Genomic DNA, 72,089 nt, shown 5'->3' on the forward strand with positions numbered 1-72,089 from the left:
GCGTCAGCCTTAGGGTGCTCCAGGAGCCGCCACTCTCCCTGCAGTTTCAGTGATCTCTCCGTGTTTCTAAAAAACTTAACCTGTGCCCTAACCGGTTTGGCTCAGTGGATGGAGCCTCGGCCTGCGGACTGAAGGGTCCCAGGTTCGATTCCGGTCAAGGGCATGTACCTTGGTTGCGAGCACATCCCTGGTGGGGGGTGTGCAGGAGGCAGCTGATCGATGTTTCTCTCTCAATTGATGTTTCTGACTCTCTACCCCTCTCCCTTCCTCTCTGTAAAAAAAAATCAATAAAATATTAAAAAAAAAAACTTAATCTGTATCCGTGTTAGCACTTAGCACTGCCTTGCAGGATAATTATCACCACTGATATTTAGAGCACTATGCCAAATGTTTTTATGTAAAACTTTACATGTTTTACATAATTTCAACTTCAAATGAACTTAATAATAATAGTTAAAAAGTAGATGTTGATTATTGAACTGGTCTGAGTGTGTGTGTGTGTGTGTGTGTAATTTCACCTATAATGTAGGCACTATTATTATCCCCATTTTGCAGATGAGGAAACTGAGGCTTAGAGAGATTAAGAGATCTGCCCCGGGTCACATAGTCAGAATATGCAGTGAAGTCCAGCTTGCCTGACCCTAGAGCAGTGGTTCTCAACCTTTCTGATGCCGCGACCCTTTAAAACAGTTCCTCGTGTTGTGGTGACCCCCAACCATAAAATTATTTTCGTTGCTACTTCATAACTGTAATTTTGCTACTGTTATGAATCGTAATGTAAATATCTGTGTTTTCCAATGGTCTTAGGCGACCCTGCTAGCGACCCACAGGTTGAGAACCGCTGCTGTAGAGCCTAAGACCATCGGCAAACACAGATGTTTACGATTCATAACAGTAGCAAAATTACAGTTATGAAGTAGCAACGAAAATAATTTTATGGTTGGGGGTCACCACAACACGAGGAACTGTTTTAAAGGGTCGCGGCATTAGAAAGGTTGAGAACCACTGCCCTAGAGTCTGCATACCCATTTGTGCAGATGTTCTATCTTTCTTAAGCATTTTGGAGGCAGGAACTGTGTTGCGTGTCATTCTTGCAACCCCCCCCCCCCCCGAACCCAGCACAGCTACTTGTACATAGTTGATATTCAAAAGTTCTGGAGGTTGCTGTGTGTTGGTCAGTCTGTGCCTCAGCCAGTGATCTTTGAAGTTAATGATCCGGTTTAAAACATCTGGAAAGGAAACTTTGCCTGCAAAACCAAAGAGGTCCAGCTGAGGAAAGAATGGCACTTGGAGACCCGCATGCCTTCGATGTCAGGCCAGCCTGTCTGGGCTGACCAGTCCTGCTCTCAGGACCCAGCAGGCACTGGGAATGCCAAGGTGACACTCTGCACAGAGGATTGAAAAAACTTACCTGACCAGGAGAAGGGGACATCAGGTGCCAAAAACCAAGAAGGGGGTGCTGAAGAGGGTCAGGCAGTGGTTGGCTGGAGGCTCCTCCTAGAAGCAGGCTGGGGTGGGGTTGGCACGGTCCCCAGGGCTTCCTCCTGGATTGACAAGCCCACTGCTGCTGCCTCTGGCAGGTGGGCCAGGATAGAGCCAGGCCCTGTGCAGAGGCCCCCCTGAGAGCGCCTGGAAGCAGTAGAGCCCCTGAGCTCCAGGAGGCAGGACTCCCACCAGGAGGCCCTCAGCCAGCTTGCCCAGAGCCCTCGGCATCTTTGATGCTTCAGCTGAGAGGGCCTGCTCAGTGAGGAGAGGGGGTGAGGAGGCGGGCCGCTCACACACAGATAATAACTGCCAACAAAAAGGAGATTTAGGGACCAGACTGCCAGATGGGGAGAATGAAGGGGAAGAAAAAGCGTTGTCCTTTGAGATGCTGCCAGTGCATTCATGCAAAGGGCAGAGGTTCAGTTCAGCCCTAATCCAATCACTGCAGGTTTCCCCCTTGGGGATGGTGAGTGGGGCGGTGGGTAACAGGCAGGGGGTGGGCTGAACTTTTTGTATTAGGGTCCCCAATAGCCACCCCATACCTTTGCCTTTTTGCTAGGGCGCAGTTAGGGCATCACTGTTCAGAGAGGGTGAGCAGGTCCCTCGAAGATGCTAGCACGCCAGCTGAACTTTCCGGGGCGATTTGGGCCCCTGTGCTTGAGGAGACGGCTTGCAGGAGTTTCTTAGATGAAAAGCCCAGTGTTTTTTTTTTTTTGTGTTTTTTTTTAATATATTTTATTGATATTTCACAGAGAGGAAGGGAGAGGGATAGAGAGCTAGAAACATCGATGAGAGAGAGACATCGATCAGCTGCCTCCTGCACACCTCCCACTGGGGATGTGCCCGCAACCAAGGTACATGCCCTTGACCGGAATCGAACCCGGGACCCTTCAGTCCACAGGCCGATGCTCTATCCACTGAGCCAAACCGGTTTTGGCAAAAGCCCAGTGTTTTAAGGGGTCATAAAACAAGGCTGCTTTTTAACCAGTTAACTGTTAACGTCTATAGATGCTTATGGTGTACAAAGGGTTAAGCCCAACCTCTTCTGTCCCTGGGGCAGAGCAGCCTGTCCAGAGCTTGGAGAAAGCAGGTGGGGCTCACAGAGATGAGGTGCCTGTGGCTTCTCCTTTCTGACTCTGAGTTCTGTTTGGGGGGCGGGGGGGCGGGTTGTCTCTCTCAAGGAAAAGAGAAGCTAACTATGGGGGACTTTTTTATTCTCTGAGAAGGTACTGTTGGGGTAAAAATGTAAACCGAGTACCAGAAATCCCATCCAACTATTCAGCTGTGAAACCAAGGGCAAGTTTCTTCATCTGTACGATGGGACTCTTAGGGTTGTGGAGAGGATTCGATGAGATAATATATGTAAAGTACTTAGAACAGCACCCAGCTAAGTGTGTGCTGTTATTATTGCTATGATTATCAACCTGTCTGGTCCTTCTTTTCCTCAGCTATAAAATTGAGCCAGTAACACCAATTTATCTCATAAGGATTCAATGTGAGGATTAATTATGAGGCTGCATTTGATGGGGTAATGGTTATAAGGGGGTATACATTTGTCAAAACCCATCGAACTATGGGTTTTATTGTATATAAGTTATACCCTGATTTTTGGGTACGTTTATATAATTAGACATATCACTCATGGGTGTATAGGACATAGAAACTCTTCATGCTCTTCTTATCCCCTGGCCCTCTCCCTGGGAAGAGAGGAAAGAGAGAGTGAAAGCTAGAGGTGAAGGAGGAGGCTTGCACGGAGAGGAGGTGTCTGCACCTAGGCCTTATGGGTTTTGTAGGTGACGGGCCACCTATAGACTCAGCTATTCTGATGTCTCCTGAGTCTTGAACATCAACCTCTCAGCTGCAGAGGCAACACCTGGGGAACTAAGCTGCCTTACTGACCCAGCTCCTAACTTCATAACCTGGTAGAAGTGAACCGCACTCCAGTTTGCTCTGCATGTGTTCCAAGAGCCATTCCGTTAGTACTGCCCCTCTGCCGTAACTATTTGTCTCCCAGACACCCCCTCCCCGGCTCCAAGCTGCACTTGGGCCCCTGAACGGGGTAGTATGGTGACCATTGGCTGCAGGCTGTCACAACCAATGAAGTGGCCGGGCGGGGGGGGATGGCCGTCCATCAGAACAGCCCAAGAATGAACGGTGTGCTGCATTAGAAACGCCTGAGACTGCTTCCCAAGTAAAGAGGAATTGCGTGTGCGTGTGCGTGTGCGTGTGCGTGTGCGTGTGCGTGTGCGTGTAGGGACTGGAGGGAGTGGAAAGTAGAATATAATTAAGAATCAAGTAAACCTGATGTCTGGAGACAGATTAGACGCAGAGGTCCTCAAACTTTTAAAACAGGGGGCCAGTTCACTGTCCCTCAGACCGTTGGAGGGCCGGACTATAGTTTAAAAAAAAAACTATGAACAAATTCCTATGCGCACTGCGGGCCTGGGACGAGTCGGCTGCTAAGCAGGACAGGCAGCAGCACCCGGCGGGCCGGATAAATGTCCTCGGCGGGCCGCATGTGGCCCATGGGCCGTAGTTTGAGGACGCCTGGTTAGAGACTGCAAGCAAACAGCTTGCCTAAATGATGGTCAGTGATGAGAACCATGCTGCCCAAAGGCTCCAATCTGGAGGGAAGCCTGCTTGTCCCTGTCTCTCCTACGGGGAGATGACTATAAAGACATGAATTCCGTAATCCAGAATCTGAGAACAATTTTGAACTCAATCTGTAACCATCCATTCTAAGCAAACGTTTGGGGTGGGGGGGGGGGGGGAGACTGGCATCTTTTTTTTTTTTTTTTTTGCTCAGGCTGAGAGACCAATGGAAAGGCAGTGGTAGGGTAAAGATGCTCCAAGTGTAAGAATCTTTCAGGATGACTTCCCTTATCTCTTTAAAGATGTTCACATTTGGGAAAGGAAAGGAAAGAGGGTGAGTTGAGATTGCAACAACTAAAGCAGCCATTAAGATGAAGCCCTAAGTTACAGTTCTGAGTGTGAAGTCCTGGCGAGGAGAAGGTCACATTTCAGCTCGGAACCTTCCCGCTGGTGAGAAGGAGCACCAGCCGGTATGGCTGTGGTCTGCAATTAAGTGAAAATCAAGCAAGCGTGTTCCAGTTGAAATGAGAAGGCTGGAGTCCAGGTTAAAAAGCAAACGAAGGGAGGCAGCTGTGGGAACCCTAATCAGAGAACGCCGATGATCAAGGCCAATTTGCCCTGTGCATGTGTGTGGGCGAGGATGTAACCTGTCTATGTTAATGTAGCACGCAGTCACGAATTGACACGAGGCTTCTTCTGTCTGCGCGTATCACTGATTGGCACGTGGCTTCTTCTGTCTGCGTGTATCACTGATTGGCACGTGGCCTCTTCTGTTTGCGTGTGTATCACTGATTGGCACGTGGCCTCTTCTGTCTGCATGTATCACTGATTGGCACGTGGCCTCTTCTGTCTGCGTGTATCACTGATTGGCACGTGGCCTCTTCTGTCTGCGTGTATCACTGATTGGCACGTGGCCTCTTCTGTTTGCGTGTGTATCACTGATTGGCACGTGGCCTCTTCTATCTGCGTGTATCACTGATTGGCACGTGGCCTCTTCTGTCGGCGTGTATCACTGATTGGCACGTGGCCTCTTCTGTCGGCGTGTATCACTGATTGGCACGTGGCCTCTTCTGTCGGCGTGTATCACTGATTGGCACGTGGCCTCTTCTGTCGGCATGTATCACTGATTGGCACGTGGCCTCTTCTGTCTGCGTGTATCACTGATTGGCACGTGGCTTCTTCTGTCTGCGTGTATCACTGATTGGCACGTGGCCTCTTCTGTTTGCGTGTGTATCACTGATTGGCACGTGGCCTCTTCTGTCGGCGTGTATCACTGATTGGCACGTGGCCTCTTCTGTCGGCGTGTATCACTGATTGGCACGTGGCCTCTTCTGTCGGCGTGTATCACTGATTGGCACGTGGCCTCTTCTGTCTGCATGTATCACTGATTGGCACGTGGCCTCTTCTGTCTGCGTGTATCACTGATTGGCACGTGGCCTCTTCTGTCTGCGTGTATCACTGATTGGCACGTGGCCTCTTCTGTTTGCGTGTGTATCACTGATTGGCACGTGGCCTCTTCTGTCGGCGTGTATCACTGATTGGCACGTGGCCTCTTCTGTCGGCGTGTATCACTGATTGGCACGTGGCCTCTTCTGTCGGCGTGTATCACTGATTGGCACGTGGCCTCTTCTGTCGGCGTGTATCACTGATTGGCACGTGGCCTCTTCTGTCGGCGTGTATCACTGATTGGCACGTGGCCTCTTCTGTCTGCGTGTATCACTGATTGGCACGTGGCCTCTTCTGTCTGTGTGTATCACTAATTGGCACGTGGCCTTTTCTGTTTGCGTGTGTATCACGAATTGGCATGAGGCCTCTTCTGTCTGTATCACTAATGGGCATGAGGCCTCTTCTGTTCAAGCGTGTAAGTTGATAATGACCAGCCAGGTGGGCTGGGTTGCTTTGCACGGCCGCTTTGTGAACCTGCTTTTGTGGGGTTACTTTGAAGCACCACTTTGTCTGATGGCTCCTGTAGTAGCAATGGCTACCTGGTCTACAATAAAGTCTCTCCTGTATATGCCTATAACTTCTCACATCTCTGCCTAATGCCCGGCGCCCGAGGCCCCGAGCTCCCATGGCAGCCCCGAGTCAGCTGGGTTTGGGATATAGACGAGTCTGGGTTTACCTGCAGTTATCAGGATTGATCAGCCCAGTGTCTATTTCTAAGGCTCTTATCTACTCAGCAATCCCCCTCCCCATCCCCCCTCCCCAAAAGCCCAAGCTGAAATATAAAAAGGTGCTGGATCTGAAATCCTGCCTGATTTAAGCTCTGCTCACAAAGGAGGCCAGGGAGCACAGGGAGGGGTGGAAATCAAGTAAGTAAATGTCAGCCCTGCCGTTGGGTAGAAGCCATTAGCCAGGCAGAGCATCCAATTAGTAAGCCACTGAATTAGAGCAGAGAAAGAGGGGGGCCTGACATCAGAGGGCCCTGCGGGAGGGACAGGCTAAGTGGGCAGGAAGGAGCTCGAGGCTGTGGCGGATAGAGGATTACCCTAAGATGTGCAAATAGCAGGAACCATCCAAATGACAGCCTTCCCCCACTACCTCCCAGTGCAGACCCCCTTATAAAATGCCCACATGATTCCTTTGTCCTCTCCTGGATCCTGTCTCAGGGAGCCCAGCCATCTCTCGGGAAAAGATTTCTCCCTTCTGCCTGAACCCAGAGACAAAATGAGCAGCTCTCAGCCACTCAGACGCAGGAGGGGAGCAAATCCCTTGGCAAATAGTGTCCGGGAGGTTTTATTTCTCCACTTTCCAGTACAAACCTCCTCAAACATGCCTGCTTGTGCTCTTGAGAAGAGAGAACTGTGTTCACATGGAGACGTTTTCATGTAACTCGACACTAATTATTTTGTTTTGTAACCAAAGGTTGCCACTGCAGAATCTTTTCTCTCTTTTTTTTTTTTTTTTCATAAACTCATTTCCTTGTCCAGAGAAGAAAAAGATGACTGTTTCTCCCTTTTGGGCATGCTAAATTGGAAGAGTTCAGATTAAGCCCCTGAAAAGCTGCATATGTCAGTGATGCCCAATGTGCCACCAATTCCAGGATTTAGGGGGGCAAATCCACTCTGAAAATGAAAATAGAAAGTAGTTCTGCCCTGGCTGGCATGCTCAGTGGTTAGAGCATCAGCCTGCAAACAGAAGGGCCACAGGTTCAATTCTGGTCAAGGGCACCTACCTGGGTTGCAGGTTCCCCACCTCAGTTAGGGCACATGCGGGGAGGCAGCCAATAGATGTGGCTCTCTCACCTCTCTCTCTCTCTCTCTCTCTCTCTCTCTCTCTCTCTCTCTCTCTCTCTCTCTCTCTCTCTCCTCTATCCCTTTTCCCTTCCATTCCCTATAAAATCTATGGGAAAAAAATATCCCCCAATGAGGATTAACCAAAAAGAAAAATAAAGAAGCTCTGATTTAGGACAATTGAGTTTCATTTTTTTTCACTTAACAAATTGCCAGTGAGCCGCTCCTGAGTGGCATCTCGGGTATGGTCTGTATGCTCAGGAGCTCCGGGCTCCAGGCGGTAGGGGGCACAGGACATACATCTCCATGGCGAAAGGAAGCACGTGGTTAGTGACGTGTGAACGGTCTGCGCTTTGCATTGTGGGAGTGGAGAGAAGGAAGAAACCCTCACCGTCTGAGGCTGCTGGCCTGTGGGAGAGGTCTTTGAGCCGGGCCTTCAAAGGGATGTCAGGTTTTGGCAAAGTAAGGAGCACTCAAGCAGGGACCAAGGAGATCCATGTTTGCAGACTAGGGTGTCGCCGAGACTGACTACAGGGTTGCCACATAAACTCCTGTACATTTAAGGAAGTTACAACTGTATTTTTTAAAATTAGGAAATATATCTCTCAATTGTTGAAACACAATCCTCTGAATTAAAAAACAAAACCAGAAGGCACCACAGTTAAACTAAATCGTGGTTAAAGGTTTCACAGAAAACTGATTTATCCTTCGAGGGGAATTCTATGGCACACATGATAGCAAGAAGTTCAACCACCATTTCTGTGGCCTCCCTCCACGTGTTTATCTTTCTGTCAAAATGAAATACTTGTATTGAGACATGCACGCCATGCCGGGAACACAGAATTGCCTATGAACATGTGAAAAGATTTGTACAACTAGTTCGATTTAAAAATAATGTAAATAAGTATATAGCAATAAAAGAAATCATCTGCAGTAGCAACTTGAACAGTTTGCATTTCTTCTAATCCTCCTCTCCAACTTAGTACATGGGGGAAGGCTCACAAGGGTAGAGAAGAAACCCAACCAAAGATGTCCCCATCGTCTCAGCTATTAACTGCCTGCATGTGTGGGGTGTGAGAACACGGCCCCTCCCAGCCCCAGCGCCGCCCGCCCCCCCCCCCCCCCCACACACACACACACGCCGGGGGGAATATAGTGAAGGCCATCAGTAAGCAGACGATGAGCCTTGGGAGGAAAACTAGAGGTGAGCCCAGACTGTAAACAGCTGCAGAGAAGCAGCTAGTGTTTTGATCTCATACAGCTTGCTGGCGAGCACCCCCCCCGCCCCCCCCCCCCGGCCTCTGCATGCCCTGTGCTGAGGAATCCTGGGTCACGGTAAACTTTGCCAGCCGGCCACCCCTGGTGCACACATAAGTCCTAATAAACGCAGCTAGGCCTCTGGCTTATTTCTTTGGACCGGCAGGCAATACGCTGAGGTTTTCTGGGACCTGGGCACTTTGCATAACATTGCAACAACAGCTACTACTTGCTGAATACCTACTATATACAAGCTGCGTGTTACCTGCCACACAAAACCTATGCCGGGAGAGATTGTAACTTACATCTTTATAGATGAGAAAACAGAAGCCCAGAGTTCGTTTCCCAAGGTCATGGAGGTAGTAGGTAGCAGCACTGGAACCTGAGCCCCCCCGCGAGTCCAATACCGTATATACAGAGAAGGTTCTGCTGCATCACAGGGCCTGGCAATTCTTGGCCTGGTTCTCTAGTGACGATGAACCCCAACTTCACACTCGCTCCTCTTCTCTGAGCTCACTCTGAAATCTCCTAACCTTCTCTACAGCCGTCTTCACCCACTTCATCTTCAACCTTGGCTGCCCTGATGCCTGTGTCTGTGCCCCCGAGATTCTGCTGTAACGGGTCTTGGCTACAGCCTGGGTCCGCGAGCAAGAACAGGTGTCACCGTTCAGGCCCACTGGGTTAGGGGATTCTGATCCTGAGGCTTCAGTCCAAACCTGCACCCGAAAGGACTCAGAGGTGATGCTCCATCTCCACTTAGCTTTGGCCAGATCAGATGTGCCCTGAAGCTGCTGGGCCTTAAAGATAAAGAAGAAAAAATGCTCCCATGCTAAGCCTGGTGGCAGCCCAGCAAAGACTTGCATTGTGGGTTCCTGTCAGACAGATAAGACCAAACTGGGCTCCTCGCCAGCAATCCGGGGTCAGGCAGTTGTTTAACCAGTTTAATTGTTGTGTGAACAGAAGGCACCACCGCAGCAGTTTGTGGAACTTGAGCTCAGAGGGACCAGCTCTCCTCCCACCCCTGCCTCGTAGCCTGAACAGTAAAGACAGCTGGTTAAGCAACCTAGCCCTCTCTCATCTCTCAGCTGGCTTCTGTCCACCCTCCAAGAGCCAGGGACTGGGACCCAACACAGCCGGAGAATCTGTGTCATTCCAGGAAACACAAGAAAGACATCAAAGGAGAATGACAGCAGGGTGATGAGGAGCTACGGGAGACAAACACCCACGTGGCTTTCCCTTGGGTTTCTCTCTATTGTTTGCAAAACTCATAATATTAAGACACGCTGCCCATCACGGGGAATGTGGAAAAGTAAAGCAGAATTTTAATCTTCTGAGGTTTAGCCCTCATAATACCATAAACTGAAAGGTAAAATTCATACTCCCTTCTCCCCTTTCAGTATCCACATACATATTATTAATATCTATTCATACTCCCTTCTCCCCTTTCAGTATCCGCATACATATTATTAATATCTATTTTAATTTCATTGCCCTAAGCCCGTGGTCGGCAAACTGCGGCTCGCGAGCCACATGCGGCTCTTTGGCCCCTTGAGTGTGGCTCTTCCACAAAACACCATGGCCTGGGCGAGTCTATTTTGAAGAAGTGGCATTAGAAGAAGTTTAAGTTTAAAAAATTTGGCTCTCAAAAGAAATTTCAATCGTTGTACTGTTGATATTTGGCTCTGTGACTAATGAGTTTGCTGACCACTGCCCTAACCGGTTTGGCTCAGTGGATAGAGCGTCAGCCTGTGGACTGAGGGGTCCCAGGTTCGATTCCGGTCAAGGGCATGTACCTTGGTTGTGGGCACATCCCCAGTAGGGGGTGTGCAGGAGGCAGCTGATCGATGTTTCTCTCTCATCGATGTTTCTAACTCTCTATCCCTCTCCCTTCCTCTCTGTAAAAAATCAATAAAATATATTAAAAACATTAAATTTCAAAATCATTTACCCAGAAGCCTCAATCACCCAGAAAGAAAACTTATTGACTTCACTTACGCAGGAGAGGTTTATGTCTTCATTTTGAGTCTCTTTACTTACATTGCATTTTTAATTCTTATTACAACTGTGTTCCAACTAGCATGTATTGGATCCCTGCTATCTGCTAGCACTGGCTAGATGCTAGAGATTGATGGATGATTGAGACATTGTCTTGGTGCTCTAAGAGGTCATAATCTAGTCCAGTGGTCGGCAAACTGCGGCTCGCGAGCCGCCGTGGTTTGCTGCTCTGTTGACTAACGAGTTTGCCGACCACTGCTGTAAGGCATTACCCTTACCCAGAAGTTTTGACTTCAGGTTGAAGACATTAGTACATTATTAAAATTTTTTTAAGTGTTTTTCCCTAAGGCAGTGGTCGGCAAACTCATTAGTCAACAGAGCGGCAAACTGTGGCTCGCGAGCCGCAGTTTTCCGACCACTGATCTAGTCAAAAGCGACACATCTACAACTTACATCATGTAACAAGTCAGATCGGGCCAAGAGATGATAATAATAATAATACCCAACCATTCTAATAAGTCTGGTTAGATGGTTTCTCCAACCTACAGCAGATTAGAGTTAGAAAATTCAATTGCTGGAGGCAGTGGACAGCCTGAAAGCAGAGGAAAAACCAACCACCACCACCAACTCACAGAACACAGAAGTCTGTGAGCACTGAGTGTAGGGCAAGCTGTCCTACAGGCCTCTTCAGACGTCCCTATTTTAAGGTGGTGTTACTAGTAACAGCCATGCTTTATTGCTAGCACTGCACCTGTGGATGGGCTTTGCTGTGGATGATTTCATTTAGTTCTGACAACAACCCTGAGATTGATATCACTTTCCCACTCGGGGGAAGTAACTGCTGCTCAGCAAGGCCAACAGCTTGCAAGGACCCTGGGCTGTTAGGTGGGGGGTCAGGACTCCATTCCCAAGGACTCCTTCCACTCCACTCCCAAAAAGATGCTCATGGTTATGAGTCCAAGACACAAGAGTTGGCAGAGAGATCATCTCATTCAATGTCCTCATCTTACTGAGGAGGAAATAAAAGTGAAGTCGTTCCAAAATATTCAAAGTTATATTTATCTATTAAGGTATAATTGACACATAACATTATATTAGTTTCAGCTGTACAACATAATGATTTGGTATTTGTGTAGACTGTGAAATGATCACCACAATCAGTCTAGTTAACATCTGACACCTTACAAAAAACAATCTGTTCTCTGTATCTATGAATTTGGTTTTTCTGTTTTGTTTCAAATTTGATATTTAAGTGAGGTCATACAGTATTTGTCTTTCTCTATCTGACTTATTTCACTCAGCGTAATACCAGCAAGGTCTGTCCATGTTGCCACAAATGTCAAGATTTCATTCTTTTTATGGCTGAATAGTATTCCATTGCATATATGTACCACATCTTCTTTATCAGTCATCCATTGATGGACACTTAGGTTGTTTCCATATCTTGACTATTGTAAGTAATGCTTCAATGACCATAGGGGAACATATATCTTTTTTAATTAATGTGGGTTTTTTTCCTTCAGATAACTACCCAGAAGTGGAATTGCTGGACCATATGGCAGTTCTATTTTTAATTTGTGAGGAATCTCCATACTGTTTTCCATAGTGGCTGCACCAATTCACAATCCCAACAATGGTGCACAAGGGTCCTCTTTTCTCTGCATCCTCGCCTGCACGTGCTATTTTTTTAAAAATATATAATACCCATTCTAACAGGTATGAGGTAATATCGCATTGTGGTTTTGATTTGCATTTCCCTGATGAGTGCTATTGAGCATCTTTTCATGTACCTGTTGCCCTCTATATGTCTTCTTTGAAAATATGTCATTCAAATCCTCCACCCATCTTTATTCAGATTTTGTTGTTATTGATTGTATGAGTTCTTTTATATATTTTGGATATTAACCCCTTATCAGATATATGATTTGCAAATATTTTCTCCTACAAAATTATATTTAGAATTCTTTGCTTTAAAAGGCAAAGGGCGGTATAACATTTCAGGAAGATTTCTATCATATATCGTCCCCATAACAATGTCACAGGGTGGGTTCCTTAGAAGCAGAGCCTGAGGTAGGCACTTGGGACATGTGGCATCTTACAGAAGGGCTCTTCAGGAAGACCTGCAAGGATCTGAGCAGACTAAGGGGAAAGAGCCACAAAAAACTGTGGTCCCAGGTGAAGTTTCGCCCTGGCCTGGTTCATGCTGCATGCGCGGGAGGGTGGGGTTCCCAGGAACATAAATGACATTGCAGGTTGTGTTTCCATATCAGTTAGTCTTTGGCTTTGGTTGTGGCTGCCCAGGGTGGGCACAACTGACCAGGGGAAGCAGCCCCATCGAATGAGGGCAACTCTCAGGAGCAGGGCATCCATAACTGTTAGCAGTCAACCACATAGCAGTGGTGGGTACACTGGGCCAGGGAAGGGGATCTGGGCGGAGCACCAATAGTATTCACTCACACACTCTGTTTATGTCTCTGCTCCCCCCATGAGATTGTGAACTTCATTATATCCCAGCTCCTGGCACATAGTAGGCCCTTCATAAATGTCAGCAGAACGATACAGAGTTGGGAGGGAAATGGCCATGCTCTCAAAGAGGCAAACTGTAGCTACCTGGAAAAGATTGCCAGCTGGATGCAGCATCGCCGGGCATAAGGCTGCGCTGGGCCGCAGGAGGAGACAGGAAGGCTCCCTGAGTACAGGGCTACAACCTTCCCATCACCACCAGGGTTTGCTGAGAATGCAGATCTGTTCCTCTAAAGCAATACTTTTGCTTCCTCACTTTGGAAGAGCATATTAGATCAAAAAGGAGCTTTTGATGGTTTCTCACAAGCAGGAGACATCTGTGCTGTCACTGAGAATTAATCGTAGAAAGCCTCGCCTAAGGAAATGCCCAAGTATCTCCCTTTTTGCTACCAGTTTTGTTATAAGCAAGAAGCAGCCTGGCAGGTGATTAGTGATATGTTCCCTACACCACCCCACATGGCCTACTTTTGCAAGCACCGTCCTACCTTTAAGTTAAGCTTGCTAGCAAACGCAGAACGCTGTCTATTGCTCTTTTGCCGAGTTGCAGTATTGGGCGTATAAGAGAAACACAGTACAGGCGATATCTAGAATCTGCATGGCTGTTGATACTCTGACAAAATAAAGCCTCTCTATCCTGAGATCTCAATGACTGGGTTGTATTTTCCACATTTGTCAAAAATCAAGAAAGATGCATGATATTGCCTGACTTCTGAGTATGGTGATGAGAATGGACATCAGATAGTGAGGAAGTTGATTGGTTTTAAAAGAGAATTCAGGAGATGGGTGGCATCAAGTGTGATGAGAGAGTCAAGGACTATTGCACTAGGTTGCCATTAAGAATATAAAAAAAGCCTTGACCGCTTTTGGCTCAGTGGACAAGGGTCCCGGGTTCGATTCCAATCAGGGGCATGTACCTTGGTTGTGGGCATATCCCCAGTAGGGGGTGTGCAGGAGACAGCTGATTGGTGTTTCTCTCTCGTCAATGTTTCTAACTCTTTCCCTCTCCCTTCCTCTCTGTAAAAAAAAAATCAATAAAAATTTTTAAAAAATACAAAAAAAAAAAAAGATAGTGGTAAGAAATAGTGGAGTTTGGGGCTAGAAAAAACACATTAGGACCCCAACATCTCTGATGGGCTCTGCCAGAAACACTACCATGTTGATGCCAGGGTACCTGCTACAGTGGAGTATACAGGGTGCCCCCCCCCCAAATGTATACACACTGTAACAGCTGGTAGCTCAATTTTGAAAATGAAATGGCTTTTTAATAAACACCGCCTTTAAAATTATTCCAAGTGTGTGCATACATTTTGGGGCCCACCGTATATACCCCCTGCCTGCTCTGCCATGTTCTGTGGGCTCCTGTGGGCACACAGTGTGGACAGTCAGGGGACGCGCCCCAGGTACAGCTTGTTTTGGCCACTTCTGTTGCTGAGGGGGACGTGTGGGGTGTGATTCTGACAACGGAAGAAGCAAAGGGAGCCCGATGACACAGATGGGCTGTCTACAGAGGGAGAGGCCGGAGGCCTGGAAGCAGAATCTAAATTGTAGACGTACTTTGGCCCCCAGTTGTTGGTTGCTGTGTGTTTTTAAAAATTTAGATTAGTTGCCAACTTGAAGAATTCAAAAATTTCAGCTAAATATCCAGAATTTTCACTTTTCTTGAAAAACCTACCCACATTCCTGCACGGCCAGTCTTGGCTGGGCTGGGGAGCCGCTGCCCCTCCAGGGTCACGGGGTGTACCGTCACATTCTGCAAGTCACTGGGCTCACACATTCATGTACACAACTTGCCTGGCCCCTGTGGCTGGGGAGACCCCTGGCATTGTGGGCTAATGCTGTAGGCAATTGCTTATTTTCGTCTTTCCTTTTATACAGTTGTGGTAACATATACGTAGCAAAATTCACCATTCTGACTGTACAGTTCAGCGAGATTAAGCATAGCCACCCTGCTGTGCTACCTCACCACCATCTCCAGGACTCTCATCCTCCCCAAACTGAAACCCTACCCAGGGGTCCTCAAACTTTTTAAACGGGGGGGCCAGTTCACTGTCCCTCAGACCGTTGGAGGGCCGGACTATAGTTTAAAAAAAAAACTATGAACAAATTCCTATGCGCACTGCGGGCCCGGGACGAGTCGGCTGCTAAGCAGGACAGGCAGCGGCACCCGGCGGGCCGGATAAATGTCCTCGGCAGGCCGCATGTGGCCTGCGGGCCGTAGTTTGAGGACCCCTGCCAGACAACAGCTCTCCATTCCCGGCTCCCGCCAGCCCCTGGCATCCACTCTGTCGCCATGAATCTGACTACTCTAGGTCTCCCATTTAAGTGGCGTCATACAGTGTTTGTGCTTTTGTGACAGGCTTACTTCACTGAGCCCAGTGTCTTAAAGGCTCATCGCTGCTTAGGTTCTGACTCAGAATTCTGGTGCTCATGTTACAGATGAGGAAACTGAGGCCCCAGGAAAGCCCTCAGTCCCACAAGCAACCAGGGACAGACTTGGGATTGGAAGCCAGACCCCCCGATTCTTTGCTCAGGGCACTTTCCCGCTCCTTGCCCCCTTCTTAGCCCGGGTTTCAACTTCCCAGTAGTGTAAGTAGAAAAGACATGCTCTTCAGAGCGGCAGAGTGATCCTTATTCATGCAGATTTCGAACGTGCCCATCTGATGGGTTGCCCAACATCAAAGGGAAAGAACTGCCCTTTAGTGAGAAATGAACATCAATTACCCCTTCTCCTCCGAAGGGGAGGGGGAAAAAAAAAGCAAACTCATTCTGTCCCCTCCATATATTTCTAGCTGGGCCTTGCACTCCACAGAGGCTTTGAACAATGGCTCTCTAGAAACTAGTTATCACATTGCTCTCTCAGCGTCCCTAAAACAGCCCCCTTCTGCTCACAGAGATGGATTCACTCGGCAGCGTGTGTTCGGTTCCACCCACGGCTGAGAACACGTGCAGGAGCCCTCGTTCCTCAGGGCCCCTGGGCCCGCGACGCTGCGCTGGTGCACCTGCTGATGAGCGCTCAGCTGTCACACCTGCGCTGGTTTTTCTCTGCTCTTCACTCACCTGCGCTGCCAAGGCAACGGGAAGGAAGCGCGCAGGCTGTGCGCAAGGCGGCAGGGCGGTCCTGGGTGACGGTCACGCCCCCTTCGCGGGCCCTCTTAACGGGTTCGGGTTCGGGTTCGGGTTCGGGTTCGGGTTTTCTTTCTTTCTGAGCAAGCCTTTTAAAAGCTAGCGCGGCTTGGTACGCTAATTAGCTTTCCTTTCCTTTTCTGCTGTCCAAGTTTCTAGGGGGAATCTTCCCCCGAATCAACTGCTAAGTGAGTTAGGCACTTTCTTATTTTAGCCTTGAGACATTGCTTGCTCCAGGAAAGAGTAAAGGTTTATTTTACTTCAAAGATCAGCCCCTCACGTTACTCAAATCAGCAAGACTTTTCCTGGCTGGGTGGCGGGGGTGGGGTCTGGGGAGAGAAGGAAGGGAAAAAGGCAAGAAAAGACAACCTCCCAAAATCAATACTTTTTTTTTTTTTTTTGCATGTGGGAATTATCACCAACTACTATAGATATGAACAATGTGGTCTAGCACTGCTTTATTTATCGCTGCGGCAATGAAAATAGCTTGGTACGCAACCAGTTATTTTTAAGAGGTGGTAGCACAGTGTTTCTTTGAATGTCAAAACCCAGAAATAGCGTCTTTAAGAATTTCTTCCATCTGCCAGACTGAATGTTGGCTGGGCAGAGATTTAAACCGCACACGTGATGGAATCGGCCTCATGCCCGTATGTAGAACACAAGCCCGTGAAGCCCGCGAAGCCCGCTGCCCCCGTGTGGCATGCATCTAACTGAATGCAGCCCGGCTCCGCTTAACTGGTTGGCAGCCAGAGGGAGAACTCCAGGCTGGGTGGCAGGTCTGACCCCGGGGTCAATAGTGACATTTACAGGAAGGAGCACTCCCCAGCCCTGGGAAAGACAGGCGGTTAATAGGATACACACCGCAGAGGAGGTTGATTGGAAACGCCTCCAACAGCAGTTTGCTCACTTTAGGAACTCCTCCCAGGAAAACATAGGAGGCAACATCTGGGGTGTTGGTTTTGTGGTTTCAGATGTCTGGGTTGTAAATGGCTTGAAAAGGAAGTGGGCTCATGAAGACTTCACTTTGAGAAGAGATCCAAAGATGACTGAGATGCAGTTCCCAACCCAAGGAGCTCCAAGCTCTGTACAGGAGGCAGAAGAGTCGTTAGAACGAGAAAAATAAACACCCTGGTGGCTGGGAGTTTGCTCTCCCAAGAGGAGACTAAATCTCTCTACCGATTCCCCTGCTGTTACCCAGCCCAGTGGGGGAGAGAGCCCTGCCTGGGAATTCAATGTGGCCCAAGGTCAAGAACATGTCAGTGTCATGGCTTCTGCTGGGTCATGTAGCAGATGGAGGGGTGGGGTGGACTGATGACTGCTGGGGAAGACACTGGGGTAGGCCCAGTTCTTTCCTCCCCACAGTTTAGCTTCCTCCTTTGTGGGGAGCAGCTATAGTGTTTTGGACAGGTACAAGCCTTGGACTGATGAGAGGGCACAGTCCTCTCATTGCCACGTGCAAGTTCCAGCTTGGAGTGCAGGGCCCTCCCAGCACAATTATAGCCAACAGCTATGGTTGTGGGCTTGAACCTGTGGTCCGAACACGTGGTCCAAACACGTGGCCCCACGTGCCTGAGTGATGTGCGCTTGATCGAGTTCAGGTGCATGTAGTTGAGTAGGATTGAAACCCATGAGAATGTTGTAAACATCTTGATCACGCCCTTACTTTGCCTCCTGGCATCCTATCTAATATAATCTAATAAAGAGGGAATATGCTAATTAACCATCACTCCATCACAAAGATGGCTATACCCACAGCTGAGGCCAAGTTCCCATAAGGAGCCTTAACTAGCAATCAGCAGGGACCTGAGGCTACGGCCCTCCCCCACCCCCGTGGGGCTTGACAGGGGACCTCAAGGTGCGCTTCTGTCCTGGTGCTGGGCTAGGGGACCTCAGACTGCACCCCCCGCCCGGCAGGACTTGATAGGGGACCTCAGGCCATGCCTCCTGCCTTGGCACCAGGCTGGGGGACCTCAGGCCAAGACCCCCACCTGGTGGGGCTTGATGGGGACCTCAGGCCAAGACCACTGCCCCAGCACCAGGCCAGGTGACCTGAGGCCACGTCCCCTGCCCGGCGGGGCTTGATGGGGGACCTCAAGGTGTGCTTCCTGTCCTGGTGATGGGCCAGGGGACCTCAGGCCGCACCCCCCGCCCCAGCACTGGGCTAGGGGACCTGAGGCTGCGCCCTCCTGCCTGGTGGGGCTTGACAGGAGACCTCAGGCCATGGCCCCCAGTAGAGCTTGACAGGGAATCTCAGGCCATGTCCCCCACCTGGCAGGGCTTGATGGGAGACCTCAAGGCACACCCCCCCGCCTTGGTCTGGGGGACCTCAGGCCACGCCACCTGTCCTGGCGCTGCTGGGCCAGGGAACCTGAGGCTATGTCCCCTGCCCGGTGGGGCTTGATAAGGGTGGGAATGGCCGGGTCTGGATCTAGCCCAATTTGGGGGGTGGGTGGCCGGGTCTGGATCTCACACAATTTTGAGGCACATGTGGGCGGGTGTGCCCCAGACTCTGACAGGAGGAAGGTTTTCATATACATTTTACAAATTTTCTTTCATCTCTGACACTTCTATTATAGAGAAAGGGCAAATAGCAATATTAAATTATTTCCTCTAATTAATCCCCCCCTTTTTTTTTTAAATGTATTTTATTAATTTTTTACAGAGAGGAAGGGAGAGAGATAGAGAGCTAGAAACATCGATGAGAGAAACATCGATCAGCTGCCTCCTGCACACCTCCCACTGGGGATGTGCCCGCAACCAAGGTACATGCCCTTGACCGGAATCGAACCCGGGACCTTCCAGTCCGCAGGCTGATGCTCTATCCACTGAGCCAAACCAGTTTCGGCTAATTAATCCCCTTTTAATGTGCACGAATTTCATGCACCGGGCCACTAGTCTGCTATAAAATAAAGACACGGCTTGTGGGTGCCGGTTGCTGTCTCTCAGAGAAGCAGCGTCCCACCAAGATCCAGCTTTCATTCTCTTGTCTTTTCTAAGCCTTTCAGCCGCCCTCACTCAGAGTCCCCCTTGGCCGTGCCAACGCGGCACACTCCATATATCTCAAATGTCAGAAGAGCCTGTTACATACCCCGTGCGTGTGATTGTGTTGTGGAGAATTTAGGGACAGGGGCCTTCCCTGTGTCAGCCCTCTGCTGAAGTCAGCTTGGTGGCAGCACTTTCATGTTGATGAGGGACAGTGGCCTACAGATGGCAGTCAGCCCCATGCCCCATACTCACTTTCCCCAGGCTACCCGGGGGAAGGTGAGGCTTGAAGAGAAGGTGATGAAATACTTGGGTCACATCACAAATACTCCTTCTCTTCCTTCTCACCAACACAGTTGTCCGAGCCACCCCACCTGGTAGCATCTCCCGATTTCTCCTAGCATTGCTGTATTTGCCGTCCTTGTCAAGGGCACACTGTTGAGGTATGTGTCAAAGTGTGCTGCCTCCCACAAATGCTGAGCTGCCCACTGCTGCTGCTGCCAGCACCCGACACACAGAGAACTGACCCCCTGCTCCCAATGTCCCTCAGGGGTTCGGCAAACGGCTCCTTTGGTTTGCTGACTCTTTAGAAACCTCTCTCCTGAGTTCTCAGGGGAAGCCAGGGAAGCTGAGGAAACTAATGTGGAAAGTGACATGGAAACTGCCCACGTGGACTGCAATCAGAGAGGCAGGGGGTGTCAGTTCTTAGAAGACTTCCTCTTCTCGTGCATCGGCCTCACGATTAACATTTAACTCCTTGATATAGGCCCCCAAATCATCTATGACATGATCTGAATCCCACCTTCTTGTCCATCCCCATCGCTCACCACCCCCTTTAGTTTTCCTGCGGTTCCCACACTTGCCTGCTCTCGTTAATACCAGCCTGTGTACCTACTATTATCTCAGCCTGGAGACCATTCCCTAAGCTTCACCCACTTTTCGGAATCCTGCTCATCGTGCTGGATTCAGCCATGGCACTACTTTCTCCAGGAAGCTACTCATGTTCACTCCCAGTGTCTGAGAAAACTGTGCTCCCAGGGCACCCTGTCCCACCATCAGTCATTAACCCTGTAATGTCTGTTAACCTCTCCATCTCCCCTTAAGTTATGCCTTAACTATCAGTGCCATGGAGCTGCAGAACCATTTCAGCAGTTCTAAGGTGGCAGGCCAAGGCCTCTGTGAACCCCTCAGCCTTTCTCTCATGCCTTTGACCTCATGGTCACAGAATAGCTGCTGCTGCTCACTACGTTCAAGCATCTCTTACTATCACCAACTATCCAGTCCGTTTCTAATTTTCGTGATCATTTTTATTGCTTGATTTGAATCAGATTCATATTACATTTGGCTCTTTTTAACAGTATTATGTACATTAAGCTCCAAATGCCTTTTATGAGATAAAAAATAAATTCTTATTTTTTGAGCTGGTCTTACTGGAGTTTTATGTTCCTTGCAGCCAAACTGTAATACAGTATACAATTTCTAAAAATTAAAATTTACTTTCTCTCATTAGCTAATTAACACACCCTGCTTATAGGAATCTTAATCTAGAATAGTAGAACTAAGGCAAAGAAAAAGTCCCATCACTGAAATACGGGTAACATTTTGACATATTTTCTTCCCATGTTGTTTGAATAGTTGTGATAACACAGTAGTAACAAACTTGTTTCCTTTTATTGTTTCTCATTTTAAAAAAGCATTTTGGGGGTGATAGAAATATTCTAAGATTGATTTTGGTGATTGTTGTACAAATCTATGAACATACTAAAAATCATTGGATTATACATCTTAACTAGGTAAATTTTATGGCATTCGAATTATATCCCAATGAAGCTATTATAAAAAATTTTAAATAAGTATGTCTATTATGATGAATTCAATGTTAATATTTTTAATTATTGCATAATCATCTATCAAGAGGCTTTACTCCAGTTTATTAAACTATTCTCCTGTTGTTCAATATTTGGGTTGGTTCTACATTTTGGCTATCATAACATTTCTAGTCAAATTCTCTGTGCTTAAGGGTTCTCTTTATCTAGCATTAGTTCCTCCCAGAAGTAAAAATGTTGTGCCAGAGTATAACACTACTTAAGCATTTATCGAGCCTATATTGGAGGCTTACTACCAGTTAGTATGGACCCCGCTAAGTACTTTTATATGCATTATTTCCTCAAATTCTTCATCACCCTAAGAGGTCTATGCTACCTCTAGTTTCAGAAGTTGAAACTGAAGCTTAGAGAAGACAACCAACTCATCCAAGTTCACAGGATCAATATACAGAGGAGCCAGGGGCCTACCCAGCTCTGTCTGGTCCCAGAGGCCATGACCAGGCCTTCATCAGGCCTTCATGTGTTCAAACCTTGCTCGGTTTCAATGGTGAAAATGCTGTCATTTTCTAAATTGTTTGTGGGTGATGTTGGATATTTCCTTGTGTTTGCCACATCAGATACACTCTTTTTTTTTTTTTTCTTAATTACCTGTTGCAGCCTTTCCCATAGTTGACTATAAAATTTGAAGAGTGAATAGAGTGAGTAACATGTAATCAATGGCTTGTTACCCTCATTAAAAAGAAAGATGCAGCCTTAACCGGTTTGGCTCAGTGCCTGCGGACTCAAGGGTCCCAGGTTTGATTCCGGTCAAGGGCATGTACCTTGGTTGCGGGCACATCCCCAGTAGGGGGTGTGCAGGAGGCAGCTGATTGATGTTTCTCTCTCATTGATGTTTCTAACCCTCTATCCCGCTCCCTTCCTCTCTGTGAAAAATCAATAAAATATATTGAAAAAGAAAAAGATGCAGGCTCAGCTGCCTTGTTAGAAGTGCACTTCAATGTAGAAGCACCTTTAATGATGGCCGGCATGCCTCATAGAAGTACCTTTGATACAGCTCGGGTTCTTCCCCTTGTTCCTTCCACCCGGCTGAGCCTGGGTACGGAACTGAGAGAGTGCACAGTGCACAGGAAGACTACCTGGCTACAGGGCTGGCCCTCCCCCTTCAGAGCAGTCCCGTTCTTCCTTGAAGCAGGCGGGCTTGAGGCAATCATTGCTCTGCTCCTAAAGCACTTAACCAAAGAGCGGCTTCTTCTCCACGGTTATGTAGACAAATATCACAATGATGAAGATGCCAAACATAGCAAGCTTCAAGCCCGCCGGGAACCTTTCTAGGTCCCTGCTCCCAGCACTCCCGTTTATTGTGCAGTGGGCGCTCTCTTCGGTGTCATTCCATCCTCCGAACCTGGTGTACGGTGCTCCTGAGGCCCACCTGTGAAAACATTAGTGGCTCTTAGGGTTGAGTACAGGACGAACTAGCACCCCCTAAACATGTGTGGCCTTGGGGCTCAAAGGAGCAACCCTAGTGGGGCTTTAGGGAGCAGGCCTCTATCATGAAAAACCTATGCTAATTTTAACAAGTGATGTTAGCAGGGTATCATGAGGATGTGAGATCTCAAATGTCCCACCAAGCATTTCTTTATGTCTATCAATGCTGGCACGAGGCCTGGCACGGGGACTTACAGATCCCCTGGTCCCTAATGGGGAGCTGTAAAAGCCGAATGGGGGACATCAGTACACAGTCCTTTCTTCCCAGTCTAAACCCAGCCTTTCAGGGTGCAGATGGGAAGTGCTTTTGAAATGTGCTTATTTTGCATTTAAAAGAGCAAGAGGATACTTTGTGAAATCTTTCAGAGAATCTTACGTTTTCACTGGTTTTCATCTGGAAATTGGCTGATGTTTATTGAGAAGTTAGGGAATTTTCCAGAAAGCTTTACTTTCTGACTAATAAAATGGCCAATCTTGAGTTTTTATTTCAACTACCTGCTCTTTTTTTTTTCTTTCTTTCCCTATTTTCCAAGACACAAAGAAAAAATGTCTACAAACCCAGAGCCTTGGGTTCTGGTCTCAGTTCATTGTGACTTTGCGCATCCCCCTCAGCCTCTCCGGCCTCTAAACCTAAGTGGTGAGCGAGGGATGGTGTAAGGCCCCTTTAGCTTTGAAATGAGATATTATGAATCTTTCTTCTCTCTCAACAGATTCTTTTTCAGACTCAAACCCTTCACAAAAATCTGAATAACAATTTTTTTTCAGGAGTTACATACGTCAGTAATATCTCCTCATATGCTAAGAAAAGTATTACCTTATTTTCTCAGCGTGCTTATGATGCTGACAGTAGATACGTTGGGGTTTTGGTTTAGTGGTGAAAGCCTTGGGTCTCTAATGAACAGAAAGAAAATATCAAGAAGAACTTATTTATCAGGAAGATAATACCAAATTATCAAGAAGAGCCCTCACAGTTTCCAATGTCTTGTACAAAGGACCTTATTTTTTGTTCTAGAAAATAATCCCGTCCTGGCCGGGTGGCTCAGTCGGTTGGAGCATCATCCGGTCCATCAAAAGGTTGTGAGTTTGGTCCCAGATCATCTCTAAAATCAATAAAAACATATCCTCAGGCAATGATTTAAAAAGTCAACATCTTTTTAAAAGTTGTATAACCTAGGGACTGATAAAGTTGTTGGTACATCAGGTAGTTTAGTACTTCATAATATAAAATATTTTATTGATAGGAGAGGGGGAGACAGAGAAACACCGACAAGAGAGAAATGTTGATAGGCTGCCTCCTTGCACACACCCCCCCACCGGGAATGGAGCCCGCAACCCCGGTCACGTGCCCTGACTGGGAATTGAAGTGGCAACCTTTTGGTGTACGGGATGACACCCAACCAGCTGAGCCATACAAGTGAGGGCCCATGGAGTAATAGTTTACATCAGTGACTCACACATGAACAATAGACACACCAGTGTCAAGGGTCACATGACACAAGCAGCATTCTGTTCTTAAATATCATCTTTCCATTTTGCACTTTTATTTGTACTTTTATTGCTTGGAGCTTTTTTAAAAAAATGTTTTTATTTATTTTAGAGAAGAAGGGAGAGGTATAGAGAGATAGAAACATTGATGAGAGAGAAACATTAATCGGCTGCCTCCTGCATAGCCCCCCACTGGGGATCGAGCCCACAACCCCAGCATGTGCCCTGACCAGGAATCGAACTGGTGATCTCCTGGTGCATGGGTCAACGCTCAACCAGAGTCACACCGACCAGGTACTCGGAGCTTTTTTTAATGAGCATGCAGCATTTTTATACAAAGAATAAACTTATTTTTTTTAAAAAGTTGGCTATGAACAAGGACTAGAAAATAATTTAGGAAAATGAAATGTTCTGTATGAGGGATAGAAGTAAGGACAATCATGTTTTCTTTTCCTTTTCCAAAATGTTCTTTCATGCTGTCATTTTTGCAATAAAGTAAAAATGCGTAGTTCTCTATGCTTTTGTTCCCTTTTTGTGAAATAGAGTTGTAAAGATTAAGTGACTTCATCTATGCAAAATGATTAAAACATTTCCTGATATATAGTAAGCACTTAATGAAAGCACTTAGTGCTAATGATAATTATTGTTAATTTCGTGTTGCTATTTTTCCTCAACTGTCTGGTTGTCCTTGATTCTCTATTCAGACTTCACTAGAGGCCCGATGCCTCGGCCCTCTCAGCCCTGGCTTCGTCTGGAAGGTCGTCGGATGGTTGTTCTGCTGTTCGGTCTAATTAGCATATTGGCTCTTTATTATATGGGATATTCAGGCCTTATCATCCTCAAGTGTCTGCAATGTCCAAGAATGTGAAGCTGTGGCATCAGATGATGTTGCTAACCACCATTTACCAAGTGCCAGGCCCCGTTAACCCACTAACTCACCGAGGCCTCCTGGACCACCCACCCTCACCTGGTAGGCACTGTCATTGCTCCACATGGGAGGTGATGAGTCTTGAGGCACAGAAAGCTTAAGTAACTAGCCTAGGGTCACACAATATTATCCTTCAATTTCTAAAAATAATTTCCCTCCTGCAAGAAGTCTTCTTTATTATTCTCATTCACTCAGGTCAGTTGTCTAGTCTATATTTCTTCAGCCCTAATACACATGTTCTGTACTTTATTTCTCTTTAATCAAGGCATGATATCTACCATGTAGGGGCATTGGTAATTGGTGTTTATCCCCCTTCCCAGGGACCCAGCCCCCCTGAACATGAGAGGGGCCTCTGACACGTCCCATGCTGCCAGAGGCCTCACACAACAGTAGGCCGTGGACAAGCGAGTCAGGGACTGGAGCATTCCCCAGTATCCTCACGAAACCATTACTCATCAAAAAATGTATCTGGTTTTTGAAAAATGATCTACTTTGACTAAAATGATTAATATTTATCCATAAATAAATACAAGTTTGCTTGCATTATGCAAGATGTGTATTTTACAGTGTGGACCCAAACCTGGCCTGAAATGTCATAGGCTGGCACCTTCAATTATGGGCAATCAAAGGAGGGGCGCTGAGTGCTGAGGCCCCCACCCCTCCTTCTGCTTATTCTTCCAGGACTTCTTACTGTTGGAGTTTAGGGAGCCAGGAGGCAGTGATGCTCCCGGGAGGTGGGGATGAAATTCTCTTCAAGCTGAAATGTGTTACATTTTTCAATCACTCTCCTTCACTAATGCAATTGTTGAAGAAAGGCCTGTACTTAGAACCAGACATTTTTACAAATGACTTGGCAAACTGGCAGTTATGACCTTCTTACAAGTGGGGGGAAAAAAACCACTCCATTTAGAGCTCTTTAATACTGAGTTAACCCCATATCTCTTTATTGACTAAAACTGATTAAGTTAATAAAGATCTTACAATAATTTCACTCTATTGTTTTTACCTTAACCTTGATTTAATAAAGCTCTAATTTAAAACACTGTGTTCTTTTAACCTAAATGATTTTGAATTAATTAAAAGCTTTTTAAAATAATCTGCACTACATTGACAAAAGGAAGGTTAACAACTTTATGATCATCTGCATTCCTGCTTTACAATATCTTCTTGCAAACCAGGAATGGAATGGGAACTTCCTTAACTTGATACAAGGTATCTCCCAACACCTACACCAAAAATTATACTCAAAGGTAAAATATTAAGCCTGGCTGGCGTGGCTCAGTGGTTGAGCATTGGTCTATAAACCAGAAGGTTAGGGTTTGATTCCCAGTCAGGGTTGCAGGTTTGATCCCCAGTGTGGGGCGTGCAGGAGATAGCCGATCAGTGAGTCTCTTTCATCATTGATGTTTCTATCTCTCTCTCTCCTTCTCCCTTCCTCTCTAAAACCAATTAAAAATATTTTTTAAAATAGGTAAAATGTTAAAAGCATTTTCTTTAAAATCAGAACCAAGGAAAGTATTCCTACTATTATTACTTACATAATATTGTAATAAAAAGGTCTTAGAGGCACAGGTAAACAAAAAGAAATTAAAGGCATACACATTAGACTAAAAAGAATCTGCAGGAAAATTATCATAATTGCTAAGAGTTCATTGTTATAAGACAAAAGGTACTGACAAAAATCAACTGCAATTCCATATACCAGCAACAAACCATTTAAAGCATATTTTTTAAAAGATACTGTTCCCAACAAAAGAATTCTTCTTATTTCCAACAAAATTTGGCAACAAAAATTAAAAGCCTACCTAGTAATAAAGCTAACAAAAGACGAACGTGACCTTTATTGAGAAAACAATAAAAATCTTACTGAAGGACATGAAAGGAAACTTCAACAAATGTAAAGATGCAACATGTCAGGAGCAGGAAGACTCAATAGCGTAAAGATTCAGCTTTTTCCAGATTAATTTATAAAGTTAGCAAAATTTCTATCTAAATCACATTCTGAATTTTTCACGGAACTTGATAGCTTTTTCTAAAATTTATTTGGAAGAACAAAGGGACAAGTGAAAACCAACGACCGATTTAAACCAACGAGGTGGGAGGGGTTGCTCTGGTAATGAAGACATTCTTCTATGAGCACAAGCTAGACACATTGATCGGAATAGAGACCCCACTGGACTATTAACCACGGTTTTTGTGTTCTGTATTTTATGATGCTTTGGCATCCTGGGGCCTCACTGCCTCTCTGAAGGCTGTCCACTCCTAGAAATAGTAAAGACTCCTTGTGACCAAGTCTTCCATGTACAAGTCAACCAACCACTCCAACCTTCCCCTTCAGCTAACTTTCACTTACCAAGCCAGTACTTTCCCTGCCCTGCATCAGCCCAGGGCCAGATATTGGCCACCGAGGGTCCACCCCCCAAAGCCCAGAACTGCTGAAATTAGTCAAACCAGCCAATCCTAAAATGCTTACCTTGCCTCAACCATTCCTCCCTGCAAAGGCCACAACAAAACCTTGTGCCCATGCCTTCCTCTCACTCCTGCCTCCTGACTGACCCTGCTCCTTCCCCATGTGGCCCATTGGCATGATATAATCAATTCTCTGGAGTACTGTAGGTAATACGCTTCCTTGGAAGGCAGCTATCTCCCTGCCTGTCACCTTACTATACCTGATTAAAACAAATCCTCGGTGCATTTTAAAACTCCTATGGAAATTTGATGAATGACAAGAGCTAACATTGCCAACCAGATGAGAAAGGACAGAAAATTCAAAAATGGTTTTGGGAACAAGATGAGATAGATATACTTCTCCAAAATTCTTCTGCTCAATATAGCCAAAATCCCTGTGTTGGCACAGGCAGCTAGGAGTTAACAAAAGAGAAGGGAGCTACACTGGCTGGGCCTGATTGAGCCTGGAAGTTACACTTAATCGGGCTTAAGTCTGGAAGCTACAGCTTCAGACACCCCAGGGCAGCGGTCAGCAAACCGCGGCTCACGAGCCACATGCGGCTTGCGAGCTGCGGTTTGCCGCTCTGTTAACTAATGAGTTTGCCGACCACTGGCATATACTACCCTTTACCTCTTTGCACACAATATGCCACAATTGCCTAATCCTCACAGTTTCCAACTACACGGTAACATTTAGCCTAGTCCAGTGGTCGGCAAACTCATTAGTCAACAGAGTGGCAAACGGTGGCTCGCGAGCCGTGGTTTGCTGACCACTGCCCCAGGGGATAGCTGATACCCCAGAGAATAGCGAATAGCTGCCCCCCACAAAGGGGAATAACACCTCTCCATCCCCCTGTGTAGGGAGGAAGGACCTACTTTCCAATCTCCCCCAGGTACAAGGGGTCCACTCGCTGGTACTATGTGGGGGAGGAATCCTATATAATAAAAGCGTAATATGTATGCAAATCGACCGAACAACCAAAGAGCAGAATGACTATCCGGGTGACCATCCGGGACCATGCTATGACACCCACTGGTGCCAGGCCAGCCAAGGCTAGTGTGATGCGATTGGTTGAGGGCCTGGTCATTACCCCATGATCGCCCCACAGAGGGAGGCCCAGGCCACTGACAGGCGGGCTGCGGCAGATGGGTGGGGCCTCCCTCTAGGAGGAAAGCCCAGGTCCTGGGTGCCAGCAGCTGAAGGGAAGCCTGAATCCCAGGTGCCGGAGGGAAGCCGGTGCCAGCAGCCAGGGGAAGAAAGGCCTATTCTTGCACGGATTTTGTGCATTGGGCCTCTAGTAAACAATAAAGGGGAAATTCCTTTGCTAGGCACATGCGCAGTAGAAACCAAGATGGTACAGAGGGAGATCCTTCTACTTTGAGGCATTCGCAGTAGGAGCCAAGATGGTGACCATAGAGGGGAGGTGTCTAGCCTGGGAAAGGGATTGGATTGGATACGCGCATGAAACCCTAGAAGATCTAGGAAAGGGATTGGATCTGGGGAAGACCCAACACAAGCCTGCAAAGAGCCAGGAAAGAGATTGGTTAGTTTGAAAGAAAGCTTACCCCTTCCCAAGTCTGAGGGAATATAATCAAAGCCTACTAAAGGCCTCTCTCCGCATCACGTGTTCGCTATATGTTCCTCTGTTCGGCACACTCTCTCTCCACAGCAGCTGCACACCCAAGCACGGGCTCCAAGTACTGGCCTGGGTGCAGCAGGGCAGCACCAGCTGGAGCACAGCTGGGAACTGAGGCTGAACTGGACTAAGGTTTGGCATGGACTAAACTGAACTATGGCGGCCTGGGATGCCCCGCCCATACTGAGCAATGGCACACTGTCTCTAGACGCTGGCTCTTCTGGGCTTGGTGAAGACAAGGCTGGACTTCCTCCACAGCTGGATGAAGCTAAGCTCCCTGGTGGTGAATGAGACACTGGCACCTGGGCACAGTCCTTTGTGTTTGCTCCAGCTCTAGTTAAGTCTTACCACTGTACCTCATCCTCCCATGTGTGGGTCCCCGAAATGCTTTTCTTGCGACTCCGTGTAAGAACCCCATTTCCATCGGCAACACCTGGACACTACATGTAAAGCAAACAGAAGAAGACTCTGAAAGGTGGAGAAAAGCAGATGGGCTAGGGACCTCAGGACCCGAGGAATGACTTGCAGTGAATGTCCTGGGTTTTCTTTGTACCTCACGTACCCCCAGACTGTTTGCTGGAGAAGCTGGCAATCTGGAAACACCAAAGAGTGCAAACAAAAAGCCTCTGGAAAGCCCAAGGGCTAGGAAAGGAGAAAGAGGCAGCCTCACAAGACCAAAAATTTTACCAAACAGCCCACTAGCCAAGGTGCTTGGGAAGCCTGGACTTCCACCTCGTTTCTACTGGGCTGGAATCATGGACCTCTACCCTCCCCCTCTCCCCCTCCCCCACCCCCCACCGCAGCAGCCCAGCAATAATGAACCAACAAACATACAACAGCAGGGTGTCAATGGAGGCCCGGCGTGGGATGTGAACTTCTACCACTTGCCCTGCAGTGAAGAGCTGGGGTCCCTCTTCCCCCACCAGCGAATAAAGTCTGAGGAGGAAGCTAAAACAGAGTATTTCATTACAATTTGAGGAGAAAAGATGATGACGCATGCCAGCACTGAGATGACGTAATGTTGAATTCGCTGACCAGGATTTTAGAGCAGCCATCATAAAGTGTTTCAAAGAACCAGGTAAACATCTATGAAACAATTGAAAAAAATATTAACTCTCTGCAGATAAGTAGAATATATAAAAAAGAACCCAGGGTAAATTTTAGAATTTAAAAGAATGCAACTGAAGTAAAACACTGGCAAGATGGCTTGACAGAGAATGGAGAAGACAGAGGAAAGAATCAATGAGCTCTTTTTCTTCATGAAACATCCCATTATATTCAAATTCCCTAAAAGTTATACTCAAAAGTGGTTTCTAAAATGTATGTCACCCTTTCTATGATAGTTTCATTATTTCACCTTTCCTTTATAGTTTTGTTGTTTTTCTTTACAATTCTTTAGTAAAAGCCAGAGTCTTCAGTTGCCCAATTAGGAGCCTCTAACCTACTATTCTGATTAAGTTACTTCTAAATATTAAGAGTCAACATCTGGCTTCTAAATGAAAGGCTTTTGGTGTTTTAAATTACTGGCTGATAGGGTAAGATTGCACTGTTACCCATAACCACATGACCTAATTTAGAATCCATCTTGGTGTCTAGTCTTGCATTTCTAACCAAATTTACAATCCACCTTTCAGCTGCTTCTGGGGTCATGCTCCGTATATCTGCCAACATGTTAATGCTGATACATGCTGGATGCAACTAGAAGTCTCAAATACGAAGAGCTGGGCATTTTCAGTGAAACCCTGGAGACAAGCCACCAGGAAGTCATTTACCAGCACAGGTTCACATCCCCTCAGCTTTCTCTGAGCCCCATCAAAGTAAAAGTGAACATCTAAGCATTCAACAAACTCAGTAATTGGGTCTTTGCATGTGTAAGAATCCCATTAAATAACTTTGCCTAGATCTTTTAGCACCTGCTGGCATTTTTGAACATCTTTGTTGGTTATGACTGCTATGTAGTCAAGTAGCGAAGAATATGTGGACACATCATCTGAACTGCATTAAGATACTGTGGCTGGTAAAGGAAGAGATCAATAATGTTAACACACCCTTTGGGGTGGTTGAAGAAGACAAACAGACCAGTGAATGCACCATGTTCGCTGCTGAAGAGACTGGAGTGGAGAACTCACAGAATTATTATCTATGGTCTCTCAACCATGTGAGCTCTTCCAAAAAAACAACACAAAACAAAAGATCTAATTTTTGTGTTATTAGAGTCCCTGGAGGAGAGAACAGTAAGGTGGGGATGAAAAAGGTATTTGAAGAAATAAGAGCTGAACATGTCCCAAACTTGGCAAAAGATACAAATCTACAGATTTCAAAAAGCTGAGTGAATTCCAAAGATAAACCCAAAGAAATCCATGTCAAGAACTAGCAAACTTCTGTACATCAAATGACATAATGAAGAAAGAGAAAAGGCAATCCTTTTCACAGAATGGAAAAAAAGATTTGCAAATCATATATTTGATAACAGTCTAGTATTCAGAATATGGTATAAAAACAATTCTTACAACTTAACAATCTAAAGACAAACAACCCAATTAAAATATGGACAAGTGACTTGAATAAACATTTCTCCAAAGAATACATACAAATGTTCAATAAGCAAATGGAAAGAGTCTCAACATCATTAGTCATCAGAAAAAATGCAAATCAAGACCACAGTGAGCTACCACTTCATATACATGAGGATGGCCATTTTCAAAAAGTCGGGGTAGAGTCCTAGCTGGTGTGGCTCAATTGGTTGAGCGTCGTCCCATGACCCAGAGGTTGCCAGTTCGATACCCAGTCAGGGCACATGCCCGGCTCGGGTTGTGGGCTGGATCCCCCAGTAGAGGGTATTCTCTCTCTCTCCCTCTCCCTTTCTTTCTCTCTAAAAATCAATAAAAATGTTTTTTTTAATGTTGGGTTGGCAAGGATATGGAGAAGTTGGAACCTGCATACATTGGTGGTGGGAATGTAAGATGATCACCCACTGTGGAAAACAGTTTTGCCATTACTAAAAAAAGTTAAACATAGAATTACCACATGGCTCAAAATTCCACTCGTAGGTATATATTCAAAAGAATTGAAAACAGATACTTATACATGAATGAACGTTCACAGTACCATCATTTGCAGTAGCCAAGAGGTAGAAACAATCTAAATGTCCATAACATTATTATTCAGTCATAAAAAGAGATGATATGCTGATACAGACACACGCTACAACATGGATAAACCTTGAAAACCTTATGGTAAATTAAAAAGGTCACAAAACATCACATATTGGATGATTCCATTTATATGAAACATACAGAAGAAAAAAAACCATTAAAACAGAAAGCAGATTAGTAGTTGTCAGGAGGGGGTTGTGGAGTAACTGTGTAATGGGTACTGAGTTTTATTTTGGGGTGAATGAACATGTTTTGAATCTAGATTGAGGCAGCATTGTGAATATACTATATGCCATTGAATTTTGCACTTTAAAATAGTAAATTTTATGACATGTGAATTTAACCTTAACAAAAATTTCTGCCCAGCCGGTGTGGCACAGTTGGTTGAGAATCATCCCATGTATCAAAAAAAGGTCATTGGTTCAATTCCCTGTCAGAGCACATGCCCGGGTTTCAGGTTCACTCCCCAGTAGGGGGCATGCAGGAGGCAGCCCATCGACATGTCTATCTCTCCCTCTCCCTCCTCTCTCTGAAAGCAATCAAAACATAAATAAACACACACACACACACACACAGAAAACTTCTGATTCTCATCATTGTAATGTGAATATCCTTATGTTTTTAGACTAAAGAAATATATACTGAAGTTTTGGGAAGAAAGTAAAAGATTATGATGTCATAAATTAGTTCAAGAAAAAATAATAAATAGATAAAATTATAAAACAAATGTGGTAAAACGTTAACAATTGGTAAATCTGGGTGAAGGCCATATAGGAATTTTGTTGGAAACTTGCTTTAAGTTTGAAAGTTGTTTTAAATTACATTTAAAAAGGCAAGTAGAGCCCTAGACTGGTGGCTCAGTTGGTTGGAGCATCACCCCATTCACTAAAAGGTTGCAGGTTTGATTCCTGGTCAGGGCGAGTTTGGGAAGCAACCAATTGATCTTTCTCACATCAATGTTTCTCTCTCTCTCTCTCTCTCTCTCTTACCTTCTCCCTCTCTGACTCTCAAAATCAATGAAAGCATACCCTCAGGTGAAGATTTTTTTAAAAAGGCTAGTAAAAAAATGTGAAAAGACAAGCTCACTGTGGGAGATGTTAATAATGGGGGAGGCTGTTCATGTGGTGGGGGCCAGAGGTTCTATGAGAATCTCTGTACCTCACTCTCAGTTATGATGTGAACTGCTGAAAAAACAAACAAACAAAAAATGTTAAGACAACCCCAAACTACTAAGAGATCTGTGCTACACTTATGGACTGACAAAGGGTTAGTATCCAAAATATATAAGAGCTCCTATAAAGTAATGAGAAAAAGATAAACAACCTAATAGAAAAATGGGCAAAAAATATGAAAAGACATTTTACAGACAACAGAACATAAATAACCAACAAACATGTGAGAAGATAGATGCTCAACCTTATTAGCATAAGAGTAATACACATTACAATCATAATAAGATACATCCACTACATTGACAAAAATGAAATCTGGCAATACTACATTTTGAAGAAGATTTAGAATAATGGAGCTCTTAATATGTTGCTGGTAGGAATATAAAGTGGTGTGGCCACTGTAGAGCGATTTAGCATGATCTCTTCAGCTGAAGAGCAGGTATCTATCCTTCAAGTCAGCAGTTCCCCTTCTGGGTATATTCATTCAATCAGGAAAAAAATCTTGCACATGTACACAATGGATTATGTGCCACAATTGTTTGTAACAGCATTGTTTGTATTAAGCAAATGTGGCAACAATTCAAATGTCCCGTAAATAAGGAATGGATAAATAGATTTTTACAATAATTATATAGTAGTGAAAATGAATGAGTGAGAGCTGCAAGTATGGGGTGAAGCTCATAACATAATGGTGAAAGGTAAAGGGAAGTTATCGAAGAATACTTACACTACGATATCATTTAAATAAAATCCAAAATCATGAGAAACTAAAGTTTGTGGATACTGTAAAGAAAAGGAAAAGAATAATAAGTAGAAAATTCAGGGTAGTGGTTACCTTGGGGAAAATGAAGGAAGGGGAATATGATCATTGGGGTCTTCAATAAAATTAGCAATGATTTAATTTTTAATCTCTAGGGTGAGAATCTAACCGCTTATTACATAATTCTTTATGCATTTTTAGATGCATATGTTATAATAAAATGTCAAAAAAGGTTTTCAGGCCCGACTGGTGTGGCTCAGTGGTTGACCGTCGACCTATGAACCAGGAGGTCACAGTTCGGTTTGATCCCTGGTCAAGGCACATGCCTGGGTTGGGGGCTCCGTACCCAGTAGGGGGTGTGTAGAAAGCAGCCCGTCCATGATTCTCTCTCATCATGGATGTTTCTTTCCCTTCCTCTCTCTGAAATCAATAAAAACATATTTCTTTAAAAAACGGTTTTCAGGTTTGAATTTTCTTCTGTCTACTTGAGCAAATTCCAGGTACCCATGTGCATATCAGTCAGTCCATTTTAGCTGTGCGATTTCTGTACCATGGCTTTAATGTGCGGACGGAAGGGCCAGGGAACAAGGCCTCAGATGGACTCTCATAACAAAACCACCCCAGAAAGAAAGCCTTCGCTGCCATAGGGGACGAGAAGCCCTGCGTCCTGGGAGACCAAGAAAAGAGACACTGGAGGGAGCTGTTTCACCACTCAGGTGCCTGTTGTGTCTCCTCTTCCTTTGGCGGCTGGATATAATGGAAAAGGCTACGACATGGAAATTAGAAGACTGGAATGCCATTTCCAATTTTTCTGCTAACACTGTGTGGTCTCAGGCAAGTCATATCCCCTCTCTGCTTCTTTCTGCATCTGTAAGATGCACCACAGAGCCTCCTCCAAGAAGCCTTTCAGAGAGGAAATTCCAGGGTCAATCATTATAATAAATCACGCCTGGACTCATGCATCCTGATGAATAGTGCCTGGTAATAGGAAGCCCTTATAAATCCCAAGAGATCAAAATAACTCAGGGGTGCTCATCGTGGAGGTAAACAGGAAACTCCTTTCTTTAAAATGGATACATATAGTTATGCCCATCATGCAAATGATAAACTAGCTAAAGTGAGTTTGGTTAAATATTCTTAGTTGAAAACGAAAGCAAAGCTGGGTTTTCTAAACAAATGCATATTTTTTCCTATAGAAAGACAATACCACTGCTCATAATTCAGTTTTATGAAAATAAATAAGTTTACCTTTCTTATCATCTTAGAATCATTGTAATCAGAGTTTGGTTTCACTAACTCTTCCTGATGCGCTTGCGTTTCAAAGACTGGGTTCTATCACACAGAAAGAATCAGCATGTAATCAATGAGATAAAGACATGGATTATTAGCATATTTAAGCAGATATACTAGGAGGTCAGTAGTTTTACAAGAAGAGTGTTGCATTCCTTGTAAATATGGTACTTAGTGCCCATTAGTACATGTCAAAGGTAAGAACAAAGGGTTTATTAAGTAGTCATCAAATATGTAATTTACTCTTCACATTGACCCAACTGGAATATACAACAACTATTGGGAATAAGGATGTTTTTCAATTAATTAAGAAAGTATTATAGAGATGTTTAACATCAGGTCGCCTAAAACCTTTACATGCAACTCAAACCACACTTAATGGTAGTCCTTTAATATACACTGAGTGGCCAGATTATTATGATCTCTGAACGCATAATAATCTGGCTGCTCAGTATGTGTATATATATATATATATATATATATATATATATATATATATATATATATATATACATACTAGAAACCCGATGCACGAAGATTCATGCTAGAATGGGCTTTCCTTTCCCTGGCTGCTGGCACCACCTTTCCACTCCGGTCCAGCCCCTTTCCGCTCAGGCCCCGGAGCCGCCTCTTTCAGCTCCAGCCCCACCTTCCCATGCTTCCCAGAGGCCCTGAGAGACTGGGGGTGGGGCAGAATGCCTGCGTCCTGCCCACCCCCACCACTCGGCACCTGTGTATGCAAATTAACTTCCATCTTTGTTGGGTTAATTTGCATATCACTCCTGATTGGCTGGTGGCGTAGCAGAGGTACGGTCAATTTACATATTTGTCTATTATTAGGTAATATATATATTACCTAATAATATATATATTATTATTAGGCCTGGTGCATGAGTTCATGCATGGGTGGAGTCTGGCCAGCCTGGCCAGGGGGAGGGGACATGGGTGGTTGGCTGGCCTGCCTGCTGGTCAAACTCCTGATTGAGGGGTCAATTTGCATATTAGCCTTTTATTATATAGGATATACACGGAGTGGCCAGATTATTATGCGTTCAGAGATCATAATAATCTGGCCACTCAGTGTATATTCCCTTGGTACACTGGGTCTTCCAATTGTAGCAATTGGGGTAGGCCCTGCACATGCACATTATAGACCTACAAAGTATCTTACCAACAACAACAGTAATTGAGACACAAGAATAAAAATCCTATTGAAATTCTGGCACAAAGACATTGAAACAGACCTCAGAACTGGAAGCAAAAAAGAACCATGAAGCTTTCCTTCCCTTCCTTGTCCTTCCCTGGGATGTCATGTGTCCTACACAAGAAGTGGGGCAGAGGCAACACGAATGAGGGGTCAGAATACCTGGAGGCCAAAGAAATGAAGGAGGAGGGGCTGTGTATATTGGGGTTCCTGGTGGCTGAAGAATGGCAGCAGGAGGGAAGGGGACAGCATGCAGGTTTCAGTGTGCCCTGTATCCAAGGAAGAGAGATGGTAATGGGAGGCCACATGGAGGTGTTGCCATGTCCAGTGGTGGAGGAGGTGGTGCTGAGGGTTATGCAGAGAAAGAGGTGGCTATTATGATTGGGAGATTAGTTACACTGAGGAAATTAGAAAGTGGAGCAAAATGCAAATCTATTGAGGGTAATGGGAGCCGTGTTTCTCGCTGTCACAGAAGGGACTTACAAACACAAAGGGGAAAGACAGATTAGAAAGAACACTGAAATATTGGGTTGTAATTGAAGATCAATATGCACTTATGATTTTTAAATTTATATATAGAGAGATATAAAAAGTTATGATGCATATCTGCAGGTGTACATATACACACACATTTATTTTCTAGCTCTATCCACCGAGAGGACCTAGAAGCAATGACTCCCAGTAGCAATGAGCTCACCGAAGACCTAGATGTTTTTTAAAAATACGTTTTTTATTGATTCTAGGCAGAGAGGACAGGAGAGGGGAGAGAGGGAGAGAGAGAAACATCAATCAGTTGCCTCCTGAATGCACCCTGGCTAACTGGTGACTGAACATGCAATCTGGGCATATGCCTGGACTGGGAATTGAACTGGCAACCTTTCAGTGCACAGGACCATGCTCAGCCAACTGAGCCACACCAACCAGAGCTAGATCCTGGTTTTTAAATACCATCCTACAGGAAAAGTAAACACAATCCTGTAGTAGACACCATCCAAGGCTCCTTGGGGCAGAAAAAGCACCAGATGGGTCTGAAACATCTTTTTGCACCAGAAATTCAGGACATGCTCAAGGAATGAGGAGGACATATCAAAAGGACACAGTACCCATATTGAAAAGGCTACCACTGGCCAAATCTGGGACAATTTAAGCTTTAAAATATATAAAGATATCAAGATATAGTCCATTTGATTAAAAAGAATCAATGAGACCATACTAATACGACTGAATGAAAAAACAAATGAAACAAAGAACAAACAAACAAATGAATGAATGAAAAAAATGGGGGAGGAGGGAAGGTCTTGACTACCATCTAATAAATGGAGAGGGAATAATAGAAATAGAAAGTCTCAATGGGCCCTCGTTACAATGGAAGTTGATTCAAGCAGTCTTCTAGGAAAGCTAGGGCTAATGGATGAGGTCTGAATAGGAGCACTATGTTAGTGTCATTTCAGAACATTTCCCCACAGAATACTGTTTGATTACAAATGGAAAAAAATGATGGTTTTATGGAGAAACCTGACAGACACCAACTTCTCCGGGTGATTAAGGTTAATGTTACCAGCAGCGGAACGGCGTGGCGTTGCTACCTGGTGTGATGCTCTGAGAAGAACACAGCATCATTCTGAGGATTTCCTGCCCGGAGGACATGGGCTCTGTGAATAGTCCAAATGAAAAACCAGGCGGAAAAGTCGCCCTACAGGACGGAAGGCGTGTCCTCTTTTAAATGGTCAAGGGTGCCTTAGCTGGTGTGGCTCAGTGATTAGAGCGTCAGCCTGCCAACCGAAGGGTCCTGGGTTTGACTGGGTCAAGGGCACCTTCCCCGGGTTGTGGGCTTGATCCACAGGAGGGGGCGTGGAGGAGGCAGCCAATCAATGATTCTCTCTCATCATTGATGTTTCTATCTCTTTCTCCCTCTCTCTCTCTCCCTCTCCCTTCCTTTCTGAAATAAATTTTTAAAAACTTTTTTTAATGGTCAAGAACGTGAATGCCAGGGAAACATGGAGGCACTGTTGTTTGAAATTGAAGGAGACTGAAGAGCCCTGACAACCAAAGGCCACATGTGCTCCTAGACTAGTCGTGGACCAGAAGGCAAAGACATTATGGGAGAGTTGGTGATATTTGAATGGGATCTGAATATTATTGGATGCTAGCACTGAATCAATGTGAATTCCTGATTTGGAGTGTTATTCCGTGTACATGTAGGAAAGCGTCCTTGGGAGGTAGGCAGAATACATACCGGAGAACTGAGGGGCTTCATGCCTACAGTTTGCTCTCAAATCATTCAGAAAGACACAGTACTCACACACTCACACACACACACACACTCACACACACTCACACACACACACACACACACATACACACAGCAAATGTGGTAAAAGGTAACAATTAATTTGGGTAAGAAGAATATGGGAATTCTTTGTTCTATTACTTGCAACTTTTTCTAAGTGTGAAGTTGTTTTTTTAAATGTTTAAAGAGGCAAAGGAAAGAAGAATTGAAGTATCAGACTAAGAAAGGAGTCCTATATACCGGGAGGGCACATATGACTTTTTTTTAAAAGCTTGATCTGCTTCACTAAATGCACAGCACTCACAGAGAATAATCTTTAATTGCATCTGTATATTTAATTATATAAATATATCTGCAGGCACTCTGATAAACCACAGTCTGTAGAGTTCAATACTGAAAATTTAGCTTCCATTATATTATTATTCACTTAAATACATTGCTTTGTATTGCCGATGACTAAATACCATGCTTTTTATATAATAGGAATATTAATGATAGTAATAGTTCTTATTTGTACTCTGACAGCTCTTTCTTGTGCCACCACTACTCTATTTTACATACTTTAACTTAATCCTCATAACACGTTATGAAGTAGAGACTATTATTACCCTTATTTATAGATGAGGAGCTAAGAGAGAGAGAGGTCAAGTGTCTTGTCCAAGTTAGTGGCAGAGCTGGAATTTGAACCTAAGCAGCCTGTCTCTAGAGCCCCAATTTTTAAAAATATATATTTTTTTATTGATTTCAGAGAGGAAGGGAGAGGGAGAGAGAGAGAGAAACATTAATGATGAGAGAGAATCACTGGCAACCTCCTGCATGCCCCACAATGGGGATCGAGCCCACAACCCAGACATATGCCCTGACCAGGAATTGAACCCTGACCTCCTGGTTCATAGGTCGGTGCTCAACCACTGAGCCACGCCAGCCAGGCTAGAGTCCATATCTTTGATACACATATTCGGTGTTTCAAGAGCTCATCTTTAAGTTTCTTCAGGACAGGAACAAGAAGGTCTAGCGCAGTGGTCGGCAAACTCATTCGTCAACAGAGCCAAATATCAACAGTACAACGATGGAAATTTTTTTTGAGAGCCAAATTTTTTAAACTTAAACTTCTTCTAATGCCACTTCTTCAAAATAGACTCGCCCAGGCCATGGTATTTTGTGGAAGAGCCACACTCAAGGGGCCAAAGAGCGGCATGTGGCTCGCGAGCCGCCGTTTGCCGACCACTGTCTAGCACAACGCCCTTTATTTCATAAATAGGTGTCCTCTCACAGGCTGGAAGCTCTGTTGCAACCCTTCCCTGGATGGTCATCAATTCACTATGACCTAAGCATTGTCTCTCAAGAGAATACATTAAGGCATGTCCAAAAGACAAAAGGACAAAAAGAGATGGTACAGAATAGGAAACCAGAAAAAGGAAGATCATCAGCATCAATATAGGACAAAAGTTCCTTTCAGTTCATCCAACAGGGACTGAGTAACCTCTCTCTCTCTCTCTCTCTCTCTCTCTCTCTCTCTCTCTCTCTCTCTCTCTCTCACACACACACACACACACACACACACACACACACACACGCCTGGCTTTGCATTACATGGAGAGGGTTCAAAGACGTGGTTTACCATCAACACTTACAACCTAGAGAAAAGCTCTTGGACAGGGGGTGGGAATAGGGGCTGATGGAAAAGGCAGATTCCTAGGGCCAGACCCACAGAACACATTTTGAGAAAATCCTAGGAGAATATGTATGATAGGTGGCCACATGAGGAGTGAGTATTCCAGGCTGGGAAAACAGAATGAACATTGATTCTAGCAGGAAAGAGCATGTCTTGTCTTGGGATAAGGAAACACCCAGAAGGGGTCCGGGGTGCTCAGGAGCACCCTCCAGGGCCAGCCGCCCTCTGCATGCAGCAGCCCCCTGCAGACGGGTATGCGCGTGCAAACACTTCAGCCCTTGGGACCACGCCCAAACCCAGGATGACTCGATGCTCTGGTTTGCCAGGACAGTTCTGCTTTATTCCTGTCATCCCAGCACCCCTTCTGGTTAGTGTCCCCTTTCACTTTCAAAAGCATCCTGTTTGTAGTGATAAATGACGTGGTCATCCGAGCAAACCCCACTTTGTGCAGCCTGACATAGTAGATCCTTCTGCCTTGCCTCCCTGCCATTCCTGAATCCCATCTCTCCTCTTTAGAGGTTTTATGAACCTGACTTACACATATTGGCTTCACTCCCTACTTCATCAATGGAAGCTTAAGCTATGTCTCAAATCTATCTGATGAGAAAATCCCCAATTTAAAAAAATAATGACTTAGCTTTCTAAGTGGCCTTAACCACCAAATCAAATAGGCTGCATAATAAAATATACATGTATACCTAGCTAGTGTCACTCGGTTGGGCGTTGCCCTGTGCACCAAAAGGTTGCCAGTTGGATTCCTGGTCAGGCATGTGCCCCAGTTGTGGGCTTGATGCCCAGTAGGGGGCGGGCAGGAGGCTGCCAATCAATGTTTCTCTCTCACATAGATGTTTCTCTCCCTCTCCCTTTCTCTCTCTCGAAAAAATCAATAAAAAATATTTTTAAAATAAATAAAACACATGTACAGTGTTAAAAAGTATCCAGAAATTGGCATAATCCAAATCTCAAGGTGATTTGTATTTCACTAGAAACCTACTGAAGTGAGAGGAAAATATGTGTTCATTGATGTTTCCAAGAAATGTATAATACACCTTTCCGGGTACTTAGAGAACTGTTAGGTACGGACCAATGCTCTTAAGTAATTAAAGTCTATGGTGCCAGACAAGTGTCTCAATAAACACACGTTCTACTACCTTTTAACATGGAAATTTAAATGCTTATTTACATTTACTTTCGGATTTAAAATTGAACAGATGTCTTGCGGCTCTTCTGAGAATCAAAATGGCTTATATAAGCCTTCAGATCAAAACATTTTATGCCATCACAAACTTTCCATTTAATTCTATTGCCAATTCAAAATATTGATGTGGTTTTATTTCAGGTGTACTAAAGCAACGCCTGAAGGGCATTGGCCCCACCTGCTGCATTTTAAATACTCAGGTTGCTTTTCTCCTGTAAATGTCTTGGCAGGAACTAGGCTAAAGGGTTTTCTGCAGAAATAAGGTCCATGTGAAAGATTTAAGGAGTATCTCTTAGAAAGTTTGCTTTCAGAATACTTCATCAAACGTGAATTAGGTTCAGATGGAAAGCTAAAGTAACGACTTACTCCAGGAATGTTTACCTGGGGTTTCTTCCATTTATTTAAACTCAACAAGTATTTTAAACATTAGACCATATTTTCAAACTAGCCTATGTGCCACCAGAGCTGTTTGGTGGTTTTGATCAAGTGATCTTTGGGCTCCTGGTATGTGCAAAGCCCTGTGACAGCTACTGAATGAGATAACATGCAATTTTAATGGGATGCACGGGAGTGGCCTTTGAGACGTTGCTTAAGTGATCACAGGATTTTAACAGCAAGACAGATGGGGTGGGTGAAAGCATGAAAAGAATTCTAGGCATAAAAAACGGTTGAGGCAAAGGTGCGTGGGGAGAGGTGTGAGAGGTGGAGAAACAAGGTAAGTGGGCATTGGTTTGGATCAGGGGTCCTCAAACTTTTTAAACAGGGGGCCAGTTCACTGTCCCTCAGACCGTTGGAGGGCCGGACTATAGTTTAAAAAAAAACTATGAACAAATTCCTATGCGCACTGCGGGCCCGGGACGAGTTGGCTGCTAAGCAGGACAGGCAGCGGCACCCGGCAGGCCAGGTAAATGTCCTCGGAGGGCCGCATGTGGCCCGCGAGCCGTAGTTTGCGGACCCCTGGGATGGTGAGGGAGATAGATGTACAGGAGATCCTGGTGTCTCTTCCTGCTGTACAGCAAGTTTCCAGGCAAATGAAAGACATGATTCAATCTCTGCTTGTAGATCTGAACTGGCATTGGTAAAGGATGGAGCAGAGACCAATTAGGAGGGTATTGCTAGTGTTCAAATTAACAAACAAACAAACCCCAAAATAATATGGGTGCAAGCTGGGAAAGCAGCAGTGGGAAGAGAAAGGAGGGGTAGATTTTTGAAAATTGTAATTCAAATCCATAGGACTTGGCAACTGTTTTTATGTGAGGAGCTAGGGGGAATGGGCCTTCCAAGGTAGCGATGTGATTTCGAGCCTGGAGAGTGGGAAGGAGGTGGAACCATCAAGATAAACGGAGGCCACAAATGCAGGTGGTGCTGGAGTGAGGTGCTGGGGTGACCACAGAAGTATAAATAATCTATATAACCCATGAAACATCTGTAATTATAAATGAGCGTTTGTGGCCCTGGCTGGTGTGGCTCAGTTGGTTGGAGCATTGTCCTGTGCACCAAAGGGTCATGGGTTTGATTCCTGGTCAGGGCACAAGGCCAGGTTGTGGGTTCGATCCCCAGTTGCGGCACGTACCAGAGGCAACCCATCAATGTTTCTCTCTCTCTCCCCTTCTCCCTTCCCCTCTCTCTGGAAACATGCCCTGGGGTAGGGTGAAAATAAGTAAATAACCATTTGTTGAATGAATGCAGGAAGGAGGGAAGGAGCTTTCCAGGAGGCAGGCCTGTGGCTCAGGAGAGAGGGCCTGCGTGGAGGGGTATATGTGGAGTCACGACACAGAGGTGGTAAGTGAATGAGATGACCCCGGGGAGCAATGCAGAGCAGGAAGAGAAGTGGCTGAAGACAGACCTCAGGAGCAACGTGCAGTCAGGGCCCAGAGACAGAGTGAGAATGGACACAGGCGGGGGGCAGAGTCCAGAACCTAGAGAGAGCAGAGTTGCCAACATGGAAGGAGGCAGGTGTCTCTAAATAAAGAGGGACCCAGCACAAGTCACTAGTGTTGCTATCTTGGAGTTCAGGGGTTGAGTGAAAGCATGATGTGCCGTGTTCTATGCTAAGAGCTCCACCTGCCTTTCTCTCACGCTCACCCTCGGAGGTAGGTCCTGCTAACTAAACTGGGGGAGGAGGTTCAGGTCCATGCAGTGACCCCCCAGCGTCACACAGCTGGCAGGTGGAAGGCCACCCAACACCTGTTCGTCTCACACACTTGGCCAAGAGCTCCAATACGGCAGCGAGGGTAGGAGCCAGATTTCAGTGTCTGGACAAGAGAAGGGGACCGGCACTCGCAGTGTTCTGTGCTCCCTGTGGTCGGGGGCTGGGCTGGATGCTCTGGGAATGCAGACCACAGGTGGTGAGCGCAGAGAGAGGGCGGGCAGCTGGGGAGGAAAACGGGGCGGCTGCCCTTTCAGAGAGGGGCTGTGGCTCTGGGGCCTGCGCTAGAACCTGGAAATAGTTTCACAAAACAGAAACCTGCGTTCCAACGAGCTTCTTTAAACTACATTTCCCCGCCACAACGCAATGTAGTGCCTCGCTACTTCCTTACACGGGAAACATGCTGTCTCTTATGTTTACTGCGTGTACAAGTATCCATGCATTCCGATGGTACCTACTTTTTTGGGTCCCTTCTTTTTTTCTGATGAGAGTATGATATTTCCTTTCAAAACGATAATGCCCCTCAGCTCTGGATCATGGGAAACAAAAGGAAAACAGGCCATGAGGACCTACGAGCCAGCCAGCCACGAAAATCAGCGAGTAGTGGATTCTGTTCATCCCGGGGCAGAGGAGAGCTGCGAGGGGAAGACGACTCGCTCTGTCCTGAGGGAGAGAGCATCTGCGCAGTGGCCTTTGTGGAACGCACCCAGGCCTTCCCCTGGGGACATGGGGGGCCCTGTCAGGGAAGCTGTGGTGTTGGGGGGCCTTTGAGAGCAATGCATGCTAAGCCCGAGCGGGCTGCTCCGCTGGGCAGTTGTTTGCAGTCCAGCCATTGCCCCTTGGAGCCCGCCGGAAGCCTGGCGTATCTCTGGATGTCAACACAGGGCAGGAGAAGTCCTTCTTCTGTATCCAAAGAGGCACCCAGGGGCGGGGAGGCCAGACCTGTGCTCAGGCTTCACCGGCAGGGGAACCGCCAGGGCAGAAAGGTTGTTGTAGATCAGCCCTCGCCTCAGGCTGTGAGGAAGCCGTTTGATAAGCTTGGAGCAATCACTGCTCTTGAATATCAGCGAGCTTTTCATGGAGGGGATTTTAAAGGAGCTCCCAAGTCAGAAATATTTGGGAAGGTTGAAAAAAAGGGTAGCCGAAACCGGTTTGGCTCAGTGGATAGAGCGTCGGCCTGCGGACTGAAGGGTCCCGGGTTCGATTCCGGTCAAGGGCATGTACCTTGGTTGCGGGCACATCCCCAGTGGGAGGTGTGCAGGAGGCAGCTGATCGATGTTTCTCTCTTATCGATGTTTCTAACTCTCTATCCCTCTCCCTTCCTCTCTGTGAAATATCAATAAAATATAGTAAAAAAAAAAAGAAAAGAAAAGAAAAGAAAAGAAAAAAGGGTAGATCAGAAAGCTGTGCCCACCCAGTGCCAAAACAATGAATGAAAACGAGAAGAATGGAATCCACCCATTGTTTGGATGCCCTAAAACTGCTACCCCTCCCTGCTACCCCAGGACTAAGTATTTCTGTGAAGTGCTCAAGGCTGAATCTCCACGGGACCCCCTTAGTTCCATGTCAACCCCTCCATTCTAATGGCACCAGGGTCTTTGAGGCCCCTCCAATGAGCAAGTTCAAATGTCTGATCCAGGCCGGTTTCCGAGAAGCAGGTTTTTGACTTGTACCCACCACTGGCCAGTGACAGACTGCGCCGCATGACAAAGCTAGGCCTGAAGCAGAACTCCCACCTCTGGCTAGATTGCCCACGGAGAGCTAGCATCAGGTGGGCACAGCGTAAAGCAATGCAAAGCTTAAACCGAAGGCCCGGTTTTCTTCCGGTCCTAGCGTGCCTGCCCCTTGGTGGGGGCTGTGTGGTGGCCTGCGTGCTGGGACCCAGGGCAGCTTGGACGGAGACTATGGCAGCGTTGACCTGCAGTCCTCAGGCATCACGCTGTCCTCCCTGGAATCTTCGAGCCTGGCACTGCTTTTCATCGGAGGGCTGGTCTTGTCCCTTCAGCTCCTTCCCAGGCAGGAAACAGAGGCAGCCCCAGGGCTGGGACAGGACTGTGAACACATCCCACATCCAGAAAGGGTCTGGGGCAGCCACTTGCCCTGAGGCACCCCCAGGCTAACTGTCCTGCTGCCCTCTCTACACCAGGCCAGCCATTCCAGACTCTTGGGGACGGCTCAGTACCCATGCTACTTTTTAATACCATTGCGGGGCATGTTTAGAGGGCCTCGGGCACATATGTTTGTTGAACTATGAATATGAACTACATGAAATTGCCATTTGGGGGGGGGGTGTAAATCAAACATGGTAAAAAAATGTAATGTGTCTATTCTCACAGTAGAAATTGTGAGAAAAATATAGGGTATGTGGTGGAAAGAGCATATTTATGAGAGCCAGACCTGGGTTCAAATCTCACTTCTATATCACTTTCATTCAACAAACATACATTGAATTCCTGCTATGGGCGTGGGCCTGCCCTGGCAGCTGGACACGTAGTGCTGACGAAGACAGGTGGGCCTTGCTCTTCATGGCACCTTTAGTGGAGGCTTATCTTCTGGGGCCACTTCCTAGCTCTCTGATGTTGGGCCCATGACTTGGCCTCTCTGAACTTCAGCGAAGTGTTGTGAAGATTAAATGAGATCATGCAAGTTAGGCCGGAAATGCATTGGTGGCCTTTAATAAGTGGTACTTCCTATTATTTTACTGTGGCTCATAGAGAACTACTAATAAATATTTACTGAATGAAAGAGCCTTGGGATGTACTGTGGGAATCTTTAAGTCTGCCCCCTAGGAGCCTAAACTAGATGCCCCCACAGGTGAAAGGTGCACCTGGGCAGGGGACACTGTAGGGGAAGCTCTTGTATCCCAGAGACCACCACTCCCCACCCACCTGGGACCTGGGAGAGACCAGCTGTGGTCAGCTCCCATGAGGTCAGGAGGGCAGTAGGCACAGGGAGGGAGGGCTGGTTCATCTTTCTTAATGTATGTGAAATCATTTAATCCAAAGAAAATAATTATCAGATTTATTGACTGAGGCAAAGCAGAGGCTGAGACCTCAAAGGAGACCTGGAAATTATCTGTAGGAACTTCTGGTTTTAGAAACCAAACATGGACTTGCCACCCAACTGAGTCACTGGAGTGAATATATACGCGGAGGTAAGCATTCCCTTTGCAGCCAGGGGCCTATGTCCAAGCTTTGTGTGCAAACAGGCCATGTGGCTATTTCACTCATGCCATTAAAAGTTGCGTAAGTCATGCTGTTAATAAGTGCAAAGTTGCCCTAGCCCAGTGGTCGGCAAACTCATTAGTCCACAGAGCCAAATATCAACAGTACAACGATTGAAATTTCTTTTGAGAGCCAAATTTTTTAAACTTAAACTTCTAACGCCACTTCTTCAAAATAGACTCGCCCAGGCCATGGTATTTTGTGGAAGAGCCACACTCAAGGGCCAAAGAGCCGCATGTGGCTCGCGAGCCGCAGTTTGCCGACCACTGCCCTAGCCGGTTTGGCCTTGGCTCAATGGATAGAGTGTTGGCCTGAGGACCGAATGGTAACAGGTTCGACTGTGGCCAAGGGCACATGCCCAGGTTGCGGGTTTGATCCCCAGTGGGGAGTGTGCAGGAGGCAGCCAATCAATGATTCTCTCTCATCATGGATGTTTCTATCTCTCTCTCCCTCTCCCTTCCTCTCTGAAATCAATAAAAATATATTAAAAAATAATAATAAGTGCAAAGTTGCTATCAAGCAGTATAGCCTCTAATGGTACCTTTCCTGTCTTCATAGTCTTGAGTTCTGTGCTGCTTTCCCGGTCCATTCATCGTAGGTGATGCACAGGGAGGTGAGACCAACAATTGCATTAACTTGTTTTCATACAGTTTTCTGGTGGAAGCTGAGGAAGAATGTGGAGAATAGATTAAGTTGTTCTGTTTGTATATGGGCTCTTACTGGGTTCAAGGTATTTCACATATCAGGTCCTTATTCTTTTTATTTAATACTAGTAGCCCTGCGCACGAATCCATGCACCAGTAGCTCTCTGCCGCCCTCCTGTAGCTCTCTGCCAGCTGCACGGCCCCCTTCCTGTAGTTCCCCTCCCCTCCCCCCCCCCCCCCCCCATAGCTTGCAGCCCTGCCCCGTCCAGTAGCTTTTCACCAGCCCGCTTGTAGTTCACTGCTCCACCCTCCTGCAGATCTGTGATCTGGTCCTTACTCCATTGGTTGTTATGCCTCAGTGCATAACGGATAATGTCCTGTAGGAACATTAACAGGGGTCCTCAAACTACAGTCCGCAGGCCACATGCGGCCCGCTGAGGACATTTATCCAGCCCGCCGGGTGCCGCTGCCTGTCCTGCTTAGCAGCCGACTTGTCCCGGGCCCGCAGTGCGCATAGGAATTTGTTCATAGTTTTTTTTTAAACTATAGTCCGGCCCTCCAACGGTCTGAGGGACAGTGAACTGGCCCCTGTTTAAAAAGTTTGAGGACCTCTGCTAGCATATTCCTCTCTTATTATATAGGAGGATGTTTTTATTGATTTCAGAGAGAAAGGGAGAGGGAGAGAGAAATAGAAACATCAATGATGAGAATCATTGATCAGCTGCCTCCTGCACGCCCCACACTGGGGATTGAGCCAGCAACCAGGGCATGTGCCCTGACTGGGAACAGAACCATGACCTCCTGGTTCCTAGGTTGAGGCTCAACCCCTGAGCCATGCCAGCCAGGCTCAGATCCTTACTCTTATACTTACATTATTAACGGTGTTTTTCACAATAAGGTGGACCTTACAGCTACTCAACTCACTCTATCCCTTCCACAAACACTTCAGGTGAAGCCTCTATGAGTTAACCATAGAGTCAGGCACTGGATACATCTGAGAAGACTGACAAAGTTGTAATTCTGTCTACGGGGACTATGGACAATACATACATGCATAGTTAGCACAGTGCACATACTAGGAATGAAAAAGAACGCAGGGTGATATAATCAAGAGTAACTAGGGGGAAGAGATTTTTTTCTGTCTGACTCCATACTTACTAATCTGTATGAAGTATCTGAGTGTATTTATCACCTCTTCCCTTCTTTAGGGTTTTTCTGCTTTTTTTTATTTCCCTATTTCTAGTTTAATGATTTTTATTGCATATGTTTCTTCCACTAAAAATAAATTTAAATCTTCGAGGTAGTCTATGAGTCATAGGTGACTAGTCTCTTACATTTGCTGCATACATACATAGAATTGGGCCAGGTGAAAATCCAAGCTTATTAAGTTCATTCTGTAATTCATAGTCACTCAGACATTTCACGTCCACCATGGTGATGGAAGCTTGGTCTCTTTTCTGATAGCGAGATCTCTGAAAGAGTAAAACATTAAGTTCATTAAGACAGCCTTACAAAGAAGAACTAAAATGTCACTAGTCCGCCGATGTGTGTCCAATCTTGGAGGTGCAAAGGCAATGAAAAAAAAAAAAATCACCATTTTTTGCTGTTTCGGCCACAGAGCTATTCCAGATTTGTTTGCCTCGATGCAAAGCTTTGGATGGGTGTCACTTTCCTGCATGTTGGGGTTCAATTATTTCTAACTTTTCTACTCAACTAATGTGAGAAAATCTTCTGCCCAAAATGAACGAATGAGCACATATTTCTATTACTGCTTAGGAACTCAGAAAGTCTCAAGTTCTGAGAAGATAAGAAGTTAATTAAATATGAAAGAGCTGAGAGCGATTTTTTAGTGAGTTAAATAGAAGTTATTTATCCCTGCCCGCCTTTTGATGAGAGTACAGAGAGTACAGAGCATTCAGATATTGCAAACAGTAGTAGTTTCCACACTTGTAATTTAACTCTGAATGTAACAAGAGGGTCGTTTTTAATTAACCGCCAGCAGACTCTGTAATTGCTGAATTGGCATTTGAAAAAGTCAGCTGTTCATTCGCTCGCACATGAATTGATTTATATAGATTTACGCAAGTCTCAATATGGCTTCTCTAGCCTGCACACCCTCCCGTTCGACCAGTGTTATCCAGTTGATCCCTCTATCCACCCAAACTGGCCCCTCCACCCACTTAACAAAATCCTAACAGACAGACCCATTTGTCAAACCTTTTAACAGAGATTTTTAATTTAGGGGTTTATTTATTGTACCTCGTTTCTATCATGTTTCCAGGCTTTTTAATATCACAGTGAAAATGACTTCAAGACAATTACTCAGCATTGGAGGATCTGGACCAATTTTAAGTAATGACTTTGCCTTTATTGGTGATCAGTCAATGTCCAATTAGGAAGAACATTGTACACAGCTAGAAAAGAGCTGTGAATTGTCATGCATACCAAGGTTGTTTGAGAACTCCTAGCTTAACAGGTATCCACTTTTAAAGCTATACTCAGGCCAGGGTCACACAGGTGTTTAGTAAATGTGTTCCCCTCTTTTCTGTATGTTTGAGAAGCTGAATTAACACTTTTAGGTCACTAGTAAACATCCTAATGTTAGGAAGGAAAAGGACAATGCACTTCCATTTTTATTTATTTATTTATTTACTAGTGGCCCGGTGCACGAAATTCGTGCACATTAAAGGGGGATTAATTAGAGGAAATAATTTAATATTGCTATTTGCCCTTGAAGTGTCAGAGATGAAAGAAAATTAGTAAAATGTATATGAAAACCTTCCTCCTGTCAGAGTCTGGGGCGCACCACGGGACCCAGAGACAAGTCCCTGCCCACCCACATGTGCCTCAAAACCCCATGATATCCAGACCCAGCCGGCCCCGCCCCCATTGGGCTAGATCCAGACCTGGCCAGTCCCAACCTTGCCAAGCCCTGCTGCACAGGGGACGTAGCCTCAGGTCCCCTGGCCCGGCTCCAGGACAGGGGACGTGGCCTGAAGTCCCCCAGCCCAGACTGGGGCGGGGGTGTGCCTTGAGGTCCCCCATCAAGCCCTGCTGGGCAGGGGGCAGGGCCTGAGTTCCCCCGACCCAGCACTGGGGCTGCACCTTGAGGTCCCCTGTCAAGCCCTGCTGGGTGGGGGGTGGGGTCTGAGGTCCCCCAGCCTGGTGCCGGGGTGGGGTCACGGCCTGAAGTCCCCTGTCAAGCCCCACCTGGTGGGGGGCACAGCCTGAGGTCCCCCAGCCTGGCACTGGGGTAGGGGGAGCAGCTTGAGGTCCCCTAACCCAGCATCAGGATGGGAAGCGCACCTTGAGTTCCCCCATCAAGCCCCACTGGGCAGGGGGCATGGCCTCAGGTCCCCTGTCAAGCCCTGCCGGTGGGGGATGCGGCCTGAGGTCCCCTGTCAAGCTCTACGGGAGCAGGGGAGGGCGTAGCCTCAGGTCCCTGCTGATTGCTTGTTAAGGCTCCTTATGGGAACTTGGCTTCAGCTGTGGGTGTAGCCATCTTTGTGATGGAGTGATGTCAATTAGCATATTCCATCTTTATTAGACAGGATTTTTACTGGAAGCTAGCTTAGGCAGATCCTGTAACATTTCCTCCAGAGAACAGCTGTCTGTTGTTTCACCACCTTCCCAAAAATAACCTCCAAAAGAGCCCTCATCCATTTCAAGTGACACTAGACAATTGCCTAGAGGGAACACACATATGGAAGAGAAATATTCAAATGGGATCCAACTGGGTGATTCATCCACTTACCCCTTTACATGGTTGTCTAAAGTCTGTGCAGTTGGGTTGGTTACTGAAGCTAGGTGAGTTTCACCCACGGGTTCCCACTAGCAACCAACCCCATTTTGCCTGTTGGATATTATGATAAGCATAATACTGACAGTGTGACATCAATAACCTCCTTAGCAACAGACTGATGTGCAAGTCTGAGGATTAATTTAACCTGGGTTCAAACAGAGGCAGCACTGGTTGACTTCACAGGCTGACTGCCATGGTAAAATGTCGGGGGATGCAGGGGCAGTGATCAGCAGGCACAGGAAGTGAGGAGAAGGAGCTGCCGCCAAACCAAACGCTGCCAAGAAACTGGGAAGATAAAGGAGAAATCAAATGTCAAGCATCTACCAGGGGTGGGCAAACTTTTTGACTCGAGGGCCACAATGGGGTCTTAAACTGGACCGGAGGGCCGGAACAAAAGCACGGATGGAGTGTTAGTGTGAACTAATATAAATTCAAAGTAAAGGAGCGGAGGAGAGACCAAGAGAACTGGATAGAACAGCCGGATCCGGCCCGCGGGCCGTAGTTTGCCCACGGCTGAAGGCCATCATAAGACCCACAGTAGCAGATGAGTAGTTTGGCCATATCCTCTAGGGCAGTGGTTGGCAAACCGCGGCTCGCGAGCCACATGCGGCTCTTTGGCCCCTTGAGTGTGGCTCTTCCACAAAATACCACGTGCGGGCGCGCACCTACAGTGCGATTGAAACTTGGTGGCCCATGCGCAGAAGTCGGTTTTCGGCCTGGGCGAGTCTATTTTGAAGAAGTGGCGTTAGAACACTCAAGGGGCCAAAGAGCCGCATGTGGCTCGCGAGCCGCGGTTTGCCGAACACTGCTCTAGGGAAAATGAAAGAAACTTATATTAACTTGTTAAGGAGTTGCTCATTTAAAAATAAGGATCCGGATAGAGTGCAGGTAAATAGCACGTTGCAGAATGTTGATGGTTTTGGCCTTTTCAAAGCACACTCGTATCTCGTTTCATCCTTGTCACACTCCTGTAACATTTCCTCCAGAGAACAGCTGTCTGTTGTTCAGCCTTACCAGGAAGACAGCATCTACGTTGCAGGAGGCCAGTTCTTGTTGTTGTTGCTTTAGTTTCTTTAAGGAAAGATCCCTTAGACTATGAGCTTGAGTTTGCTGAGACAATCATGCAAGACAAATTAGGATGAAACAATTATGCAAGACAAAATGTAACTTTGGGGAAACACATGCCTTAATTAAATACCAGGGATCGGAAGGAGTCACCCGAAAAGGGTTAGGGGGACATTGGAGCCAGCCTGACTGGAGCCAAATCCCAGCCTGTCTCTTTCCAGCTGGGTGATGGATGCCAAGTAAGGGAAGTTACTAAACTCATTGTCTCCTTTGCTTCATCTGCAATGGGGATGACAGGGGTACCCACCTCACAGGGCTGTTATGTGCATTTAATGAGTTCTACCACACAGTAAGCACTAATTATGCATGTGCCCTAGCCTCAGAGAGATTCCACATCCAGCCTCTTCTTCAGGGGGCTCCATTCTATTTACACTTACCCATGGGACCCTATCATGTCTGTACTTTCCCGATGCTGGGAAAGGACTGAGCACCTTTGGGTGCATGGTCAGGAAGGCTCCTTGAGTGATCCAAGCTGAGGCTCTGTGGTAGGCCATTAGACAGACATGAGCAGAGCAAGGACGATGGGCCAAGTACAGAAGGTCACCAGGTGGAAAGCCCCTGGTGCCTGGCAATGGGCAAAACTGGGAAAACAAGACCCCCCACCCTGAAAGGACACACCTGAAAAGCTGCTAAATATTCTGAGAGCTCCAGATAAATACTCTCAGGTCGAAGGACCAAAGGTGCTCTCTCTCTCAAGAGCACACCCTCAACTTTCTCGTTCTCCTCCTCTTCCTCCCCCACCCCCACCCCCAGTTGCATGACCCTTACCTTTCTCGCTCCTACGCTCTCAGGGTCCCTTCATTTGCCTCTGTAACTTGTTTCCTGAGCCCATTTCTTCTACCACTCACTTCTTCCACCTCCGTGGCTTTCTAAATAAACTTTCTCTTAGAGTTTGAGCCTTGCCTCAGAATTCTTTCTTAGCCAGAACTCAAGTACTGAGGTTGCTGAACCGAGGTCTGGTTTGACTCCACCGGTCTAACACCTGGTGCCATTCCGCTGCCAACAGTTCCAAGAGCCATGGCTCAGTTTCCAAACAAACATGTAATACACGCATTTGCCAACATCCAAACATTGGATGCTCCAGACAAAGACATTGAAAGTTGACACATTTGTTTCAATCAAAGCTAATAAATGATAGGCTTGGGTTATTAGGATGCACAAGCATTTTGTTTACATTTCCCAGAATTGCTTTACACACAAAAAAGCAGACAGCAGGTGGAACCCCTTCCATTTAAGCAGTTAAAATATTGGAATGAAACAGGCATTTCTAAAATAATTTTTGGTCAGACCTCTGGGGATTATAACAAGCGAGGCTGACAAAGGATTCAATCAGATGCTCTCATTGGGTGGAGCCCTCTATTATGTGCAAACTATTCTGTCTGAGGTAATTCTCTTAAAGATCCCCCACCAGCATATCCATGGCTCTACTCTCATCATTATTCTGTTTAAGAATTCCTGTACTCTGCCTGACTGACATGGCTCAGTGGTTGAGTGTTGACCTATGAACCAGGAAGTCAAGGTTCGGTTTCTGGTCTGGGCACATGCCCGGATTGTGGGCTTGATCCCCAGTGTGGCACGTGCAGGAGGCAGCCGATTAATGATTCTCTCTCGTTGATGTTTCTCTCTCTCTCCCCCTCTCCCTTCCTCTCTGAAATCAATAAAAATATATATATTTTTAAAAAGGATTCCTGTACTCTGCAGGATGCTGAAATATTCAGTTTTGATGTTTACAGCCCCCATTTCCCTTGGTTGTACTGTGAAGTCTTGGGCATTAGCTTGTTTTTTATTTCCTCCATGGCTGCGAACATATTTTATTCCAGTTCTTGAGGGAAGTTTTAATTGCCAATCGACTAGGTATTCAACATGATAAGGTATCTAAACCCCGAGAGCTTCCTCCTTTCATTAAAATGTGGATCCAATTTCTTTTCCCTTAATGCCACATGCTGTTATTAAACTGAAATAACGGAAATAGTAAAAGCCAGATGTCACTTCAGTCTCAGGTCTGACGCGGGGCACAATTTCCTCTCCTCAAGTTCAATCTGCTGTTATTTACCAACCCCATCCTTTGGAAGAATGCACAATTTAAATGTAAATGCAATTTACATAGGGGAGCAGATAGTAGATTTGCAGTTTCAATTGCCAAAGAACCATTTGCAAAGGGGGAAATCAGCTAGAGCAAAGATCAGCAGCTGTCAGGCTGCAGTCCCATCACTTGCCATTCTCCTGTGACTTTCCTCCTGAAGCCACCTGCCTCCGAGCCTCAGCCAGGCAGGCAAAAGGAAGTGGAGAACTCCAGCATCTTCCCAGATATTTCAAGGAGCATTGACTATTGACTGGGGGAGAAAAGAGAAAGTTTGGGTTTCAATGAGCTAATCTGGTTGGTATCCTTGTTGAAATCATTAACTGACCAATTTCTTTCAAGAAATATTGATTGCCTGGCTGGTGTGGCTCAATGGTTGAGCACCAATCCAGGAACCAGGAGTTCAGGCTCGATCCCAGAAGAGGCTGTACAGGAAGCAGTGGATCAGTGATTTTCTCTCATCATTGATCTCTCTCTCTCTCTCTCTCTTTTCTCTCTCGCCCTTCTCTCTCTGAAATCAACAAAAAACATATTTCAAAAATAAAATCAATAAAAACATATTTTTTAAACAAGAAATATTGATTGATCATCTCCTGTGGAGCAGACATTATAGTTGGCCTAAATTAGGGAGAAGTAGAAGAGAATACAAAGATGCAAAAGCTATAGTCCTTTCAAGGAACTCATTGTCTCCTTAAAGAGAAAAGAAAACAAATAATTACAAGAAAATAAGCTGTTAACAGGAGCCCAGAAATGGAAGCCCATAGGGTTTGAAGGTTTCATTTAGGCTGAGACTTCCAGAACCAGCAATAGTTTGCCCTATAACACGGGGCTTGGGGCAGCCATTCTAGGAGTGTGGTGAGCAAGAGAGGAAATGGGCCAGGTGAGTAGGTTGGGGCCATTTTGGGGAGGATCATGCTAAGGATCCTCCAGGCACGTTTGAATGTGTATGAGCGGGACACGACATGATTAAAAATATATGTCTGACACTGGGTGGAGAACTATTTGTTTATACATTTGATACAATTGAGGTTTGATTCTGAATGGAGAATGAGTGGTAAGACAGAGTCTGGAAGCTACTTGGGGACATTATTACACAGTCCACAGAAGAGTTGTTTCAGACTTGGACGGGACCAGTTTGGAGAAGGACTGGAGAGGAAGACACACGATTCATGAGTGATTTAGGGGCTGGAATAGCCAGGCCAGGGTGCCTGATTAGATGGTTCCTCTACTTCACTTGCACAGGCCCCACCTCGGTCTAAATCTTTTGTCTTAGCCATGAGCCTGCTTACACCAGGAACCATATGGAGTTTGGTCTACGCAGCACTGACCCTTAAAAAATTATTCTGCCCTCCTCCAGTCAGCCCTTGATTGTGCACACTATTTGAAGGCAGCAGCAATGCAGATAATCCATAGCACTCCTCTATTTGGCTCTGGAATTAATTACACCTCTTAGAACAAATTTGCCTTCTTAATTAATCTTTCTTAGGCTAATATTAAAATTAACTAATATCCTCTGAGCCCATGACAGCTGGGCAGGGGAAGGAGGGAGCAGGGGAGGGGAGGGTAAAGCCACTTCATGTTACAGTTCAGTGTGGATCATCCATGGAGGCCACAATGGAGCTGGGTCTGGCCCATGGAGAGGTGGCTATATAACTAGAAACTCAGATCCCTTGGGAGTTCAGTTACTGAGCACCTGCCACGTACCAAGCGCCCTGCTCAGACTGAACAGAAGATAAAGCAGAGTGTCTGCTCTCAAGGAGCCACCCATATAATGCGGACAATGGATGAGTGAGCAGATCGTTTAATCAAATGCAGTGAGGGTTCTGGCAGAAGCTTCTCCTTATGAGACTAAGGCATGGCCCTGGCCGGTGTGGCTCAGTTGGTTGGGTGTTGACCTGTGCAAAGAAAGGTTGCCAGTTCAATTTCTGGTCAGGGAACATGCCCAAGTTTCAGACTCGATTCCCGGTGGGGGGCACATAGGGGGCAGACCTAAAGAGCAGGTAGGGTCTGAATAGGCAGGAAGCAGGAAGGAGGAGGATGGGCATTCTAGGCAAGGACACATCGTGAACAAAGGCTTGGAGAGGGAGGAATTGGGACCAGACGAGGCTTTTGCAAAGGGTTTACTTTAGAAAAGTGGATGGATATGGTTGAGCCAGGAGCCCCAGAATTTCCTAGGTCCCTTCTACCTCCAGAAGCCTCCCAATCTGGGGCCCTCTGATGCCAATGATGGCTTGCACGTTCCCCCCACCACCACCACCATCAACAACAACAACCAGGCCTCTGACAGAAGGTGCTCATGGATAACAGCAAAGCCATCAGGAAGACTAATCTGACCTGCAAGGCAAGATGCACTATAGGGGTGGGGTGCCAGCAGGGAGGCATCGAGGGAGATGAGGTGGGTCCTTCCCCTTGTCTCCCTGTGAGATGATAATGAACACAGCGGAGGGAATGCAGGGAGGCTTTGGATGGTCAGGCTCTCAACCAGAAGAACCTTGAGAGGCCAGAGCAGAGTGGTTAGCAGCACAGACTCCAGGACCAGACTGCTCCATTTGTATCCTGGACCTGTCGCTGACTATAAGCTCTGTTACCCTGGGCCCTGGCTTCCACATCTATAAAAGGAGAATCCTATATAATAAAAGGTAATATGCAAATTGACCCTAAAGGCAAAACGACCAGAAAGACTACTCGACCAGTCACTATGAAGCACACTGACCACCTCTTGGTCCCTTTCCCTCTGGCTGGCAGACTCCATCGCCCAATGGCAAACAGGAAACTGGGGGTGAGTGGCGGGGATGTGGGCAGTGCCAGGCCAAGGCCCCCACCCCACCAGTCCCCCCACACACAGAGGGTGATCCGCAGTGGGGGTGGAACAGCTGACCTCTTGCTTCCTCCCTGCAGCTGGCAGGCTCTGACCACCCGATGGCGAATGGGGAACCGGGGGTGGGTGGCAGCGGGGGGCGGGGCTGGCTGCCAGCAGCCGGGAAAGATGGCCCTGATCACAGCCCAGGCCTAGGGATCATACCCACACATGAATTTCATGCGCCGCGCCTCTAGTCTACACTAATAAAAGAGTAAGATGCAAATTGACCATACCTTCATGACACCCACCAGCCAATCAGGAGTGAGTATGCAAATTAACCCAACAAAGATGGTGGGTTAATTTGCTTATGCAGGCACTGAGCGGCTGGGGGGCAGGGCGGGATGCTTGCGTCATCGCCATGGTGATGACGCAGGCATTCGGCACCGCCCCAGCCACTCCGGGCCTCTGGGCAGTGTGGGAAGGCGGAAAGGCGGCTCCCAGCCAGAACAAAAAGGCGACTCCAGCCAGAGCGAAGGTGGTGCCAGCAGCCAGGGGAAGGAAGGCCCATTCTTGCACAAATCTTCATGCATCGGGCCTCTAGTATAATAATAATAGTGCATTCTTCCTGTAATTGTTGAGAACTGAGTTCATGCATCTTAAGTGTTTAAAACACTGTCTTCAGTAAGTGCCCATGGTAACTGCTCACAAGTGTGGCTGTGATAAGCCTCATTTCGATGTCGTGGCCTAACCCAGAGTTGTTAGTGGGGAGGGGATTTTAGTACCATAGCCCACCTTTCCCTGTGAACTCAGGGAAACCGAGAGTAGCTTGTCCTGCTACAAACACTGGTCAGGGCTCTGCTTTTCCTCTAAGAAACATGTGGAAGAGAGAAAAAGTACTGGAGGGAGTGGGAGTATTGTTCAGTATAAGGAACAACTAAATTTAATGAGAGACTAGATAAAGCAAGTTGGAGAGGGCATGGGACATCCATTCCTGTCCTTAAACCAGGATTGGTGAATTCCATGGCTTAAAGGAGATGCTGTACCATGACCAAAGTGGAAGCAAAAGGAAAAAGAAAAAAAGTGGGAGCATTAAATGAAGCCGAGAATGAAGCGACAAGATCTGGAATCTCCTAAACAACTATATAGACCTTTATTGTACATGCAGGAGGATCTCCAATGTGACCCAGCTTTTTAGCAGCCACACAAAAAAATCTACCATTCCATACTCATAAAATGAAAACAAAACAAAGTTAGGCTCCAGAGAATCTAACCATTCCTGATACCTGAAGCATGTATGTTTCTTGGAGATCCCCTGAGTATGCAAAGCAATGGGGTAACTGGCAAGGGGCAGGGGCCAGTTGGTAAAGGGCCGGAAGCATGAGAAGGAGCCCTCCAACTTTATCCTGAGGACAGTGGGAGCCACTGAAGGTTTATGGTTTTTGGTTTTCATAGTCTTTAAACTCAAATTATTTTAAACACTTTCAAGTTGAAGTGAATTATCAAGTGAAATGGAAGTATAATGAAACCCATACCTAACCCTTCACTCTGTTTCAACAATTGTCCACAGTTGACTGTGACCAAAGGGCTTTGAGGATGGGTGGTGATATGATGACATTTGTATTTAAAAAAGATGCTATGGAAAGAATAATACGAGTGCACAGACTGGGCACAAGAATATCATTAGATTGTAGCAAACTATTCATTCGTTAACTCATTCATTTATTCATTCAACAAATATTTCCTGACACTGTTCTTAGTCCTGAATTAAGAATAAATAAAGCAGATGGGGTCCTAACTGGTTTGGCTCAGTGGATAGAGCATCGGCCTGCGGACTGAAGGGTCCCAGGTTCAATTCCAGTCAAGGGCAGGTACCTTGGTTGTGGGAACATCCCCAGTAGGGGGTGTGCAGGAGGCAGCTGATCAATGTTTCTTTCTCATCGATGTTTCTAACTCTCTATCCTTCTCCCTTCCTCTCTGTGAAAAATCAATAAAATGCATCAAAAAAAAAAAAAAAAAGCAGATGGGGTTCCTGGCCTCCTAGAGCTTACATCTTTGGAGAGAAAAGCAGACAAACAAGCAAATGAAGTGAATGAGTGAATGAGTGAATGAGAGAGAAAGTTTCCGAGTGTGATCATGTGACAGAGAAGAAGTTGAGAGGCAGAGGTCTAATTAAATTGGGTGGTCCTGCTTGTGTTCCTGAATCAAGAAGGTCAAGATGGCTGGAGCCGCAGGAGCGAGAGCATAGTAGAGATGAGAAGGGAGAGGCCAGGTGAGAAAGGAGGATGGCCTGGCCCACGGTGGTGGTGGTGGTGGTGGTGGTGGTGGGGACCGAGAGCAGTAGATTTGAGGGAGATTTGGGAGGGAGAACCCACAGGACTTAGTGATTGATCAAATGCAGAGTAGAGAGTTGGGGGTGTCCAGGATGACGCTCTGGCCTGAATCAAAGGATGTCCAGAGTTGGGGGGTGTCCAGGATGACGCTCTGGCCTGAATCAAAGGATGATTACCCAGGTGGACAGAGAGCTCTTCACTGACACAGGAAAGAGGGGTCATGGGAAAAGCCCAAACTCCCAGGTGGCCCCCTCACAGCCTTTCAAAGTGAAGGCCTGGCAAAGTGAAGCCAATTCGCCTACCAGCCCCAGTCCAGAAACCAACTATCGATGCAGCTTCCAGATCAGACATTTGCCGAGGGCAATGCCAAGTGATCATCACCATGCCCCTGATTCTCCAAAGCTGGCACCACAGCTATCTCCAGCCATGGAGCTAGTACAGAGGGCCACTTGTGGGTCCAGCTGGGCAGTGGAAGAGACAAAGGAGATGCCCCATTATTTAAAACAGCCGTGGGCCCGGCCATGTGGCTCAGTGGTCAAGCATTGACCTATGAACTGGGAGGTCACGGTTCGGTTCGATTCCCAGGCAGGGCACACGCCTGGGTTGCAGGCTCGATCCCCAATGGGGGATGTGTGAGAGACAGCCGATCAATGATTCTCTCATGATTGATGTTTCTATCTCTCTCTCTCCCCCTCTCCCTTCCTCTCTGAAATCAATAAAAATATCAATATGAAAAACAAAACAGCCTTGGGGATGGGGTGGGGTGCAATCATTGAGCTGAGTCAGTGGAATGCAATATTCATAGTGATGTTTTTATCATGATAGCAAGGGTCCTTGGAAGCCATGTCAGTGTCTCAATGCCCCATCTCAAGTGGCTGTGAGGACTGAGATTTGAAAGGAGCAGGATTTTGCTGAAGGACAATATGCAGGCCTGGGGGAGGGGTGTTCTGGAATTAGAGCACTCCTGGGCCCGCAGCCTGTGACTGCTGCCTGGTGCAAATTTATTAGAAGGGTCACAAAAGGTGGCCTGTGAAGATAGCCGGGGTGGGGAGAAGGAAGATGCCCCCAAATGCAATCTGGACAGGAGACCACAATGGCCAGGACAGGCGTTGTTTCTGGGACTGTCTGCTCCATCTCCTTTGCCTGGTTCTTAGCTGTGATCTGTCCTTGCAGCCTCTTGCTCCACAAGAGCATTGCTCCCCAGCAGTGCCTTTGTGGGGAGGGAGGGAGCAGGGGACAGGGACGGGCATTCCGGGTCATTGTCTGGGATTGAATCCTGGACAGCAGGAGGCTGCTGCTCTCCTTCCTCAGCCCTGTCATCTGTCACCCAGTGAGGGCAGCGGCGGCAGGCTGCGGACTGCCTAATGAAGACAGAGAGGTGGTTCCGGCTGTGCACAGGTGCCACTTCCCCATTAGCAGAGGTGACATTCCGAAACACTACTCATTACAGAGCAGACATTGGACAGCGCTGGGACACATATTGATGACAGCAGGGCCAGCCAGCGTCTGTCTCAAATCCCACTGCCCTCGAGAGAGCCAGCGAGAGCTAGAAAGAAGCGTCATGACTGGCAAACCCGCAGGCCCTTCATTTGGGCAGGGGCGGGGGGGGGGGCGGGGGGATGTTAATTCTCAACATTCCTGATATTTAGAGCTAAGTCATTCTCTCCACTGCGTGTGGACCAAGGGTCCTCAGCTTCAGCCCACTGAACACTGGCCAGCTCCTGCCCGCCCAGAAAGGCTGATGGTGTGGATGCATGGGGTGTGGATCTGGTCCTCAGAATCACACCTGCAGCTGGGGCCCAGGAAATTTTGCTTTAGAGATGGAATGGGCCCAGGTCGCAGCTAGGAGGGGTGGAGTTAGGCTACGGAGAACTTCCAGACTGAGGGTAATCAGGGACGGACCAGACGTGGAATCTCCTTTCCAGCAGACCGTGAGCACAGGGCGGAACCCCACCTTAGCCAGTATGAGATGCCCGTTGCCCTGGAGACCAGGACGGCCAGGAACCGCAGGCAGGCAGCCGCCAAGTTTCCGCAGCTCCCAAAGTCAGGAGCAAAATGGCCATAGGAAGAGGCAGTGGCCCCGAGTGCGCACACAGCCGGGTACATCCACTGCACCCACAGCCCCCACGCAGCCTGCACCCCGCAGCAGGGCGCCCCGCCCCCGCTCTGCCGATTGTAAACCCGCAGCAGACAGAACTTGACTTAAAAATAACTATTTTGACAGTTCCTATGTAAATATGTGAGCGATGCCTGGGCCTGGTTTTCCTTCACATGTGCCCTCCTCCCCTCATCCCTACTCCAGCCCCTCCTCTGCTGAGGCTGAGACGACGGGAGAGCGCCGCCTGCAGGAGGCTCCCCAAAATGTAGCAGAGGAAAGTGATCTGTGCAAGCATGTCAAACTCAAAGGCTAACACCGGCCAAATAAACAAGGCTTAAGTGTATGTGGGCCACAAAAAAACCCCAAAAGCTTCAATTTTCATAGAAGCATAGGTTTATTTCGATAGACATGCTGAATACAAAGGGCTGAGATAAATGAGTCATCGTTAACATAAAATAATAGACTATTTTAATAAAAATTAATATTTTTTCTTGACCATTAACTTACCAGACACTGAATAACTACACAAATTAATAAGCGTAATGCAATAAACCTATTTTTCTTGTTCTCCGAAAGCGAAATATTTCCTGTTGCGCACACCAAACAAGTCAGTCCAAGACTAATGACACGGCAGTCAGCTGCTAAAATATTCGCTGCTGGTATTAGTGGAGAGAAATGGTGCGCCTGCGCGTAAGGTGCGTAAGGGAAATGAATGCAACACGATTACAGTAATCAGTCATTAGCGAACATTGTAGTTCGTTATTAATAATGATGTATAACAGGATATTGTAAAAATGAAGTTACGAATTTTTTATTAAAACATTTCTTATATACCGTTATATTGGTTGGGCCGCCAAAATATTCATTGTGGGCTGCATGCGGCCTGTGGGCCGCGAGTTTAACATGCTTGGTCTAGAGCAGTGGTCGGCAAACCGCGGCTCGCGAGCCACATGCGGCTCTTTGGCCCCTTGAGTGTGGTTCTTCCACAAAATACCACGGCCTGGGTGAGTCTATTTTGAAGAAATGGCGTTAGAAGAAGTTTAAGTTTAAAAAATTTGGCTCTCAAAAGAAATTTCAATCTTTGTACTGTTGATATTTGGCTCTGTTGACTAATGAGTTTGCCGACCACTGGTCTAGGGTGTTCAGCCAGTTGGAGGGCAGGGTGTGGGGAAGAGGGCTCGGAGAATCAGAAGTTAGAGGAACCCCAGCTAATGTCACCGCACCACCACAGGGGCAACCCTCACTATGCACTATTTCTTGTCTTCTACCTGGGAAAGGAGACGTTACCTAGGACACAGGTGAGCTAATGTAATAATCCCTGACATCTCCATACCTGTCTTCAGATCATAGCTGTCTTCAATTCAGTGTGACTTGTTTTCTGAATCTCTGTCCTCTCCCCATCCCTGTGCTGGAAGCAATGCAATGTGTGAGATATGCAGTATCTCTTGCCATTTGTAGTTCTTTCAACTAACCTTCTCTGGGAGCCTGTATTGAACCCCTGCTTTGTGCCAGGCGTGAGCGAAGGAAACCCTTCAGCATATATTATTTGACCCTCACACAAGCTTGCAGGGTGGGAGTGACTGCAGTTTACAAATGGAAGACAGAGGTTTGGGGAGATGAGTTGGTTCTCTAGGCTGCCACAGCTCTTGAAGAGAATCGAGATCAGAACCCAAGTCTTGTGCTCCCCCAACCACCATAGCTAATGGGGAGGAAGGGAGGCAGACGCAGAGAGCCACTCACCCTACAAGGAGGGAAACTGAGGCCCAGGTAGACAAAGTCACGTGCCTATCTAGCCACCAAGAGGTACCTTAGCTCGGGCAGAGCCAGGACCGAAACATAGCAGCTTTAGGACGGCCAGCCCGCGCCGCTGTCCCCGATCTTCAGGATGGGACATCGTATGATGTCTTTGAGGTTTCCTGACAGTCTCTTTGGAAGGAGGGGAGGGGAAAGGTAGTTGGAGAACAGAAGAGGACGGGAAAAGGACGGAGGGGGTCTGGAGAGTGAAGGAGCATCAGTAGGCACAGTCCTAGCCCGGCAGAGCTGGGAGCTAGGGGAGGTTCATTGTCAGAGCTCCCAGCTACACCTTTCTTTGCCCTCTGTCCCTACGAGGTGCCCCCTCCCCCAGCCAGATGCCCACCAATGATCTCATGATCTCCCCCTCCATCCTAATGAAACCTGCTCCGGGGAGGGAATCTGATGCACTCATTGATGCTGTGGACAAATGCCTGATAACTACCCAGTGTTTGCCTCTCTCCCACAGTATAAGTCCCAGAGGATCGAAGTCTAAAGTAAAAGAGCAGAAGCACTAATGAAATCTCAGGGGCCACACTCCTGGAGAGGAGAAACGTTTGGGAGCCAGAGGGCCCACCTGTTACAGGAGAGGCTGCATACAGCACCTGCTTGCACGGTTCTGTCCGTAGATATTGGCATAGAGAAGTCCCCAGGGTCTGTGCTCCGAACCCTCTCCTCTCCATTCTTCAGGGCTCAGATCACATGTCACCTCCTCTATGAAGCCTTCCGTGATACCTCCCCTCTCTAAACACTGTGCTCTCAGGCCACTGCAGCCTCCACGCACTTTGCTTGTCCTCTGAGGCATCTTATATCCTTTGAGCCTTGGCATGCTGCTTTTTATTAAATTGTGAGTTCCTCAAGGGGAAATCAATGTCTGGTTTTCCTGTTTCTCCCGCAGCTCCTCCCACAGGGCTTTGCACAGTCGGGACTCAATATGGATCGAATGGATCGAGTTGACAACAGTACACAGCACACACACATTTCCCCCCACCGGCGGGGGGAGGACTGGGGTGCGGAAAGCAGAAGGGCTAGGAGAAGGCATCCCAGCCCACTCCTGAAGAGGAGGGAAACCGAGGTCCAGACAGACAGAGTCACGTGCCTATCTGACCAACAACAAGACGGAAAGGCATGGGCGCCAACCGGATGGTGAGGGAACTCATTGCGTGCTTATGTGCTGGGCACCATGGTGGCCGACTGGGAGAAGAGGCAGCCACCCCCCTCAGGAGCAGCTGGCTCTGGCTGGAGCCGGAGCTGATGGCCCCAGCTCTCTGGCCCTTTGGTGACAATCTGAAATCTCTGTCCCTCCAATCAAAGGGGGGTTATAGAAGAATTCTTTTTTAAAAGAGTTTTATTGATGCTTCACATACCATGACAGAGTAAATTTGTTCATAATATTATGCCATCTCGTAGTATCTTTCTCTCCTTGTAAGTCTGTAAAATGCCCATTTGTTCTGTCCATAGTGCTGAGAAGCCCAACCAAAGGTCGTTATTCTTTCTGTAAAACATAAAGGTACCTTACCGGCCTGTGTTGCTCAGTGGTTGAGCATCGACCCATGAACTAGGTGGTCATGGTTCGATTCCCTGTCAGGGCACATGCCCGGGTTGTGAGCTTGATCCCCCGTGTGGGGCGTGCAGGGGGCAGTTGATCAATGATTCTCTCTCATCATTGATGTTTCTCTCCCTCTTTCCTCTCTCTAAAATCAATAAAAACATATTTTAAAAAATAAAGTCACCTTTATTAAGTCCATGTGATCATATTGTTGTCCCAAACCACCTTCCCTATTCACCACCCCATCTCCTCCTGCCAGTTTTATCCCACGACTTCTCTGTGATGCTAGGAGGCAGGAGGCCTGCCTTCGCTCAACTTATGGAGAGCACAAGTGAGGCTCAGGGCTCCAGGGCTGTGTCTCAGGAGCCTCTTCCTCGGCCCCACCACCTCCCTTGTTCATGCTGCTGACTTCCTCCCAGTCTTTCTCCCTCCTCTCCTTAGCAGTTGGCGGAAATGTTTAGCTTGTGCTGCCGCAGTGTATCCCAGTGCGAAATAAACACGGACGCCCCATCCACCCTGACAACATAATTCATTTACTGCAAAGGGATATAATAAAGTCTGTTTATTACAGCCATTAACAGAGCGGCGTCTGCCGGCACGCTTTCCAGAGGCAACCAGAAAAGTGCTCGGTCCAGGTGCACAGATCCGGGAAACGTGCAACTTGAGCCAAAAGGAACCCAAGTGGAGGCTTAGTAAGTGGGTCCCAGCCGCCCTAGAAAACAGCCGCCCAGGAGCAGTCAGCGGAGGTAGAACTTCGATGCAGGAGTCCAGCACAATGAGTGCTACTTAGCTGGGTTAGACCTGGACCTGTCTCCAGGGTCATGGTCTGGTAGACGTGCATGAAATGCAACCCCCAGCCCAACCGCCCCAGCCGCTGGGTTCATAGTTCACTGAGCTTCTAGGTGGGGAATGTTAGTACCATTGACTCTCAGGGGCACCTTGTTACTGGGGTGAAGTGGGGGTATAGGGAGAGGACCAGAGGCTGGGACAGAAACTGAACAGCTCTAAGAAATCCTTTCATTAAATCCTGGCTTCACCTCAAGCCCCTGAAGGGAAACATGGCTGGAGGGGAGAGAGGGAGAAAGAGAGGAATCCAGGAGTCGGCTTTCTGGCCTGGAGAATAGATGCTAACTTGCTTTGGGCATGAAGACTGGACATAGACATGAAGCCCCATTGCCCAGTCCTTTGGTGGAGGGCAAAGAAAAGGTAAGTGCTGGTTTGGATCCCCCAGTGATGTTAAGTGTATTGATTAACGCAAACCTGGCCCTCATCCCCTGTCAAGGGGACAGTTGGCTGTGCTAACAGGATGTTCTTCGGAACAGGTCTGGTTTTCCCAGGGCAGCGCCGGTGTCTCAAGCACGTGGAAACCTCGTCTGGAGCAGCATCTCCTTTTCGCTCTGGGGCAACGTCTCAGGGAGACATGGGGGAGTTAGATCCTGAAAATATAAAACTGAGCGCTTAAGCTGGAAACCAAAAGGCTCCAAAGTGCAGGGCAACCCACCCTAAACAGTCCCCTGGTGGAGGGGTGACCCAGGGGGTGCCCCTTCCCTCCATCACTCTATTTCCTCCCCAGGCCTCAGGGAGAAGGTGCTGCATTGAAGGGTGAGGGCAGAGCCAGCTTGGCCTCTCTGGAACAGAGAAAGTGAGGGCTTTGAGCATCATGAACAACGAGATAAAAATAGCAGCATTGCCATGGCAACGAAGGCTGGGAGAGTCCTGAGGATCTGGTCTGGGTCCTGCCATCTCCCCCTCCAGCTTTCCTCTGCTTCTTGCTTCTCGGATAGAACAGGAATGAGCTGAGTGGAGGGAAGGCTGCCCAAGGAAACCCCAGAACTCCAGAGCTTAGGCTGCCCAGTTCGGGGGGCAGTAAGGGAGCAGGCCTCCTGCCTTTTGGAATTTCTTCCTCAGCATAATGAGTTTCTCCAGAGAGAACCTGAGCCCCACGCCTCACCCTCCTTGAGTGTGGTCCTGGCGTCCTGGGTTCCCCTGCGAACAGCCAAGGTTTCTGTTACCTCCTCATGGTCTGTGGTTCTGAGAAGGGAGCCCAGGCAGGACTGGCCAGAAGCCTGGCACAGTTGGCACTGGCCTGGGGGCATGGCCTGGGCGGTGGATTTACTCTGAAAAGCCATATTCTCTGCTCCTGGGTTGTTTAGCAACACAGCCTTAGGGAACCGTTTGCATTGGAAATAGGGAGATGCTGGTGAGGGCTGTCTCTTGTTCTTGAGTCAGAGGGAGGGGGTGTTCACTCTTTGGAAACAGATTCTGGTTCTTGGTTCTGCAGGTGTTGTCACCCCAGCACCTGTCGGGCACAGCAACCACCTTCAGGTTTTCCGGACCAGCTTGCAGAGCCCACCAAACACAGGAGCCAGAGATTTCCTCCCCTGGTGAAAGCCCATCTTCGTGGTTATGACCAAGTGTCTGTCTCCAAAAATTCAAGCCACATCAGATACAATGTGCCTTTGCAAGGCACGCCTCCCGGTGAGGTAGGGAGGGAATGGGTCTGGTCACCACCTTTTTCCAGGGGCTGGGAGAGAGGAAGCAATTTGCAAGGTCAGGAGTCAGCCATGGAGGAACACTGGGAAATGGGGGGCAGCAGCTCTTTATCCACAGCCGGTCACGAGCCCCTCCTACCACCAGCACATCCCCAGCCACGGGGTGAAATGCATATTCAGTCTGCAGACAGGGCAGATTGCAGCCTGAGGCACTTCCCCTTGCAGATGGCAAGGTGATGAGGTGGGGTGGGTCCGGTAGGCTTGGAGAGGGGCTCACCAGCAGCTAGGCAAAGCGAAGCCCATGGGTTCCGTAAGTGGGGCAGGGAGTGGGTCTTTGGGACCCCATCTGCAAGGTGAGAGAGAGGACAAAAGTGGCACTTGTGATGGTCTAGACAAGGCCTGGAGTGGGGAGTCCAGGCTGACATGTACTCCCTTGGGGCCTGGGTATAGGAAGGCGGCAGAAGTACTGGCTCCCTGGGCAGGGAATGTGGGGGGAGGACCATAGCAGAAGCTCTGGGTGCTTTGGCTTTCCCTCTTACCTCCCATTTCTTGGATCTACCATATCACCCCCATTTGCTGCATGCACAGAGCTCACCAGTGGGGGCACAGGAAACCTGCACTCCCCGGGCCTCACAGCCCTGAACCCCACTGACGCTCAGCTTCCCAGACCCAGAGCCCTGGGAAGGGGGGAACCTGGAGAACATGAATGCAACCCCCTCTTTATAGCTGAGGAACCTGAGTCGCAGAAGTAGGACATGATTAGCCTAAGGGCACACCGTCATCAGTGTCCACGCAGGGCTGGAATCCAGCCCTGGTTCTTTGCACCCCACTGTGCTACCTCATGCATATTTCAGTTAATTAAATTATTGCTTTTTTTCTCCCCCAAATAATCTCCCTATATATATTTCTGTTGACCCATATGCTACATTCAAAGCCCCCACCCCCACAGGAATGGAGAAGGAAATGACATTCTAATTTAAAAAAAAAAAAAGACTTCAACCTGAGACAAGAAGCCCCTTGGGGTCTCGGGCCAGGGTCCCTGACCGCATTCAAGTCACAAGAGCCTTAAGTGCCCTTCACATCTTTATCCCCCACTCAACAGCCACAGCACAAGAAGGGAAATGGCGTGGGGCGTTCTCCCTTTAGAGATGGGGGAGGGGAGGCCCAGGAGGCTATGGTTCCACCTCTTCACAAGGACTCAGGGCCATGCCCCACAGACAAAAGGCCAGACCGTCCTCAGGATCGTCTCCTCACTGTGGCCGCCCCCACCTCACCCCAGAAGTTCCCAGTCCCCACCTCCCAGGTGGAGTCTGGGAGGGATTCCTGGAAGGGAGTTCGAAACAGCAGGGCAAGACCATCCAACCTAACCGCTGGGGAGGAGTGAGGCTGGAACCAGGGCCCAGGCCCCACCCCCTCCTCAAAAGAGCAGGGCGAAGAAAAGCCTGGACGGCAGTCAGAGGCTCCGGGCTGCACCTGCCTTTCTGGATGAAACCTCTCCCCTGGGAAGCCCAGAGGCGGAGAGGTGGGAACAGGTGTCCGGACGGCCCCCCTCGAGGCTGAGAAGGAAACAGGGGCAGAAGGTGGGGTGTCTGGCTAGACCCTATGCCTGCTACTCAGGCCTTTCAGCTGCAGCGCTGGCCCTAGCCTTAGCCTTGGATGCAGACAGGACCACTAGCTGGGAGACCAAGGGCAGCGGGGCTTCCACTCAGATATACTAGCACCTTGTCCTTGGGACCTCTCCCGTGTTCCCACAGCAGGGACTCGGTAGATCCAGTATCCCTCCAGAGCCAAGGGAGTGCTGGGGCTGGGGGGCGGGGGGAGAGAAGCTCTCAGGACAGGCTCAAGGCCAACCCCCTGCAGCTGACATCCCTGCCAAGGCCTGAGAGGCCCCAGGGGAAGCGCTTGCTCCCCACCCCTCCCGCAGATGTTCTCCACTCTCCTGACCTTTCCTCGGGGTGAGCCCGTGTGGTCAGGACAGAACACTCAACACCTCTGAGTCCCGGGGATACAATTTCATCCTCCACCACAGCAGTGCCTTCTCTGGGCTTCAGCCTACAGGAGCCGCTAGGACACTGGTGCCCTGGGGGCGGGCCCTCCTGCCTCTACCCTTGAAAGCTTGTCTGCCTATCTCTTTGCCTCTTCCAAGGCCTCTGCTGTCCAAGAACCAGGGAGTTTTCTTCGGTCCCTTGTGACCCCATGGGCCTTTATTGCTGTTTCCTGGAGAGAAGAACTTCTGTGTATAATTCTTTGGATATAAAAGGGAATTGCAGATCTTGGAAGGCTGTTGATGGGGGAGAGGGGCCAGGGCCAAGGACAGGAGGAGAGAAATCTTAAATTGTGCTCCGGCTTCACGAAGATGCCCTGGGTCCCACCAGAGCTGCCAGAAGCCTGTGGACTGCTCTGAGCATGAGCTGGCCGGGCAAAGGCTGCCCGGGTGGAATGTGCCCTTGCTCCTCCCAGGCTCCGGAGGAACCAGCAGAAGAGGTCTCTGCCCTCCCAACGGCCCAGAGAGGCCCACATCCCAAGGAAAGGGGCACACAGCCCCTCTTCCTGTCCCGGGCCCTGATCTCCCCTGCCCAGGTCACCTGTGCTGTGGGAAAGGCTGTTGGGTCCCTGAGTAGAGGGCTGCTGGGCTGACTGCTGCTGTGATAAAGCAGAGGGCAGACGGGCTACAGCGGCAGAAGCTGCTAGTGTCTGCGCTGGCTCTGCTGTCTGCGTGGCCCTCTAGGTCCATGACAGGCTAAGTTACATCAAAATCGGGGGAGGGAGGGAGGGAGGAAGGAAGTGGTTTTTTGTTTGCTTCCTACCTCCTGGAAATAGTCTGGGGATGGGGGCAGAGACTGACCCCCAGGGTGAACAGGGGTCAGTCTCGAAACAGCAGGGCAAGAGGAGAAGAAAGAAGCAGGTGGGGGAGACAAGGAGACAGAAGGGAGCGCACTGCTCTGTCCGGGAAAGGGCCCCCGAGTCTGGCCCTGGAAGGCAGTCCCTGAGGGGAGTCGGGGCCTAGGGAACAGCTCCCCAACCTGAGCTGCAGCCAGAGCCAGAAGGAAGTGAGTGGACAGAGGCCAGGGCTGCAGGGGAGGTTGCTCCGTGGAGTGGGGCAGAGGGAGACACAGCTGGCCTCTCCCTGTCCACACCTGGCCATCCTACTCAACCAGCCTGCCCCCCAGGCCTGGCTCCACCTGGCCCAGGGGATGCTGGGAAGGATGGGAAAGAACTCATCTCCCACAACCACAGAGGCTCCTGCCGCGAGTCCTAGGAGAGACCCCACCCTGGGCTCAGATGGGCTCGTCTCTATGTCCAACGGGCCCAGCCGAGCTGTGGCCTCCTGAGGAGTCAGCGCTGCTGGGAGCTTCTCTGGCGAGCAGCCAGTGCCAGTTTCCTCGTTAGCAACAGTAAGGCTGCGGTCTCTCAGGGGAGAGGTGCCCTGAGCAGAGCCTGGAGCCTCAGGGCAGGAAAGAAGTGTCTCTCCAGGGCCTCTCGGGGCTCCTGGTCAGGTCCTGGGCTTCCCTTGGAGTGACTGGGACCTCTCCAGGGACTGGAAGCACAGGGGCCTGGGCTGATGCCCTCGGGTTAGATGCAGTCAGGCCAAGCGAGAAGGGCTGATTCTGCTCCCAGCCTCAGCCAGAGGTGCCCGAGGCCCGGCACCTGCTCACACCGCTGTTTCCCGCTCCCTGCGAACGTTCTCCTTCTTCCTCTTCATCTTGCAGAAGCCGTGGAATCCGCAGAAGCAGGCGAAGGTGAACTGGGGCATGCCCTAGGCCAGACCGGGGCGCTCACCTGAGAGCTGCAGAGAAAGGCCGGGAGGGAGACAGGAAAGAAGCAAGCTGCGGTTAATGTCTACCGGGGAAGGGCCGTGACACCAAACAGCAGCTTGGAAACCCGTTTCCTGACCTGTGTGAAGCTGACAGCATTCCTTGAGTGGAGCGGGCTGAGTCCCAGACAGGGAAGAGAAACTGCCAGCGGACCACACTGCTCCCCTCCTACCCCCTCTGCCTAACCTCATCACCACACCTGTGGTTGGGGACAGAAAGCAGGCTGACTCAAAGCAAGCTCTGCCCCGGCCGCTGTACACAGGTTGGGAGGGAGCGTTCCACTCACTCCTTTAGGTCACAGGGTCTAATGATGCCAATGCAGGACTGCGTGGACCTTGAAGAAGACCCCTCATCCAGCACAGCCTCGACCTTGACACCTGGAACTGAGTCCCGGCTTCCTCCCGGCTTCCTCCCTTCCCTGGCAGCCCCCGTGTGTCTGATGCCCTT

General features: G+C 47.6%; 2 protein-coding genes across 3 annotated transcripts in view; both read right to left on the reverse strand.

The window, feature by feature from the left end:
* Window positions 1-22,246: 22,246 nt before the first annotated feature.
* On the reverse strand, window positions 22,247-49,193 carry LEMD1 (LEM domain containing 1; the record flags this gene model as incomplete). Its single annotated transcript, XM_080647794.1, has 5 exons — window positions 22,247-22,445; window positions 23,316-23,392; window positions 44,351-44,421; window positions 47,658-47,780; window positions 49,112-49,193. 5 exons carry the CDS (start codon window positions 49,191-49,193, stop codon window positions 22,247-22,249), a joined length of 552 nt encoding a protein of 183 aa, XP_080503920.1.
* A 16,804-nt stretch (window positions 49,194-65,997) lies between these two features.
* The window catches only part of BLACAT1 (BLACAT1 overlapping LEMD1 locus), a 20,379-nt gene continuing 14,287 nt past the window's right edge, over window positions 65,998-72,089 (reverse strand). For both annotated transcript variants that reach the window (XM_080647586.1, XM_080647587.1), the window contains one exon: window positions 65,998-71,614. In XM_080647586.1, the coding sequence (XP_080503712.1) occupies window positions 71,480-71,581 (102 nt within the window). In that variant the 5' untranslated portion in view covers window positions 71,582-71,614 and the 3' untranslated portion in view covers window positions 65,998-71,479. The remainder of the gene's footprint in view (window positions 71,615-72,089) is intronic.

The sequence above is a fragment of the Plecotus auritus genome, assembly GCF_963455305.1.
Source record: "Plecotus auritus genome assembly, chromosome: 12".
NCBI classification, from domain to species: domain Eukaryota; kingdom Metazoa; phylum Chordata; class Mammalia; order Chiroptera; family Vespertilionidae; genus Plecotus; species Plecotus auritus.